The 69,099-nt window shown below is 44.4% G+C and overlaps 5 protein-coding genes across 9 annotated transcripts in view; all 5 read left to right on the top strand.

The window, feature by feature from the left end:
* Nucleotides 1-5,873, top strand: part of LOC117737479 (serine hydrolase-like protein) — a 6,663-nt gene extending 790 nt beyond the window's left edge. The window contains exons 2-12 of the mRNA XM_034543481.1: nt 273-416; nt 870-983; nt 1,524-1,565; nt 1,673-1,692; nt 1,806-1,880; nt 3,002-3,111; nt 3,213-3,292; nt 3,394-3,428; nt 3,598-3,674; nt 3,757-3,841; nt 5,063-5,873. Coding sequence (XP_034399372.1) covers nt 273-416; nt 870-983; nt 1,524-1,565; nt 1,673-1,692; nt 1,806-1,880; nt 3,002-3,111; nt 3,213-3,292; nt 3,394-3,428; nt 3,598-3,674; nt 3,757-3,841; nt 5,063-5,182 — 902 coding nt within the window. The 3' untranslated portion in view covers nt 5,183-5,873. The remainder of the gene's footprint in view (nt 1-272; nt 417-869; nt 984-1,523; nt 1,566-1,672; nt 1,693-1,805; nt 1,881-3,001; nt 3,112-3,212; nt 3,293-3,393; nt 3,429-3,597; nt 3,675-3,756; nt 3,842-5,062) is intronic.
* Nucleotides 5,874-7,310: 1,437 nt separating this feature from the next.
* Nucleotides 7,311-11,270, top strand: LOC117733761 (serine hydrolase-like protein). The gene is made up of 12 exons (XM_034537632.1): nt 7,311-7,792; nt 7,912-8,058; nt 8,743-8,856; nt 9,010-9,051; nt 9,140-9,159; nt 9,314-9,388; nt 9,971-10,077; nt 10,163-10,242; nt 10,391-10,425; nt 10,550-10,626; nt 10,713-10,800; nt 10,909-11,270. The coding sequence occupies exons 1-12, from the start codon at nt 7,729-7,731 to the stop codon at nt 11,038-11,040; spliced, it is 981 nt and encodes a 326-aa protein (XP_034393523.1). The 5' UTR covers nt 7,311-7,728; the 3' UTR covers nt 11,041-11,270.
* A 691-nt stretch (nt 11,271-11,961) lies between these two features.
* Nucleotides 11,962-17,678, top strand: LOC117734754 (serine hydrolase-like protein). The gene is made up of 13 exons (XM_034539020.1): nt 11,962-12,063; nt 14,003-14,062; nt 14,194-14,337; nt 15,302-15,415; nt 15,522-15,563; nt 15,809-15,828; nt 15,931-16,005; nt 16,121-16,227; nt 16,740-16,819; nt 16,941-16,975; nt 17,102-17,178; nt 17,265-17,352; nt 17,461-17,678. Exons 2-13 carry the CDS (start codon nt 14,038-14,040, stop codon nt 17,590-17,592), a joined length of 939 nt encoding a protein of 312 aa, XP_034394911.1. The 5' UTR covers nt 11,962-12,063; nt 14,003-14,037; the 3' UTR covers nt 17,593-17,678.
* Nucleotides 17,679-24,699: 7,021 nt separating this feature from the next.
* Nucleotides 24,700-31,347, top strand: sept3 (septin 3). Its single transcript, XM_034534734.1, has 10 exons — nt 24,700-24,797; nt 26,126-26,479; nt 26,573-26,701; nt 27,381-27,462; nt 27,642-27,779; nt 28,219-28,336; nt 29,665-29,760; nt 29,922-30,018; nt 30,142-30,193; nt 31,218-31,347. Exons 2-10 carry the CDS (start codon nt 26,128-26,130, stop codon nt 31,345-31,347), a joined length of 1,194 nt encoding a protein of 397 aa, XP_034390625.1. The 5' UTR covers nt 24,700-24,797; nt 26,126-26,127.
* A 10,052-nt stretch (nt 31,348-41,399) lies between these two features.
* Nucleotides 41,400-68,125, top strand: atf7ip (activating transcription factor 7 interacting protein). 5 transcript variants are annotated; one of them, XM_034532025.1, is made up of 14 exons: nt 41,400-41,979; nt 59,008-59,060; nt 59,989-60,519; nt 60,629-61,049; nt 62,128-62,306; nt 62,407-62,544; nt 62,707-62,778; nt 62,885-62,973; nt 64,558-64,622; nt 65,385-66,035; nt 66,360-66,461; nt 66,587-66,664; nt 66,858-66,940; nt 67,210-68,125. In XM_034532025.1, the coding sequence occupies exons 3-14, from the start codon at nt 59,995-59,997 to the stop codon at nt 67,666-67,668; spliced, it is 2,862 nt and encodes a 953-aa protein (XP_034387916.1). In that variant the 5' UTR covers nt 41,400-41,979; nt 59,008-59,060; nt 59,989-59,994; the 3' UTR covers nt 67,669-68,125. The 5 variants fall into 5 exon arrangements, with proteins under 5 accessions (XP_034387916.1, XP_034387877.1, XP_034387887.1 ...); XM_034531986.1 differs by having other exon boundaries at nt 62,125-62,306; XM_034531996.1 differs by having other exon boundaries at nt 59,940-60,519; nt 62,125-62,306.
* The last annotated feature ends 974 nt before the right edge of the window (nt 68,126-69,099 follow it).

Raw genomic sequence — 69,099 nt, 5'->3', positions numbered from 1 at the left:
TATGTTATAGATGCTTAAAACGGTGTGTAATAACAAAAGTAAATAAACGTGTTTGAATTATCAGGTTTCTCTTCATAAACCATTTTAAATGAATTGGTATAAAACATTTAATATCACAAGAATGAAATTGTTACGGTAATTTTCAATTTTGCACGTCACTGTGTGGCGCAGGGTGCAAGCGCCGGTGCTTGACACCGCTCTACAAGAGTTATTAAACAAAAAGAGGTTACAGCTGTTCATAAGCATAACTTAACCAGAGTGTTTCTGTCCAGTTTCAGAGCTCTCTATACCGGTCCCATGGGGACACATCAGAGGCAAAGTCTGGGGTCCTGAACACGGTCGACCTGTGCTGTGCCTACATGGCTGGGCTGACAACTGTGGCACATTCGACACCCTCATTCCCCTTCTACCCAAAGGTGATTGTTGTTCATGTAAAACTTACTTGTATCAACAACAACAACAACAACAAAAATATATATATATACATAAATACAGTATATATTTAAACTCACCTCCCGTTATTTCCGTTTTTTGACTGAGAAGCAGAAGTGTGAGAGGTGCGCCAAGCCTTTTCTCATCTTCTCTGTTCCTTCAAAACTTCTGTCTCTCCCTCTCTCTCTCTCTCTCCCTCTCTCTCTCTCTCTGCCATCACTGGTCCTTCCTCTCAGCTATTTACTCAAACAATAAGACGCCCTGCAGTTTGACAAAACACTCTCCACCACACTAATGTTTTCTTTTTTTAATTGTAATGGCCATATTTGGTTCATAAAATGTTGAGTTCAGTTTGTTTCTAGTATAATACAGATGCATGTTTGCCTAAAGAGGGTTGCCACGGTAACTTGGTGACGCTCGGCTCTCCTCCCCGTCAGAGTGCAGGTACGTGGCCTTGGATCTGTCGGGGCACGGCTTGTCGTCACATCGCCACCCCGGAGTCTTCTACTCGTTTCCTGCGTACGTGATGGACGTCCGCCGAGTCGTTGACGGTGAGTGGCGTCGAGGAGTCGTGGAACACGTTCAGCCACAAACTCAAATCAAACATCAGAGTTTGACCAGGCAACAAGCTAGAGCTCTGCGTGAGGGATGGGGTTTAGTGGGCCCTGGGGCTCCGTATTACTGATCGTTAACCTTCAATGGAAACGTAGCTCGATTATATGAACTAAAATGAATTAAAAAAAATATATTTATTGGGTTATTGAATGGACTTTCTTTTACAAATTCGAAGAATTTTGTTTTTTAACAGTAGATGACAAAAAACGATAATAACCAATACAGCGTTCCCCTCTGGAAGCATTACTATCGAGATCTATTCTATTACACCCAGCTGCAGTGAAACCACAGCAGTGACGTTGTCTCTCAATTAGAAACAGTATTCTGGGATGAGCTACTGAACCCGGTTGATGATCTGTGAAATACAGATGAAAAATAGCCTCTTTGCTTAACTATAGCGCATTTACAGAAATGTTTTTTTAATTAATGTGCACTGTCCCTTATCAAATAAAACCAAAGTAAAATGACTCCCACAGCTCTGCAGTTGAAGCACTTCTCTCTCATAGGCCACAGTATGGGTGAGTGCAGCTTAAGCGCACAATTGGAGCATTTTAAAATGTTAATTTGTCATGTTATGTTTACAGTATGAACACTTTTTCCCTTTTTTATTTATTTTTTAACTCAGGCGGTAACATTGCTGGAATGGTAAGTGACCGGGTGAAGACATGCGACTATTTTCCCACTCCACATATATACTGACGTTGTGTAGTATGTTCCTGTGCCGCGTGGTGTTTAGTCCCCGTTGTGTTTTTCCTCAGTTCAGTGCTCTGCATCCTGAGATGGTGGATGCTGTCGTACTGCTGGACTCTTATGGATTCTTACCTACAGATCTGGTATTTACAGTTTTTAGACTTCGGTTTCTACGGGGCTGTAATTCGTTGCTTGGTTAACGGGGATGAGAAAAACATCGTACTTTGAAGTTGCAAAATATCATATTTATTTATTTCCACTAGGTTTCAGAACAGTCCTCCCACATGTTGAGGATCCGTTGTTTCAGTCTTTTACTATAGAAGTATTTTTTTATTTCAAAATCGGACCCTGGAAGCTGGCTTTTTATTTAGCATTTAACACCAAACTATCCGCTGAACTACCGAAGTTCAAGGACCCGAAGCCGAGCACCGACCGATTTAATAGAAGCGGATTATTTTGGGGGGTTATTCAAACGGGGAAAATGCACAAAGAAAATGAACCGTGTATATAATGAGAGATTCAATGTACCAGGTTTTTTCACAAATTGCAATTTTCCGCCAGTAGAATAATAAAATAGTAAGCAAAGAAGTTTGCTGTGCGACTATCCGGAGAAAGTTTGACATTTTTGTTATTGGTTCTGTTGGGAGATTATTCCTTTGTTTTATGGCAATAAAAGAGAAGGGAGGTCTTTCGTTTTGGACCTCGGTAAAAAAAAGGTACGAAACCTTCAGGAGAGCAACAGAGGAGGATGCCTCTCCCTGGATGGACAGAAGCAATATCCGGGTTGCATTCACTTAATTGATTATGTCATCGTTAATTATTGTTATCTACGGCAATAAATTTAAGAGAACAATTCTAGTTCATATCATCCACACTGGCTTTCCATCCTACTTTGCCTCGTGGGATCACAAAACAGGTATTACATATCTTATTAAGAAGCTCATAATATTATCGGAGCTCCCAACGTCTATCGTGAGACTCTTGATTTGCCCTAAAGGACTAAAAGACCTCATCGAGACGTCTAATGAACTCTAGATTGGGAGTCAATGGAGAATAATATACAGGTTATTTGACATTTTGGAAGGCATAGCATTTAAAATAAAATGAATAATAAAAGCTTTTATTCACTATTGTCATTAAATCTGACACTGTTTTGTCCTCTGGCTCATATAATGTTATTGCCTTGCTCCATAATATTCCTCTGTGAAGAGTTGTGCTGTACAATCCCTCATCATTGACGTTTTTTAAAATGATTTTCTTACAGAAAGAAATATGTACGGTGATGAGACAGGGGATGGATCAGATGTGCGAGTTTGAAAAGCAGACGGCGGAGAAGAAGAGAAGAGTTTACACTTATGAGAACGCAGTAGCGAGGTGATGCAGCTTTTCCTCTCCCCGCTGGTTTCAACAGACGACCAAACATCCACTTAAGTGTTTTTTTGTTTTTTTCATAAAGCCTTTTGTTTTTCTTGCAGGATGTTGGTTGCAAACCCGACTCTGTCTGAGCGGTCTGTGCGCATCATTTTAGAGCGAGGTCTAGTCCAAGTGGAAGGAGGTGCGCCTTCACACTCCTCCTCCTCTGGGCTTTTATGTTTGGCAGACATTGAATATGTTTTTGTTCCCATGCTGATAACACAATATATTTACCTCTTGCAGGCATGGCGTTTACCCGAGACTTTCGTATTAATCTGGTGGGTTTTTGCAGAACTGCACGACTGCACTTTAAAATATATATATATATATATATATATATATATATATATATATATCTATATCTCCCACAGGTGTAGTATGCAGCCCTTTAAAAAAAAACATGTGCAGCATCATGCATTGTATGGTTTTGTCCTTTTTTCTTTTCAGAAAAATATTGTGCGCATCACCGGGGAGCAAAGTCTGGAGTTGCAGTCCAGGATAAAAGCCCCTCTTCTAATGGTTCTGTAAGTAATCCCCACCACCCCAGATTCTTCATTACATGTACTAACCTCAGTGTAAATACACGCGCTATCTTCGTCTCTCCAGAGCAAAGGGTGGCTTGCGGGAAATGTACCCAGGACTGGACGAGGAATCCATGTCAGTACTTGTCCAGAACTACAAGGACAGAAAGGTGAGTGTCTTTACAGCGCGTTTGTGTAACAGGAGGTATGCTTGCTTGCATCTCCGAGTTTATTTTTAGCCGTTAAGTCCGTGTGTGTAATTGTGCCTGTAGTCGACTGACGGGGTGCAAAAGTAGCTGCGCAGTCTGCGCTCAATGTTTCAGAGGCAGCAAAAATCTTTATCTGGGAACCTCAACGCTGACCTACTTACTGGGGCTCGATCAACAGAGAAGAGAACTCAACTTCTCTCTCCAAGTGATGGGAAGCTGCTGCCCAACAAAAGAGAAGCTCGCTATATGTCCGAATAATTAGATTTGACTTTATTCATCACCGGGGGGAAATTACATGACGCAGCAGCAAACATGTTTACAAATATACAATACAATAAAATGTCAGGGCATATTGCATTTAAGAATTTAAATAATAAAGGAAATGAAAATGTAAAAATAAGATAAAAATGAAAGTGTATACAGTGTATCTAAAGTATAAAGTGACAGCCGTGCAAGGTTTATTGATGTTCATTTGAGGAGGATCTGGCCAGAGGTGATTTATTATAAAGTCTAATAGCAGTGGGCAGGAATGTTCTCCTGATTTTTTTTTTTTAAAAACTAGCTGTCATCCATCCATCCATTGTTATCCGTGCCAGCAGGCCGACCCAAACTTCCCTTTCAGCTGCAACATTCTCCAGCTCATTCTGGGGGATCCCGAGGCGTTCCAAGGCAAGATGGGAGATCTAATCTCTCCGGCGTGTCCTGGGTCTTCCCCGGGGGTCTCCTACGAACTGTAATCGTTATTTCTATTATAAGAAACATATCTAACGACATTGTGAAAGGGGTCGCTCTTATTCTTTCAGCTCATTGTTTAGCTGTTGGAACCGTTCTGGTTCACTCTCACGGCGTCGCTTTCAGCCGCAGAAGGCAATTTCTTTCAGTGGAAAAGAGCTTTTTAAAAAAGCATTTAGCATCTATAGAGAGATATTTCCCTCGGGAGTTGGTGGAGACCCAAAGAATGCCCCTAAAAGAAAGAATTTGACTAATATGCATCACATGACCAAGAACACGACACAAATGAATGCTCACGTTGCTCTGTAAGTTAAAAGTTGAAAATGTCAATGTTGTGTTTACAACTTGTCTCTCCTGCCCCCAGGTGGCCAGAACAAAACAACGGTTATTGCAGGTTAAAATGTGACAATGTTTACACTTGGCTAATATTCCCACGTCTCTTCCTTTCAGCACACGGTGGTGACGGTACCGGGCGATCATCACGTCCACCTGGAACAGCCGGAAGTCGTTGCTCCGCTTGTGTCCGACTTCCTGCAGACCAGAGTGTTGACACAGACCTCAAAGATGTAGCAAACACAGAAACGTCACGCCACACTGCCGATTCCAACAACTGTTTAGTGTTTGTGTTCATACTGTGCTATTAACAGACACCTTTGTGCTTTAAACCTGGAATCCTAAATTATTGAATGTATTTTAATAAATATGTATGGAGTGCTGACTGTTGAAAACATGCTTTACTGATGGCATGGTACAGTATGAGATATGACCTTCTTAACAGTGCGCCGCCTGTTGAGCACTGTTGGACTCACGGTGGACAGTTTAATTTGAAAAAAAGGATCAAAATTGATGCAGCAGAACCAGAGTTATCGTCTTTTACATTTCGTGCGTTCTTCTTCCTTGTCAAAACTGGGTGCCTACATTACCCATAATGCAACTCAACCACGGATTTGCCAGTCGGACGAATAGTAGAAATGACACTGGAGGGATTTAGTCGGTTGGAGGTGTCGCGTTATAAACTAAACTGTCGGACGGGTACAGTTTAAAGGGGCGGTGTTTAGGATTTGGCCTCATCTAGAGGTGAGGCTGCACGTTTCAACCAACTGAAGCGTAAATGTCTCAATCTAGAGGTAGCTTTGTCCGTTCGGATTACTGACAATAGATGAGGTCCTGGGACAGGGATGTCGCATGTGTACAGATTGTAACGCCCTCTGAGGCAAATTTGTGATATTGGGCTATACAAATTAAACTGAATTGAATTGAATAGATGTTGAGAAAGTGCTTCTTCAGCCATAATCCAGATTTGTACGACAATGTAGGAAGTGGAAATGTGGAACTAATGAGACATGTCCTTTCATGTATGTACAAGCGCTTCTCAATATAACGCAGCCCAATGAAACAGCACTTTTAATTATAGCCTCGGTAATAAATATAGAATTGAATCTGTCAACAAAGATCCGACACTATTGGCTTTGTTTATGGCTGGGTTGTCGTACTGGACCACATTAGACCGTACAGGGAATAAAGTCCTGAGTTCTTCTGACTGCTGGACTCTCTCAGCCCGGCGTCTTCCTGCTGCCCTGCAGAGCAGACTGAGTATCACCTTGTGGCTTCTGCCTTTTGAGGGAGTGTTTGAAATGCACTGTGGGGGCCAGGTGTCTTAGAGGTCGGCTGCCTGCTGTTAATATTTTATCAGTTGCACAGTTTCTCTGAAGTGTGTGCGCTCCCTCGTGCTTGATCTCAAAAGTCGGTGAGCTGTGGGAAGAAAGGGAACCCGTGAGGGCCGCGGTGGGAGCAGAGGATGAATCTGTACTCAGAGTACTTGTTTACAGCTTCAGTGATGCAGCTGTTAAACTGTGTTAGAAGAGGGGTTTTATTTTGGAGGGTTATTTGTTGGTAATTCACAAATCTGCAATCTTTGGCAAGATTTTAAGAGTAACTGCACATTTTAATGGGTTTGTATTCTTCTTAAAGCAAACTATATGATATGACTGTGATGAAACAATCATCAATACTGGTGTATGCATTCAATCGGGACATAGGCCTACTGCTTCCTCATAACGGGGCACCTTGAACTTTGACCCTCTTGCTTATAGATCCGCTGCGTGGGGGATTGTGGGTCAGAATACCATGCTCTTTTCTGCCATACTAAATAGTATGATAGTGTGGGTATTGGATAGTCCATGTTTTGGGACTACATCATGAAATAAAAGAATGTTAATGCCCTCCACTCAGCATGAGGTGGAAGGAGCAGGCCACTGGTGTAACTATTTATATATATTTACCCATACATTATATTGTTGTACAGTTTTCTTTTTTTCATTCAAACATCTAAATGTTTGCATGTGATGCATTTGTGTGACAGCTGCAGCTCAGTGTACCATATAGCTTGAGCAAGACACTGAACCCCCGGGTGCTTCACTAATGACTAAGGATGGGTTAAATGCAGAGATGCAGGGGACCAATAAAAGTGTAAATTAAATATTTAAAGAAATATGTTCAAGTGCTGCGGACAATTTTTTAAAATATATAATTAGAGCACATAAGAACATTTTAGAGGAGGGAAGACTGGTGTTGTGAAGAATTGTGTTATATCTTCAGCTAATTTGTAGCAATGTCTATGTTGCCATAAAAAACAACCGCCTCACATTATATTATGAAGGGGTGCCGTAGTTAAGAAAGGTTTGAGTCTTGATTCACCTGTGGGTTTTAAACAAACCGTTTCTTTCTATTCATCAGTATCGTATCTGACAGTTAAAACTAAATATCACGTGTTTTTCAGAACCTAAAAAAAATATGGGCTCACCTGTGAAGAAAGTAGAGCATTGAAGAGGGAACTTTCCTATTTTGGGAACAGAAATATACAGTCAAACCATTTTGGGTTGAGGCTTTGAGAACTTGTTGGTTGACTAGAGGATGGATGTCACTTAATAAATCAGAAAGTGCATCAAGTCGGTTAGTAGTTCGGAAGATGGATCTCTCAATGGGGGGATACCAATACCTGAAATACCGTGCTGAGGGAAACCAAAACCCTGAGAACTGAAAGAACGCGGAAGTGACTTTGTCCTGGGGGAGGGGCGTGTTCACGCTCTGTTCACGGCTCCGGTTCATGCGCGGAAATGCGAGCGCTGTTGCGAACTTTACGCGAAATTCGACACAACGTACCTACAATGGCCAAAGAAGGTAACGATGCAGAGACGTTACGTTACAGTCACACAGTTCACGTGAATAATAATAATAGCCGTGTTGATGTCAACAGTTTAATTTCTTAACTCTCCGTTATTTTTGTGCAATGCGTCCAGTGGGTTCGGATCTCTCCGTCCCGGTCCCATGGGGACACATCAGAGGGAAAGTCTGGGGTCCTGAACACGGCCGCCCCGTGCTGTGCCTGCACGGCTGGGCTGACAACTGTGGCACATTCAACACCCTCATTCCCCTTCTACCCAAAGGTGAACTATGGCTCGTGGGTGGCACTTTATTTTATAGGGGTCTGCAATTGTCTGATATTCCTCCAGGACTTTCATATTCATTTGTCATAAATACACACGCCCCTTTCAGGAGATACAGAGTACAGGCACGTGATCATCCCTGGTTCTCCTCTGATCTAGCAGACAGTATTTATGAGTGAAACCTGGCAAGCTTTACCCGCTTTTATTGTGAAGGATTCTGTTGCTGTTCAAGACAAAATGAAGATACTGAATTGTTTTAACAAACACGTCATATCTTCTGGCTCTCTGTTTGACTTGTTGTCCAAGTTGCTCTTGACAAGAAGCAACACTGTTTATTGATCTGTCAAAAGCATTTGACACAGTTGACCATGATGTTTTAGGGCTGAGGTTCCTCAACTCAGGAGCAAGCGGTCGCTTGGTTCACGAGCTACCTTGAGAAAAGGTCTCAGTGCATCAGATATGAGGGTCTATCCTCTGATATTGCAACCGTCTGTAAAGGTGTGCCACAAGGCTCTGTATTAGGTCCACTTTTATTTACTGTTAGTTAGTTTTATAAACTCAACTAAGCTTGCTAAACTCTCATAACTTTACCTCTGTATGGAATTTATTAGGAAATAATTTATAGGAAAAAAAATCAATTCATAAATTGAGTTTGTTGTTGTGTGAATATTTCCCACATCTCAGAGTGCAGATACGTGGCGCTGGATCTGTCGGGTCACGGCCTATCATCGCATCTTCCTCCCGGAGAGTCTTACTCCTGTCCTGCATACGTGGCGGACGTATGGCGAGTTGCAGACGGTGTGTGTGTGCGTGTGTGTGTGTGTGCATTAGTATTGTCCCGAAACGTCAGTGTGAGTTTAATGCATCAAAGTGAACCACAGAGGGACTTTTGGCAACTTTGTGATGAGATACCGAAACCCGGTTGATGATCTGTGAAATGAACTCCCGCAGCTCTGCAGCTGAGGACATTCTCCATCGTCGGCCACAGTATGGGTGAGTGCGGCTTTACAGCAGGATTCATCTCAATCTGTGTTGCTGTGCTACAAAAATCATCTCCAGTGCAAAATCTTTTCCTTTGCAGGTGCTGACATCGCTGCAGTGGTGAGCGTCATCGTCTCAGCTCTTTTCCTCTCCCTCACACCGATTACAGAGACTGTTCTGCTGTGTGTGTGTGTGTGTGTGTGTGTGTGTGTGTGTGTGTGTGTGTGTGTTATTTCCCTGTATCATTGTACGGTTCATATTGTGTCTTCTGCAGTTCAGTGCTCTGTACCCTGAGATGGTGGACGCCCTCGTGCTTCTGGACTCCTACGGATTCCTACCTACAGATTCAGTACGTCATCATTTTGACTCCCCTGGGTTCCCCTCACTGTGAAGCTTTTTTTTTGGGGGGGGGGGTTGTGAGGTTGAACGCAATACCACGACAACCCCCCATCACATACCAGCAGTAGTAGTAAAAGAAATATGACTGATTGTAATAGAAGCAGTGGGAGGAGCCAGCCCTCACTATAACCGTGACCAAAGAGGAACATCTGATGCCTGGGAGATGGTTAAACAGGAGAGGAGAGAATGTACTTCTTTATTTATTTTGTTGGCTGTAAGTAGTTAAATTCAGTTTTGGCTCGAAAACTAAAATCCCAGAATCGGGCCATTTAATGCCCACTAGATGTCAAACCTCCCTCCAGGCGGCTGGACGTCCCAACTCCCCGAGACAAAAGCAGAGGATCTGACCTCCGTGTCTTCGATGCATAATCTGTATGAAATGTGTGTATAATATATCTACCGGAGGCTTTCAAGGGAAGAACTGAATGATCTTCATTGCGGCGGTGAACATTTATCTTGCAATACCTTTTGCACTGGGCTTCACTTGTCTTCATTTCCAACCTTTACTATCTTCTTCTACCTTTTCCCGCAGAAAGAACTTTCCAAAGTGATGAGGCAGGGGATGGACGAGATGCTCCAGTTTGAGAAAAAGACCAACGACGAGAAAAGAGTCTACACCCATGAGAAGGCAGTCGAGAGGTATAATTCAGATTTATTTCACATTTCTAAGTACGTTGTCTCTCCCTGTCAGAGGGTGGCTGAAGTGTTGTTTCATTTCTTTCAGGCTGTCGGCTGCAAACCCGACGATGACTGAGCATTCGGTGCGCGTCCTTTTAGAGCGAGGTCTAGTTCAAGTGGAAGGAGGTGCGTCTCCGATCTCTCCTCCTCCTCCTCCTCCTCCTCCTCCTCCTCCTCCTCCTCCTCCTCCTCCTCCTCCTCCTCCTCCTCCTCCTCCTCTCAGAGAGGAAGAATGTCACTGTGCTTCTCACCTGAATGCCTTTCTCTTCTGCAGGATTCACGTTCTCCAGAGACCTGCGAATTAATTTTGTGAGTCACCTCCCAGACCCTCCCCCACGTTCACCCCCCTGCCCCCCCTCCCCCCCTCCCCCCCTCCTCTCCGTTACCGCTCAGCTTTTACAGTGTGTGTGTGTTTTATTTTGTGCGTTCTCAGAAAAACCCATGGCGCATGAGTTTGGAGCAGAGTCTGGAGATGCAGTCGAGGGTTCGGGCCTCTGTTCTGCTTGTTCTGTAAGACATCGCTCACCCCACTGAAATGGATCATTGCATTACGTTTTACAAGTCTCACATTGTATGTTCAAAATATGTTTCTCCAGAACCGATAAAGGCTTCAATAGAACATTGTTCGAACCATTTCAAAGGAAGTTTACCTCAACGCTCCTCCGGGGCTTACAGGACCGAAACGTGAGTTTTCAACTTGGGACAGAATGAAAATGCAATCGAAGATGTACACATGTCAGTGTCATTGATTCTGTATGTCTGAAGCTCCCTCTGTGTCTCTGTTGGCTTCAGCACACGGTGGTGACGGTACCAGGTGATCACCACGTTCATCTGAACGAGCCTGAAGTCGTCGCTCCCATCGTGTCTGACTTCCTGCGGAACAGAGCGCGGTCCCAGTCAAACCACGGACAGCACAAGTTATGAGACACCAACATACTGGCACCGTGCAGTTCTATTGTACCGATGTCTTATTCTTCTTCGGGCCTTCACTGTGAGCCAACGGGCTCGCAGCTTTGTCCTCTTTAATGTGTTTGTCCCACTCGTTGCGGAATCAGAGTTTATGTTTGTGGCAGCGGGGTGTGGCTAGGCTCAGCTGCAGAGTGGGTGGAGCGGGGGTGTGGTTCAGGGAACAGTGTCATGATGTGTAAATGAGCCTCACCTGGGATCAATTATGTTCTGTGTTCCATATAAGAACAGGAGTAGCTGGAGAGGAGGAAGAGCGGGTAGCGGAGGCCCGGATCAATCGCTACCAGAAGCGTGACAAATAAATAAAAACGGTTACTGCCCTCACAATTGTGTGTGTGTTGCCTCTTTGGTGCCTGCCCGAGACTCGAACCTGTTACAATGTTCCCCTTTCAAAGCGTCCTGTAGAAGCAGAGGAGGGATTTGCAACGTCACCTCAATCCAAAATGCACCAAGAAGGGAACAAGTCACTGCAAGTGTTTCTGGAGGGCTTTTCTTTCCCAAAACGTGAAAACATGCTTGTTTCAATAAAAAATAAAAACACGTATGAAGAAAATATCAAGCCTGTGGATCATTAATGAATTCTCCCACAAAGAAAATCAACAAGCAGTGTCGGCCCATTACGTTACATTTACCTGATACACCGTAGACACAACTACGGGAGAAATTTGGGCCCAAGGACACAACTCCATGGGCGAGCGGAGCCAGGGATCGAACCTGAGAACCCCCCCCCCCGAGCTACCAGTTAATGCTCAGTTTACAGAATCCCTCTCCTGGTTCTTTGTGTGAGGCTCTTTTCAATCTGGCTTCAGGTTTTATCACACACACTTTGGACTTTACACCGACCACATCAGTGGGATATCTCGGAGCTCTTTGACACAGTTCATCTCTCTTTACTTCGGACCTGATGATCTCATATTGGATCAGAAACTTCCCTTGAAGGTTTCAAGCCGATCCACGTCAGTAGTTACAGTGAAGTTGAAAGTAAGTAACATTTCACCACTTTTCAAGTGTGGGCGATGTGAAGCGTCTGTGGTCGCCCGTCTCTCACTGACATTCTGGGCACTAAGCCCAGACATGCTGGCTGCATGATATTATACTGTCAAAGATTCAGGATTCCTTATTATCTCCGCCATGACGACCGCTTGTGTGAGTGAGTGTGCATCAGAGTGTGTCTCTCTACGGCTAATCTGACATACATAATGTGTTGGGTGACCGGTTATGGCTGCACGCTTGAGAACCCCGCAGGGTGAAGTGACTCACACTTTCTCAAAAGACCTTTTATTTCCGGTTTGCTGCAGCAGAATGTGAGATCAGCCGTGGACAAACACAGAGATGCACAAACCGCATAATATCTTGGATGGCCAGTTATGGCTGTATGCTCGGAAACCTCTCGTGGTGAACAGTACAGCTGAGTGCATCGGCCAAACCAGCCGCTAATCCGCGTCCAGAGTGAGGTGTTTAACAGTTTGAGGTGTGTTTGGCTAACTTAAACTTAAACTTTTACATTGGTCATATTACATACATGAAATGTGGCCTCTGGTGGGCTGCTGTGAAGCGAGAAACTGGGAGTTTAGTGTCTCAAGGACACTTTGATTCGCAAACTATGGGGAGATCGGGGATCGAACCGGCTACCTTACGGACCACTCTACCCGTGAGCCACAGCTACAGCCACCCCTGAACGGAAGTACCAGTACACACAATGTTGGTTCCTCTCGGCTGCTGCTCTGCGCCTCACTTTTATTGTTTCGGACGGTATGTTTACCGGCGAACAGCCAACGGAAGTACCCGTACAGGACAGACAGCTGGGTGAGTTTAACAGGCACTTACCGATAGTACTTTAGTAGCACTTAAATGGCACTTACGGATAGTACTTTTTAGTTTAACTTTATTGAAGAAATTGTACTTGCTTGATTCTTGTTGTTCTGAGTTTGGACTCATGGTTTAATGCACTTATTGTAAGTCGCTTTGGATAAAAGCGTCAGCTAAATGACATGTAATGTAATGTAATGTAATGTAACAGAGTGTGTGGCAAGATTGCATTACGCAACAGCTTCAAGCCGATCGCCTGCATACGTCACAGCTTGCTTTTAAGTTTGGATGAAGTGTGTTTTTTTTACGACGCGTTCAGTGTCTCCACGGGGAGTTCGCCAGTTGTATTGTGGGGCGTGTTCATTCAGTCACACGGTACAACAGTGATCGTTGCAGACACACCTGGCGGAGATCTGCACTCTACTAAGTGCACCTTTCCAGGTCAAGATGTTTATTTTCACTCTGGTTGTGAAATCATGTGAAATGCTTTCACAGTGGGGCTCCAACAAATTAAAAATAATGAGTAAATATACAAAGACAGAATATAATTACATTTAATATAATAACAAGATATATCCAAAGCAATGAAACATAACCATTAAACCAAAACAATAGAGGCATTGCACTCAGGGGAAGTTGGATCCCACTTTAATGTCTCATTAATCAGGCCACCGAAACCATAACCTAACTTTAATCCTGTGTGTGAAAGTTTATTCTTTATTTTCTGTAAATCATCCAATTGGTTGAGCCTTTTGGAGGCCGCACATAAGAGAGCGGCGCATTTCGAGATCATCCCATCACAGACAGAGGACCGAATGGTGGCGCTGGTCTCCGCAGGTACCAGCTTTCACTCTTTTCATAAATGAATCGTCCTGGTTGTACAGTGTCACCTGGATTAGTTACCACTGCTCTGTATAGCGTATATATTAGGATTAGCCATTACAGCAGTCCGTCATTACGATGGACTGTATTGCCTTCAGGTTCCAAAGGTCAGAGTCGGACTGCATGTTTCATTTCTTGACAGAAGTTTCAGGATTTTTTTCAAATCTTTGTGGTGACGATTGAGTTCATTGATGTCACTTTGCTTTGGTGATTTATTGTTTTTTGTTAGTCGGACACACACACTGAGGATCATCAGAGGCTGAAATGTCATCGGCATTGAAACAAGCAGGTAGTATTTCTCATTGACCCAACGACACAAGTCAAGACTCATGGAAGTCGTTAAATCTTACGATAGTTCATTTCTATTTCACAGTAAATATCTGTCATATCCTGTTTTTTCGTTTTGTGTAATGGGTCCAGTTTCAGATCTCTCCATCCCGGTCTCATGGGGACAGATCAGAGGGAAAGTCTGGGGTCCTGAACACGGTCGTCCTGTGCTGTGCCTGCACGGCTGGGCTGACAACTGTGGCACATTCAACACCCTCATTCCCCTTCTACCCAAAGGTGAACTATGGCAGAGTAGAGGAGAGTTTTTAAACCATGGGACTCACTTTGTACTGCATTAAAAAAATATATTAAAAAAAATCGGTCCTAAATCTACACTTCTCACTTAGTCTAAATCGTGATTTATACTTGATGCATCAGCGATTTATTCATTTATTATTTATTTATTTATATTGATGTATTTATTTCTACGCATTTAATTATCTATTAATTCATCTCTCTATCTATGTATTTATCTATACATTGATTTATTTTATTTCATAGACATATTTATTTATATAATAGTGACTACAATGACCTTCCATACTATTCTCCCACAATAATAATAATAATAATGCATTGAATTTATATAGGGCTTTTCATGATACTCAAAGACACTTCACATAATTATAACATCCTAAAAGCTAAAAATAAATAAATAAGAATAACTAAAATACAGGTAAAACAAATAAAACAAATAGGGACTTTCTGAGTCGCTCAGACTCTAATAAAAAAACCAAAACAAACAGTCACACATTAAAAGCAGTTCTGAACAGGTGGATTTTGATTTGCGATTTGAATAAGGAAAGATCAGTGCAGTCTCGGATGAGTTTGGGTAATGCATAGGAAATGCAGGAGCAGTTTACAGCTGGGGAAAAAAATAAGTCGGTGTTGGTGAAAGAAAAGCTATAAAATCTCATATTAACAAACATGTTGATGTCTCTTTGGTATCTTTCCAAAACGGCACAAGGGGGAAATGGTCAATTCTGATGACATTTGTTTCTATTAACCGGTAAAACCGTATACTGTGAATACTAGTGAGTAGTATCCACTGTGGAGATGAGGGTGATGGGAATGTTATCAGTTTGGCAGGAATTTGTTCACGAGTCATTCTTTGCCCTTTTGACCTGACGATGGTCAGAGGATGGTGTCCCTGAGCTCTCTACACAGCTTTCATCTGCCTCTCTCTCTCCTCTTCTCTCAGAGTACAGGTATGTGGCGGTGGACCTGGCGGGTCACGGTCTGTCCTCCCACCGCCCCCCCGGAGCCTTCTACACAATCATCGAAAACGTGGCGGACGTACGCAGAGTCGTTGCCGGTGCGTGAGGGGTCCGGGTCTCCCTCGGGCCTCCTGGCTCATCTCTGCGACTGAACGCTGTGAGAGAGCCACGTGTAATCTGGTTTCTGTGAAATAACTCCTGCAGGGCTGCGGTGGACCAACTTCTCCATCATAGGACACAGCATGGGTGAGTGGGCAGAATGTAGATGATGCTCCTGATTCACATTCACGGACACTGATGCTGTGCATATTCACATCTCATACACGATACACACTTCTAATGCTTCTGGTCCAGCCCGTTTTAGACTAAATGAATAATTGATTGATTTAAACTTGATTAACTGATGATGAAAGTAGGTCAATTACCCCAAAATAAAATGACTTTGAGGAGTGTCTAAAGCTTTGAGCATGATCGTGTGTTCACTCTTACAGGTGGCAGCATCGCTGCCATGGTAACTAAGATCCCTCCCTTATCACTGTTTGTACACACTATACAGAGAATACAGTATGTCCCTGTATTTCTCTTGCCTGGTGTCATGTTGTGTTTTCCACAGTTCAGTGCACTCTATCCTGAGATGGTGGACACTCTGGTGCTTCTGGACTCTTATGGATTCGTGGCCACAGATTCAGTAGCTAACAGTTTTTTATTTATTATCCGTATTGCATATATGACAAGCCTTTAAAGTGACGATGATCTAATGGTGTTACTCCTCAGTTGTCTTCATGTTCCTCTTCTTGTCTCAGAAAGAGCTTCCCGAAGTGCTGAGGAAGGTGATGGTCGCGATGTTTCAGTTTGAAGAGAAGCCGGAGGAGAAGAAAAGAGTTTACACTTATGAGAAGGCGGTCGAGAGGTAGTCTACGGCCAAATGAAATGAACATTCATTGGTGCAGGGTGCTTTGTGTTGATTGTCAGTGTGTTTTAAAGAGGGGAACTAAATAATTTTTTACACATCAGCGTTGATAACATTTTTTTTTAAATCTCAACTCTGTGTGTGTAGCTGGAAAGAAGTGGGCTGACATCTGTCGCAATGCTCCTCCTCTCGGGTGGAACTTCTTCAGCTGCCACCAGTATAACATACCCCAAATCTCAGCCGTAACTGTCAATGTTGCATTGTGGGTAATGCAGGCGCCAGGTTTCGAAAAGGAAGAGGAATGCGTGTAATTTTTTTTCAATGCCACATTTCTGGTTTCCCGCATCACTAATTTTGATAGTTTCCCAATGAGCTTGAGGACTCTTTTAACTTGAACTAATAAATCACAAAGAAAGATCAAACAGAGGGAAACAAAATAAGGCTATTAGATTTCCATCAGGCTCTAGTTCTACAACCAGAGGGTGGCTGAAGTGTTGTTTCATTTCTTTCAGGCTGTCGGCTGCAAACCCGACGATGACTGAGCATTCGGTGCGCGTCCTTTTAGAGCGAGGTCTAGTTCAAGTGGAAGGAGGTGCGTCTCCGATCTCTCCTCCTCCTCCTCCTCCTCCTCCTCCTCCTCCTCCTCCTCCTCCTCCTCTCAGAGAGGAAGAATGTCACTGTGCTTCTCACCTGAATGCCTTTCTCTTCTGCAGGATTCACGTTCTCCAGAGACCTGCGAATTAATTTTGTGAGTCACCTCCCAGACCCTCCCCCACGTTCACCCCCCTGCCCCCCCTCCCCCCCTCCCCCCCCCTCCTCTCCGTTACCGCTCAGCTTTTACAGTGTGTGTGTGTTTTATTTTGTGCGTTCTCAGAAAAACCCATGGCGCATGTGTTTGGAGCAGAGTCTGGAGATGCAGTCGAGGGTTCGGGCCTCTGTTCTCCTTGTTCTGTAAGACATCGCTCACCCCACTGAAATGGATCATTGCATTACGTTTTACAAGTCTCACATTGTATGTTCAAAATATGTTTCTCCAGAACCGATAAAGGCTTCAATAGAACATTGTTCGAACCATCTCAAAGGAAGTTTACCTCAACGCTCCTCCGGGGCTTACAGGACCGAAACGTGAGTTTTCAACTTGGGACAGAATGAAAATGCAATCGAAGATGTACACATGTCAGTGTCATTGATTCTGTATGTCTGAAGCTCCCTCTGTGTCTCTGTTGGCTTCAGCACACGGTGGTGACGGTACCAGGTGATCACCACGTTCATCTGAACGAGCCTGAAGTCGTCGCTCCCATCGTGTCTGACTTCCTGCGGAACAGAGCGCGGTCCCAGTCAAACCACGGACAGCACAAGTTATGAGACACCAACATACTGGCACCGTGCAGTTCTATTGTACAGATGTCTTCTTCTTCTTCGGGCCTTGTCCTCTTTAATGTGTTTGTCAGAATCAGAGGTTTGTGAGAGTTGACATTTTTTTGGTTTTCAAGTAACATGCTCCTTTCAATAAAAAGACAACAACAACATATGAAGGCTGTGTGTCATTTATGAATTCTCCCAGGAAGAAAGTCAACACGCAGTTCTGCCCTTCTTTTCAAGTTCTTAATGATCACACGTTGTTTTTTTTACGGTGGATTAACTGACGGAGACAGGAAGCTGTTTCCATTTCCATCCATCCATCCATTTTCAATACCGCTTATCCTCATTAGGGTCGCTGGAGCCTATCCCAGCTGACATAGGGCGAAGGCAGGGGACACCCTGGACAGGCCGCCAGTCCATCGAGGGCACATGTAGGGACATACAACCATTCACTCTCACATTCACACCTATGGGCCATTTAGAGATCAATTAACCTGCAGCATGTCTTTGGACTGTGGGAGGAAGCCGGAGAGCCCGGAGAGAACCCACGCTGCCACGGGGAGAACATGCAAACTCCACACAGAAGGACCGCTCCGACCGGGAATTGAACCCGCGGCCCTCTTGCTGTGAGGCGACAGTGCTAGCCACTACACCACCGTGCAGCCCCGCTGTTTCCATTTCCACTCTTTATTTATTACATATATGTTTCAGGTGTTTGGGGGTTTCACTGACATTATAACACTGTGCGATATGTGATCCTTCTCAGGAGTTCACAAATCTGGAGAGTGGGATCAAAGCAATATTACGTCTGATGTTTCGAGGAACATCAGACTTTGGAATAGACTTGTAAAATGACATTTCATTTTGGACATTTTGCATGGCCATCCCTGGGGCTGAGGGTTTGATATCTCTGTTTAATATGAACGATTTGATATTAATTTTCCAGAGCAGGTTACTTTGTGATATCCAGACCGGACGCTTGTGCGGAACGAGCTAAAAAATAGCATTTAGAAAAGAGATGACCTCCTCTGACAACTTTTCATCATGTCGGCCCATCCTCTCCGTGTGCTGCTTAAAAATAAAACTGCATAAAACACTGCAGCTGCTGTCAGTCAGAGCAGATATATAGAGGTGTGCCCCCCACCCCCCCTCTCTTTCTCTCAATGTCACATAAACTCTGATGGCCTTGCTGTTAAACGGAGTGCAATTGATTTTACGCAGCGAGGCAGCGAGCATCCAGACATCTGAAGGGGCCCCTCTCCTCCTCCTCCTCCTCCTCCATCGCCTCTCCCCCCAAACAAATTATTATAGTTATATAACTTTCCCTCCCACTCCCCTCTATCCTCTCTGCAAGCAGCAGGGGGTGTTGTCATGGCAACCCCCACCCTGCCTTTTTTCCCCCCGTCAGAGCCAGGAGCTTGGAAGGATGAAGCCGCATGCAGCCTCTGTGCCGCTCAGAGCAGCACATGCAACAGTCGGAGCTGCGGCGCCGCAACGCCAAGCTGGTGATTTGAGTCGGACTCGCGGCCGCTGCTGCCCACCACAGACCGTCTGAGACCAGGACGCCCTTCGGATTCAGCAGCGTCCGCAGGTATGCACGCTGGCTTTAAACTATATAGATATAGATATAGATATTGTTATTACTGCTTGGCAACACCTGTGTGTGTTTTCTCAAAATGTAAAATCGTTTCTGGGAGCTGATTGTGTAATGTCGTGGTTCCCGAATGCCTAATGAAGAAGACTTTTTAAGAAATGGCTGAAAATAATGGGATGCTGCAGTCTGTCACGTGGGATATCTCACCCTGAAGGATCACTTCTATTTTTGTGTAACTCTCCTCTACTCCTTTCCTTTCCTTTCTTCGTCATGTCCCCTCCTCCTCCTCCTCCTCCTCCTCCACCACCCTTCTCCATCCCATTCCCCTCTCTTCCGACAGCAGCCATGTCGTGGCTCTTCCTGGACTGGTTCGTCCCCCTCTACCTGCTGGTGTCCGTGTTGGTGCTGGCGGGCTTCGGAGCGTGCCTGTACTTCCTCGAGCCCGGGCTGCAGGACACCCACAAGTGGAGCAACAAAACGGTCCGGCATCACCCGCTGGTGGCCAGTGTGAACTGCAGAGACGACGATAGCAATGCCCTGATATGATGGAGAGGGTGAGGCGGAGCGGGGCGGGGGGTTGGTGGGGGTGGGGGGACATCTGGACAGGGGTGCTGATGGGAGCCAACACCTTAAAAAATGGAGAAGGGAAATGGAAGAGGAGGGCGAGGAGGAGAGATTGCCCCGTCCCATCGTTCCAGCTTTTCTCTCATCTCTAACATTTATGTAACGATGAGGGTAAAGTTAAGCTTGGGAGGGAGACGGTGGCGAGGGGGTGGGGGGCAGACTTCACGCAGGTGGAGGGAGGACATTGTTGCCCCTTTTCAAATGTGATGATGTAAATGTCACCCCCATCTTATACCCGTGCCAACTTTTACATACGTTTTTCGTATTCCGACAATCGCTTTGCGTACATACTCATATCGTGCATTTCATTGGTGAAGTGAACGGCGTGAGTGCGACAAGTTTGTCCACAGTTTTGGGGAGGAGTCTCTCTCTCGGCGATGGACGGCATGGTGGATTGTTAGTAGTGACTTTATTCAAGGTGCCAAGATCATCCGAGATGGACCAAGATTACAGAAAGACAAGTATTTGGTATTGCTGAAAAGTGTACATTGTTGTCTGTTTCCATTGTTTGTACTCGACAGCATGGTGAGGAAACTGTGGCCGTGTGCTTCCTTCATTTACACAAAATAAAACTGCTCAATCCTCAACTCTTTGGAATTACTCTCCACGTGTTGATCAAATCTGAGTAGAATGTGAGATTAAGTATATCTACTCAAGTACTGTGCTGAAGGTTCTTGTGAATGGGATTACTTATGATACTTTATAGTTCCACTCCACTACATTCATCTGAAAGATGTCACTCATTAGTTTTTAAATTAAGGATTTACAACAAAAATAAATTGTATTTTTAAAATAACAATAATTTGAGGTCCAGAAGAGGTCAAATTATCCAATATTTTAAAAAGTAGCAGAAATAAATAATACATAATAAATAAATACAGATTTGTGTTGCAGAACTTTTGTTTGTATTCTTTGCTTCCCCATCAATTCTCTCACCCCTGCTCAGATGACTTGTGACCCTTTGGGTGGGGGGGGCCCCGACCCCTATAAGTTGAGATAAACCACATATCATCAGACAGAATACTACAAACAAGTCCACACTGAGACGCCACAGACGTCGTCCCATGAACCAAAGCAAAACAGAGACCAGAGTGGGAGTGAAACAGAGCGGCCTCAGTGTGCAGGAATGGAGAGAATGGCCCTTCGGAGCCCACGACTTCCAGCTGCAGAGTTCCCTCCGGGGCTTTGGTCCTCACTCCGTGTGTCCGCAGCCGAGACGTTGCTTCAGACAGCAGGTTAGCGTCTGTTTTCCTCTATCGTGATGTTTTTGTGCATTTTTAATTGTAAACATGTGTTATGTCATGTGGTTTCAGACTGCAGTGTTTGAAAGTACTTTTATTTGAGTGCTGTACGTAAGAACAGTTTTGAGGTGAGTATTTCCATTACTAATACGACTATTCAAATAGGCAAATACTGCACTTTTTACTTCCGTTTACAGCTGTGCTGCTTGTTACTTTGCACTGATAGACTATGATGCACTACCCAACAGTGTATAAAGCAGGTAAAGTTGTCTCTACCTCAACCAGCTGCAGCAGTAAAATGCCAGCTGCACATGAATGCATTAGTGTTAATAATCTATCTGTAATATTAATTACAGCGAGTTAACCCTCACATGGACTGTTTCGCTGTGTAATGCAGATATTTCTTTGCTTTAACTCAAGTAAGATTTTGAAAGCAGCTCTTACTTGTAGTGGAGTACTTCTACATTGTGTTATTCTTCTTTTTTTTTTACATAAATAAAGGATCTGAATGCCAACTTTCCTCCATTTCACCTCTCCCATCTATTGAACCAGTCTTCCTTTTCATCTCTTCCTGCACAACTCACAACAGAATGAGTGTTTCTGACCGCCCGGCGCCTTCGATCCCTCAAGTATCAGCATCCTCCAGACGTCCACCAGTCTGCTTGTCTCCTCCTCTGTCCCTGTCGTCTCCTGTCATCAAAAAGAAAGCCATCAAAATCCCATCATTTGATGAGAAGGGACTCATCTCTGAACAACACAACACAAAACCAAACGTTGACAGGGAAATGTAGCTTGTATTCTATTCTCAGGTTTATGTAATATAGTAAATATTATAAGTAATGTGCTGAATTAATTTAGTTTACACTTTTTTTCGTTGCTGCAGATCTTTTGTCCCAATTTGTCCCTCCAAGACATCCAGTCAGTCCACTTGGAGTAAGCCAAGTGAATGGGGAAACCATGGAGAGAGAGCCTCAACGCTCCCACGAACCAAACCCAGAACCCACGGCTCTCCTGCTCTCTCCACAAAGCCCAGCGTCTCCGCTCCAAAGACAGATTCCTCTCCCACTCTCAAACCGAAGCCAAGGGACTTTCTCCGTCTCCCCGCCTCACAGTTCAGCGATCCTCCTCCGTCCCTGCATCCGCCGAAGCCAAGCGTGTCTCCAACTCTGACCGTCCCGACACCCAGACTGAGTCCCTCTCCGACTTCCCCCGGGATGAGTCTGGATGGCCGAGGAGGCCAGCAGCCTTCACCTGTCGCGAAAGAGAGACAAGCTAGATCGATTGCCATATCGAATGCTAGAGTTGAGCCCGGGTCCGTCAAACAGAGCTCTTCAAACGAGGCAAAGCGGGACATTCTGGACCAAGAAGCTTTCGTGGACTTTGCTCACCCGGCGTCGAGGAGAGCCAGTCCCATGTCTCGACACCAGACCGACTCTGAGTTCCACAGACGAGCAGCCACGTCTCAGGACTCCTGCTTATCGCAGGTTGGTTTAAGTAAAAAAGAACATATTCCAAAAGATGAATCGAAAGCTGCGCCGGTGGAAATAAACACACCTTCAATCGCTGAACCCGAGTCAAACGTCAAACAGCAGCAGGAATTTCTGCCAAGTGGAGCGACAGGTACACACACATCCCCCTCAGAGCATGGGGGGGTTAAGTTAGCTCATGTTGTTCGGAGGGAGTCTCAGTCGCTGTTTGATGTACCGGCTACTCGCTCGAGCCTGAGGCTTCCCAGGAAACGTATCGACTTCCCACAGAGGAGGACTCTCACCGCCAGTGATCACCCGTATGAACTAATGTCTTCTGAGGGAAGTGCAGCTTCACCAACGACTCCCAGAACAAACCAGTCGCCCGATGTCGAGAGCAGGAGAAGACGTTTTGATCTCAACGAGGACGCAAAAGCGGACGCGGCATTTCTGTCTAATCTCAGGAGACCCAACGAGGAAAGCAACACACGGACGACTACCGTAAACCCACCTAAACTCCCCCAACAAACCAGTGTGTGTCCGGACGCAAAGTCTCCTCCGACACACAGATTCTGGTCGAAGGCTCCGGTCCCCGTGAGTCAGCCCGACTGTGTTTCAAAGTATTACAGCTGCAAGTCAAGAGACATCGATCGTGAAGCGGAGTCTCTTCAGTGTGAGGACAGATTCAATCGATTTAAGACACGCCTGTTGGCCCCTCGGACACAGGAGGCCTCCCGATCCGCTTCTGTTGAGTACGCCGCGTCAAAAACGTCCCTTTCAAGATCCGATGTCACCTCCCACAAGCATCCGTTTGATCCCAAACCAAACAAAAGCCACAGAGAGGTGACTTTCCGTGACACGGCACTGAATCAAACAGATCATTCTGCCCCATCTGACCATCACGGGGCGCCCGTAAAGCTACCAGAATATCCCCCAGAGGAATACTGCCCATTCAACACAAACAGTGTTGGCGTCAGTTCAAAGGGAGTCGTTGGCCTGCAATCGCAGCCACGGCACAGAGTGAGCCAGAGACCGGGAGAGACAACAACAGGAGCCTCCCCTCCACTACGCCGACCAAACTACCCTCCAGCAGATAGAGCACTCATCATGGAGGATCCAGTGGACCCTTACTACGTCACCATGTATTACCCTGGATCGGTGTACGTGGGTGAGTATCCAAACTACTTGGAAGACTTTAACTGAACACGGTCAACAAATCCCTCAAAGCACACATGACAGACAGGGACTCTCTCAGCGCTTGTGGTTTAATCTTTGTAGAGTTCGATAACTTTCTGTCCAAGGGGGATAAGTGTGAGTGTGAGTGGCGAGGCACAGCTTGTCTTGCTCTGAAGAATGATTTTACTCAACAATATCACAAATAAATAAACACTTAATGCCGTGTAAGGTAAGTTATAGCCCTGGATAGAGGTTTTAAAAAACATCAGTTCACCAAATGGCTTAATTTGGAGGCCCCTATGAGGTAAAACTGTCCCGCATTTTATTTCACAGAAGAAACCCATGCAGCTCTGGATCCGCTCACAAGCTCCTTTTCCCTTGAACCGTCGTATCACCTCGCATCATCGGTGGATAGAGTTTCAGTAGTTGTCATGGAGGATCTTTTGATATGCAAACTTAAAAAGCTGCACTATGAAAAAAAGAGAAGATTCGGGAAAAAGGTCAGGAGAAATAAACTCCACTTTGTGTCACAGAGGGAACCATTGATCTGATTGGTTTCACCGCTGGTCATATCTAGGCACAGTATAATTTACTTGGGTATTTCAATTTGATTCTACTTTCTTTTTAATTTTACTTTTAAACTTAATAACATATATATATATATATATATATATATATATATATATATATATATATATATATATATATATATTGTTGGGGGGGGGCTGAACTGTCACTTTAAGTACATTATCTGAATACTTCTTTCTCCAGCGTATTTCACCACGTAAATGTGTCTAATATAATATAATGCATTCCAAAATGATCCCCTAAAAATAGTCTGCACCAATGTCCCGTTGAGGTGAAATCCTACTGCGCGTGCGCGCTGCATCTCCCCACTCCCTCTCCTCTTGTCGCCACGGTAACGGAATAAGAGAGGGGTGGGTGGGGGCTCGCGGCGGTTGGGAAGGCGAGGAGAGGTACCCAGACTGATCACATGACCGCCGCTCATCTCGTCGCCGCTCTGTTTCGGATGCACGTCTCTTTGGACCGAGAGCGACATTTTGATCAGCCGAAAGCAGACTAGCGGCGTCAACTGACCGGGAATCGGTGAGTGCGACGCGCCCGTTAACATCCGACAATCGGCGCCGCCGAGCCGACCGTTTAGCTAGCAGCTAACGCGGAGCTGCCGCTAGCCGTTAACGTCGTTACCCAGCAGGGACAATGGGGGTCGACGGACGGGGGATGGAGCTAGCCTCGCGGGTCGTATGAGAAAGAGGCGCACGCAGCGTTAAATACGAAGCCACGGTGTGTGTGGGTGCGCGTGCGTGCGTGTTAGCGCCGCTACCCAGAGCAGAAATACATAACGTTTTTTTCCGTGAGGTGTCGTATAAGTGCGATCCGCCCGCTGTGTGATGCTGACATACATCTGTAGATCTGCTTCATGTCCGCTATGGGATGGATCAAAGCATGTGACGGATGCCTCAGTGACCCGTGTCGTTGCGGATGCACTGACCTAAAGCATGGCAGCAGGCTGATCCATGTGGACACCCTTGGGTGGGTGGGTGGGTGGGTGATGGACCTCGTGCCTGTTAACGTTACCATCTGCCTGCACTGTGTGCTTCACTTTAAAGGATCGGCTCATAAGCAACATGGCGGTGTCAAGCGATACAGCAAATGCTTTGATGTGTGATGCTGCCGCTGTGTGATGGAGGGGATACAGTTACCAGGGTTTCATTATCAGTTGACTTAATTACTATGTTCTTGGTTAGTCAGAGTCCATTGTAACGTATTGTTTTGGTTTGACCAAACTATCACAGTAGACTTAAGAAAACCGGGGGAAAACTGATCATTTCTATCAAAGCAGCTGTTGATACATTTTCTGTCCATCGACTAGTTGATACATCCTCTAATTGTTGCAGCTATAGAGCTCACAGTATTAAGAAGATACATAAACTCAGGGATCTTTGAGGCAGATACTGATATTTGATATGCGATTGTTAAAAAAAACTTTAAAAATGAAATATAAATGCCGATTTTCATTTTGTTACTAAAACACTCCACATTTTCGATATAGGGATAAACCAAGACATGTCCATCTTAGAAGGTTTTGTATCTTAAAAATAACCTTTGAGTTAGTCTCTGGTTAGTAACACTGTCGTTGACTTTGTTTCTTTAACAACTTCAAACGCATCTCTTGCATTTCTGTACTGAAATGTTAGCCAACATACACACTGGACGTGAATCACACATGTACATTGTTCGTTTGGATGAACTCAACCTTGAAGACGTCCGTAACCCATTTCTTTATAAGTAGAACGAGTCAAAGGGAGGCGAGGCCTCGGCCCGCTCCACTGGCCTACTTCCTCACGTGCCAGTGTTTCCTGTCGGTGAAAACTCCTATTGTATGGCCCCCCCCTCTCCTTTCTCTTCTGCAGACATGTCAGACCAAGTTCCCCCAGAGGTGAGACCCAAACCGGCCGTCCCCGCCAAGCCCCCAAATGTGGGTGCTCCTTCCCCTTCCAGCGCCTTCCCGCCCCAGGGCTTCGGAGGAGGAGGAGCTTCATCTCTGCCTCCGAGTGCCATTCCGGTCCCCATCGGGAGTCACGTTGCCAGCCACGGCGCGGGCCACGTCGGTGGTCTCGCCGCAGCACACAACGGAGGTCATGCAGGCTCCCACAGGTCCGCCGGTGGATCCATTTTGCTGGGCTATATTGGTATCGACACCATCATCGAGCAGATGAGGAAGAAGACCATGAAGACGGGCTTTGACTTCAACATCATGGTAGTCGGTAAGTCCCAGACTATCGGTGGGGAGCTGGGAAAAGAACAGTTTTACAGGAGTGTTCATTACTCTCTCTCTCTCTCCCCCCCTCTCGTCTCAGGTAACAGCGGCCTCGGAAAGTCAACTCTGGTAAACACCCTGTTCAAGTCCCAGGTGAGCCGGAGGAGTGCAGGGTGGGCCCGCGATGACAAGATCCCCAAAACTGTCGAGATCAAAGCCGTGTCCCACGGTGAGTGACGCAGCCGCTCAGCGGCAGCAGAAGTTAACGTTCTCGGTTCCTGAAGGTTCCTAAAGGTTCCCACGCGACCTGCTTCAGTCTTTCGGTGCGCTCCGATAGCTGGCAAGTCAGCTCGCCATTTATTTGGGTTGAGCTGTAAATGCCCGGAAATCTGTAATAATTTTATTATAAATCAAGTGTTTTGCATCATATCGGAAAGTCAATGAATGGAGATTGGCTTGAAATCTGGATGGACAGATGACAGATTGTTCAAGGTTCAGCCAACTAGATTTTTGTGATAATCTGGGTCTGGGATTTCTGCTATTACGCAATTTTTCTGACTCCGTTAAGTCAACCGAGTTCAACGCGGCTCAAATTGTGGTTTGCCAACAGTGTCGTGGAGCGAGGGGAATCGGGACGTGTGTTCCCTTCATTACTGAGTTCCTCCCCCTAAAACATCCGCGTTGGGATGTTCCTCCCACGGAGAAGGCGGGGCTAAGCAGCAGGGATTCGCCGCCACCGCTGCCGATTTTTGGGGGGGGGTTTGACAGGAATCCTAAATAGCCAGAACACACAGCAGATGACTCCTATGTAAAGCCGCCATGTGTGATCGTGTTTCCACGTACAGAAGCAACAGCTGTGGTTCATGTTGCTCGTTTCTTTGTGTGTGTGTGTGTTTTTTTTTTTACAGTCCTCGAGGAGGGCGGTGTGAAGATGAAGCTGACAGTCGTGGACACCCCGGGCTTTGGAGACCTAATCAACAACGACAACTGGTGGGTTTTTCTCCACCTCCTGCATCATCAAAGACTCCTAAATGTCATCGTTACTGCCCCCTCCTCACCGAGCACCATTGTTCACCCCCCAAAACAACATAAAAGCACAGGCCCCTCCCCCCTCTCGTAAAAGTCTTCTCCTCTCTCCTCCTCTCTCACCTCCTCGGCCGTATCCGCAGCTGGGATCCCATTTCCAAGTACATCAACGAGCAGTACGAGAAGTTCCTGAAGGAGGAGGTCAACATCACCAGGAAGAAGCGCATCCCCGACACCAGGGTGCACTGCTGCATATATTTCATCTCCCCGACTGGACACTCGTGAGTTCACCTTTTTGTGCCGACATTTCACTTCCGGGGAGCAAATCCTGAACCCGTGATGCAGACGACACTCACCCCGATTCACCCCTTTTTGTGTATTACGGTCATCCTTCTTAGCTGTTATTGACACCGACAGGATGTTTTTGTGTGCAGGCATGAACAAATTAAAAAAAAGAACAGGGACACAAACCTTTGTCCAATGATAAGCCCACTTTTTCAAATAGCATCCACACTGTAGGTCTTTTGTGATTGCTGCAAGGCTAGGTAGGGTGAGGAATGAAAGAAGTATGACACATGACATATTAAATCTCTGTCTGCCGTTTGTTATCCTGAGCCTCTTTTCACTGCAGAGTCTTCTGGGACAATCACAGCCCTTAAATCTACTCCCCCTCCCCCCTCCCTCTCTCTGCTCTGCCCCCTGTCCGTCCGTCTGTCCCAGACTTCGGTCGCTCGACATCGAGTTCATGAAGCGCTTGAGTCACTCGGTCAACATTATTCCCATCATCGCGAAGTCGGACACGATGACCATCGAGGAGAGGCTGGAGTTCAAACAAAGGGTGAGTCAGCCGCACCTACATAACGGCCATAATCAGCCACATTTACGATTATAACACTATTCATTTATATGTCAACATACGTTTGAGTTATTTTACATTTCATTGTTTGGCCTCTATGGAGACATATGTATTTTCCAACTCCAAGATGTCCTGCGCAATATATGTTTTGGTATTTAAAGCTGCTCTAGTCATTACTTTAATAATAACAATATGAACGGTGAGGCTCATAGTGACAAACTAAAGACTGTATATATAGATAGACGATATGACATCTACCCTCAAGTGAAGCTAATAGTTTAGTATATTTTGGCTTTATTATTGTACATTGAGAGAAAGTGGAGACCAGGCAGCCACCTGCGGCTCCGAGTAGTGAAGCCAATAAGGAAGCGCGTTCTCTCTACTGGCCACCAGGGGGCGACTCCTCTGGTTGCAAAAAGAACTCTGGTTGTATAGAAGTCTGTGAGAAAATGACTCTACTTCTCTCTTGATTTATTCCCTCAGTAAACTTTGTAAACATGAGTTTATGAACTCAATCTCTAGTTCCAAGTCTTCTTCAATAAAGCATGATGTTCATCATCGGCAGCAAGCAGGAGCATCTGGAACAGGTGGTGGAGAGGAGGACACTGAAGAAACTATTGTCCATATTGGACAACCCGGACCACCCTCTCCATCACCTAGTGCACAGTCAGCGGAGCACTTTCTCCAAAAGATTCATCCAGCTCCGCCGACACAAGGACCGATACAGGGAAACATTCCTGCCCACGGCAATTAGACTGTACAACAAAGCACCTCTGGCCAGATCCTCTGTGGACTAATTTTCATTTTCCCTGTACACATTTACATTTACATGTATGTTGATTTACACTTACACTTCATATACACTAAAACAGACCATAAAGTAGTGTATGCTTTAGGGCGGGGCTACAAGGTGTTCATGTTTTCGGTCCTAAAGCTTTTGACTTTTCCACAGTTTTCAGTTCAGGAAAGTTAATTGTAACACGTTGGTCGCCTACAAATGTCTTGTTGAGCGTTCAGTTCTACTTAGCTCCACCCTCTCGTTTAAAAAAAAGAAGATGGCGAAGAAAAGATTTTCTTCGTAGCATTTTAGCATCTTTTAACTCCTGGTTTTAGTATTACCTCCTGCAGTTTTATATATATATATATATATATATATATATACAGGTTGATAGTTTGTCAATGTTGTTTGTATTGCTTGCTTTTGCTGCCCCCCAGTGGCCCAAAAATATAAGCGGTCCAAATATGGATTGGACTATTTATAAATACTCTTTCCAGTTCGTCGTCTACACTGTCTTTGGCTTGTGTTGTAGGTAAGGAAGGAGCTGGAGATGGCTGGGATTGAGTTCTACCCACAGAAGGAGTTCGATGAGGACATGGAGGACAAGAGCGACAATGACAAGATCAGAGTAAGTGCTTGTGTTGGTTCTTTCACACACGTTTTGTGCGTCGCGTCTCTACCCCCTCCTCCACACAGTATGTCAGGGCACTGGGGCGTGTTGTGTATTTGTTGTTTCCTCTCATAAACTCTCCGCCGCACTGAGCCGTGTTGAAATGTCTCCGTCCATAGGAGGCGATACCCTTCGCTGTGGTGGGCAGCGACAAAGAATATCAAGTGAACGGCAAACGGGTTCTGGGGAGGAAAACGGCGTGGGGCATCGTAGAAGGTGAGTCGTATGGCCTTCCTGAATGAGTGTGCAGTTTTGTAATCGTACTAAATGCAGCTAGTATTGATGGTGTCAGGTGAAGGGCGAGGTATGCCATTTGATTTTTTTTCCCTCCCCTTTCAGTTGAAAACCCAAACCATTGTGAGTTTGCTCTGCTGAGAGACTTCCTGATCAGGTAAAATGGCCTTTTAACATGGACTCATTTAAGTAAAGGTGAAATGTGTAACCAGCTCCTGTCTTGCGTGCAGCACACGTACCTTTAGAGGCGATAGTGAGTCACTGTAGCGTCCAGTCTGCTCTCCTGTCTAACACAAGCTGCCTTCAGGGCAGTCAAATCCGCAAAAAAACTAAAAAACAAATTGTTCCGTTTGGTCCTCGCCGCTACCAGTAGTTTGCAACTTGGCACTGAGGGTTGCGCTGGATAAATTAGTGTTGCTACAGCTAACGGCTAACCGAAGGTTGAATTCTGCATTTCCATGCTGTTAGTTAGTAGTTGGCTTTTTTTTTAATTAGATTGTATGGACCCAGTAGAGGTGAAATGCTAGCCCCCTATTTGCTGGCCAGGTATTACACATAGCATCTTTAAGGAGCTATAACAGACGATGGGATACGCCATATTAGGTCACTTTTTTCTGCGTCGTAGTATTTTAACAACACGAATTGTGAGTAACAATAACAGGGCTAATGATATTGTCATTATAAAATAATCTGCTGATTATCTTCTTGATGTATTCAATAATCCAATAATCATTCGGTATGTAAAATATCAGGAAATAGTGAAAAATCTGAAAAGGGAATGTCTTTAAATTGAATATTATTATAATTTATTGACATTCAGTCTACTACCACAGAAAGCTGAGAAAACCAGGAAACATTCACATTTGAGAGGCTGAACCAATTACCAAAATAGTTGCTGATTACTTTTCTGATGATCGACTACTCTATTAATCAACTAATAATTTCTGGCGGGACACAACATAATGTTGCGAGAATAAGCATAATAAGCGCATGCTCAGCATTTTGAATGGCGTATATATTATGTATAATTTTTGATTGGACCTTGTGGCAAATCCCGTTAGTTCGGATTGCCTCCTGGTTCCTGCAGTGGGCGGCGTTTCACTAAAACGTAAAAATGCTGACGCTTCCTTGTCAAATAGATTATATGAATATATCTGTGCTCCTGTGCCTCTCCCTCTCAGGTCTCACCTCCAGGATTTGAAGGAGGTCACTCACAACATTCACTATGAAACCTATCGTGCCAAGAGACTGAACGAGAACGGCGGTCTCCACCCCATATCCTCCAACGGCACCCAAGAAAGCAACCTGTAGTCAGCTCAGTCAGTGTGAGAATAAAAACGCTGAGAGAGGAATCTATAAAATATTGTAGTCATTGTCACCGCGGCATTGATGCATGCTCAACAACAACAAAAAAACGTTTCAATCTGTAAAAATCGGTGTCATTCAAACATGTGATTTATTTTTTCTCTCCTTCTGGTCCCTAACTCCACCCGCCGTCCTCTACACTTTCGTCCCCACACACACATCAAACCCCTCTGGTTCAATTTCAAAGTCTTTCCGATGGGTATTTGGAAAGAGCGATCCCAAACAGATGACTTAGTGCCATTACAGAATTAACACTTCATCAGCTGCCAATGCCTTGTCATGATTTGCTGAACAAGTTGCAATCATAAATCCTGCACAGCTCCAGACAGCCACAAATTGCTGCTTTAAAATTCTCTCAACCGCTGATTCAAGGGAAGAATCCCAGAGGAATCTGTTAACAAACAGAGCAAGCGGCGCCGTCTGTTTCGATATTAACGCCTCACAAAGAAAGCCAATGAAAAGTCCCCCGAACCTGTTTATGTTTGTTTTTTACCGTTTAAAAATAGTTTGCGTAGTTTTACCTGCCTGCATGCGGAAATGAGACAAAGCTGCAACATCATTCACATATAAAATGCAACTATGTGGGCATCAGTGTGTGTGTGTGTGTGTGCGTGTGTGGTGTAATTAAGGAATCCACAATTTGCATACTGCGGATTGTGCGACACACAAACTGTTACCTCGGGGCGATGCAGCTCAGCCTGCCTCGTTACACCACAGTAGGTACAGAGGAAAAGAAATGTGCACTAATGCTTATGCTCACATGCATTAGCCGCGTTTGCTCCCTGGAGGATAATTAGTGGTTTTAATAAATATGACGTGTTTTTTTCTCTCTGATTGACAACATGCTACTGCCGCCCACCCCCACATGTTAATGGTAATCTAAAGGCCTGCAGCATGTCAGTAAAAAAATTAAACACTACCCCCCCCCCCCTTCTTTTTTTCTTGGTAGATTTTATGCATTTTTTTTTCGTCACCATCCCCACCGGCCACTCAGGAAAATAATATTTTCTTACCCAAAATAACTCCCGCCAAGGACATGGTGCAGGGGGTTAGAAACACGTTCAACTTGTTTGATGTCTTGTCCAAATGATATCATTTTTGTGTGTGAACGATACAGAACTCTTAACGCGGTGGCCAGTATTTGTGTTGATGGCATTTTAAAATGAAGTTCCTAACGTTCACCACTCGGGGGCAGCACTCTGACACGTATGAGCAGGGACTCGGTAGGCGCTCCGACGAGCTCGATGACCTCAGACATTCCCACCGCTCAGATTATTTTAGGTACGTTTATACACAGTTCAGTGTTATTTCCTGACGACGTTTACAGAGTTTGGGTCCTCCGCTGCTGTCAGCGATAACTTATACATCTCTCCAGACCAGGTTTACAAGAATCTTTAATTATATTACCCCAGTGGGATGCACTCAAAGTAATTTCATTAACTAAGTTGTCATGGTGTTTACCGAGTTTACGCTGCTCTGTGTGTCTGCAGCAGAGCACGAATATGCCAGAACTACGAGTAGTTCAATCTATCCATCTATCAATCTTTCTTTGTTTTGGGTTGAGTCGTCATGTTTATGCAAATTTGATAGATGAAATGTGATTTGTTGCCAATAGTCGTCTGTGATTTTAGTGCAGTCAAAAGGTTTCAAGCAGAAATGTGTCAGTGCTGTTCGTGTGTGCATGCTTGTGTCCACACTGCCTGATCGCTCACAGCCGATCGGTGATGCGTACATTGAATTGCTCTCCTGAGGTGAAATCGCTGCTGTCTTAACTCCCTGTAACTAAACTGACAGTCCGCTATCACTCATCCCTTTGAATCGGTAGAACTTCACAATGTACATTTAGTTGATAACCACTTTTCTCAAAGTTGTCGTGACACATTGAGATATAGTTGTCAGTGTTATATTGAGTTATTTGTACATTAATGTCTTATTATTGTAATTTATTCTTTATTTAATAAAATCACATTCCCATGTTTTTGTGTGGAAAAAGCAGTTTTTATTAATGTCTCAATGCACGATGATCTATATCATGAATATGTATTTACTGCCCTTAAAGTGCTCAAATGAATAGTTGGGGTATTTTTTATTGTCCGCCAGGAGAATCTTGCAGTCGCTTGAATGTGTCCGTGCGGGAGTCCGCGGTGTCAGTCCACGGCTAACCTTGCATACTGTGGTGTTTGGGGCGTGGTTAGGCTCAGCTGCAGGGGGGGAGTGGCTCAGGGAACAGGTGCTGGGAAGAGGCTTAATTAGCCTCAGCTGCAGTGGATCGGGGGGTAATGGGTCTTGCCCCTATATCAGGTGTGTTGGAGATGGAGCATGAGACCATCAGAGCAGAGACCTGAATAAAGGATATTGCCAAACGTTACACACAGTGTGCTCATTCTTTGGTGCAGGGGGGGCAACCCGGGGATGGTAACATGAGTTGTTTTTACGCTAGAGCCCAACGTGGGGCCCCTTGAAGCAAAGCACATGGAAGGAGAGGAGCAACACACAAATTCGCCGGCCCAGCCGATCATGTGAGCTGGGTGTGATCGCAGCGATGCAGCTGAGCCTAACAACGCCCCAGCCTTCACACATACATTGTCGCTACTCTTAACCGGCCAGTAGGGGCCGCTAGCCATAACACAGCTGAGTGCATCTCTGACCCCCAGCCCCTCCTCTGCACCCAGAGACACGGCGAGTAGCTCACATAAAGTGTGACTGTGTGTTTGGCGAACAGCTAACGGAACTACCAGTACAGACGCTGCCGAGTACATCGCCAGCTCTCAAACGCTCATCTGCGCCCAGAGACACGATTGGCTTACTTTTACCGCTGACAGCTAACGTTACTACCAGCACACAGGCTGCTGAGTACATCACTGCCACTCAGCTGCTGCTGCTACGCTGGCAGACAGCACGGTGATTTTGTCTCTTATAGGACGACAACGAGCAGATTGACGCTTGTTTTTGAATTTCAAAAAATCCTCCAGTTGCTGTTAAAGGAAACCTCGAATTTATATATGTATGTATATATTTAAAAGGATTCCCCGTTAGCGGATGCCAATGGTACCAGTTAATCTTCCTGGGGTCCGAATTCAGTCCATCATATTCATCGTATACATACTGTATACAACAACACATTTGTGTTACATTGTGTATAGCTACTTTATAACATTGAGAAAGTGATCATTAAAATTGTCACAAACATTCATTCCAATGTACTTTCAAGTACATTGTCTTTATTGATTAGTCATTATATTTTGGGCGAGTTAACGTGATCTGGCCATCACCCGCTGTTACGATTGATCTGAATGATTCTGAATAATTGTGATTATTAAAAAGATCCTAACCTATGACATCAAATGCCTCGCTAAAATCCCGTAACACTGCACGTGTTATTTTTAGCATAATCAATCCCCTTTAACCAGTATTTTGTGTTTGGGATGAACAAATGGAGTCGTTGTGTCCATAAGCTTGTTGAAATCTAGAATTCAAACCATTGCAGTCGAGGTATTGTTGTATTTGTGAATGGACTTTTCTCTCCATCAGTCTGCTGTTCTGCCCAATAAATGTTTATCTGACACTTTAGGTAAGGATATTTCCCTTTTCTTTTTGCCAGATTTTGGGATAAACCTTCTGTTAGACCTTCATATAGGACACTAAATGTCCTATATGTCGCAATATTGAGACAAAGTAACAAAATGTCAGTGCCAACTGAGCCATGTTCAGGAAGCGCCATCAACAATTCATGCTCGTCCCCCAGAGCCCCGCTCTCCTGAGCCTGGTCTCCTATAGCCCCGCTCTCCTGAGCCCGGTCCCCCAGAGCCCCGCTCTCCTGAGCCTGGTCTCCTATAGCCCCGCTCTCCTGAGCCCGGTCCCCCAGAGCCCCGCTCTCCTGAGCCTGGTCTCCTATAGCCCCGCTCTCCTGAGCCCGGTCCCCCAGAGCCCCGCTCTCCTGAGCCTGGTCTCCTATAGCCCCGCTCTCCTGAGCCCGGTCCCCCAGAGCCCCGCTCTCCTGAGCCTGGTCTCCTATAGCCCCGCTCTCATGAGCCCGGTCCCCCAGAGCCCCGTTCCAGTCCTCCTTCAACCCCCTTGAGCACCTCCGTCCACCTGGTGGCCGTCCTCCGGCTCGCCCCCCGGACTGCCTCTGCCGTGGCCTAGGTCCCTCCTCCGGCTCCCCTCCACCCACCCTAGGGGACCTTGTTCTGATTGGACGTCTGGAATCTGTCCCTTGAGGAGGGGGTACTGTAACACCCCGTGTGCTTCCTCTGGGTGTCTTCCCAGTGTGTCCTGATTGCGCCCCAATCGGCGTGACACGTACATCTTTTATTTTGCGACCATCGATTCCAAGTTGTTCTGCAATCACCCTCCCACAATATTTCTTACAATTCCACATCTCTGTGTCCTTGACTTGGTCTGCCGTGAAGTGCTTTGTGCTGGGAGTCAAATGGACGAAGTGAATCTTCTCACCAGGTGTCTTTTTAGATGATGACGTTGCCAATGCGGTGGCTCCGAGTGGTTAAACAATCTTTTCAGGTCAAAGCACTTGCACTCAAACTTTATTACAATTGTACAGTTTACATATATGAAAGTTGACCTCTGCATTCATCTGGCTGGCGTGTCACATGCTTGTTTTCGGGAAGTGAGTGAAAGACAGTCGCACCGGCCCGCTGTGACCCCGGGCACAACAACGAAACCCTTACCCCGCACTGGCAATATATTTGATAAACAAAATAAACATGTTACGTACCAGTCTCGGAGAAAGAGGGTTCATTCGGGATTGATTTTGAATCCTTTCAAATCCCAGAATTATCTCCATCTGCTGAATGATCGACCAAGGTTGACTTACTGATTTCCTTCCAGACTAGTACTCTTCTATCATGTCATATCTAACCATATCCTGACCCACCAAGGTTGACTTACTGATTTCCTTCCAGACTAGTACTCTTCTATCATGTCATATCTAACCATATCCTGACCCAGTATAAGCCATAATCACAAAATATGGCAAATGTAAAATTCTCAGTTTTCTTGCTTCCTCTTGATGTTCTGGTGCTACATTAAATGTAATGTGTCTCTGGGGATGCTGGCAGTGCTTTTCTTCAGTTTGGGCCTTCAGTGCACCCATTAATTTTTTTATTTGGACCTCTGTATTGGTTTTTATAAAGAAAAAAACATTCTTCCATTAGGAAAGGGATTTATATAAACATACAGGTGTCAAATAAATGGAAATCTCAAAAGTGTCAGGTCGCTTACCATCCTTCGTTCTGCCTGCCTGATCCATGCTTTGATAAGATAAAATAAGATAATACTTTATTGGCCCCGCAGCAGCAGAAGGTAAAGAGCAAACATAATAAACAAGTATTATAAATAAGCAATAAAAAACAGTAAAGAATCCACAATAACTAAAATATTATGACTCTCTGCCCGCCCACAGGTTTTTGCCGTCCCGACTGCCCACCTGGTTTTGCCTCTTGCCTGTTCCTTGCTTCAAGCAAGCGGGAGCCCATACAGTACCTCAATCTCACATGCAAACTGCCATGAAAGTAGCCGCGAGCATGTTCATGATCCAAGGGGGGACACGCCCCTAATTATTATTTGAATCACCAAATTGTCTTTTCTGTTGAACCCCACCCCTACAAGACAAACATACATTTATTTTAACCTGAGACGGGCAGTTTGCTGTATGCTAATTTAATCATTCTTTCACAGATACTGCAGACACAAAGAACAAGAGGAAAATAAACTTGGAGAGTGGGTGTTTTTACTTCTGAACAAGTACAAACTAATATTACTTCTTGTACAAGTACAAACTCATTCTAAAATCGTAGAAGCAGCTGGGCAGCATCTCTATGCTAACAATGCCTTGAATCAGCTCGCAACGGTTTGTGATCTCCCCGGTTCACTGTGCTGCCACAGAAAGTCACACACTCATAAATGCCCCCCGCTGCCTCTAGGTGTCACTAGACCAGGGACATCTGGGCCTTTATTTATTGTTCGTTAATTCCCATTCCAGCTGAATTCTCTATGGATAAATTCTCTTCATACACAGAGCATCAAAGTGTTGAAAAATAAAATTGACGAGCGGCCGCTGTACGCCATGACTGACCATTCGATATTTACTGTGACGATATGTTGGTGGTGTGGAGAGGCCTGCGGGGACACCACCCCCTCACCGTGGAGAATCAACAACTGGCCAGACTGCAGGTTAGATGAATCCACATTCACACCCCTCCCCCGCTCCGACATCAAACAACTACCTCCACCCTTAGTCACCTCCTCCCCTGAGAAGAGGTGTGTGTGTGTGTCTGTGTGTGTGTGTGTGTGTGCGTGTGTGTGTGTGTCAGCTCTTTCACACACCAGGACAGCACCTGAATCTGCTGGCGCGTCGCCCTCCTCCTGCATTATAATCTGTGCTGCCCCTCCTCTTAAAGCCCCCCCCCCAACTGCTTCAAACACTCCACAATCACCCCTGGTCCCAAAGAAAAACCCTCCATCAAGGATTAAATGGCTCCAGGCCCGTCGCCCTGACGTCTGTGGTCGTGGAATCCTTTGAGAGTCTGGTGTGTGGTCCCACCTGAAGGACGTCACAGGGCCCGGCTGAATAAACCAATTATATTTAAATCACAATTTTGGCCTCCAACGATTATGAAAACAAGAAAATCGTGTTAAAGCGGTTATTCCGTTTTTTTGGTAATGATTCACCCATTTCATCTCGTGTTATGAATCCATGCCCTGCTTGGCGGCCGATCGGCGTGGGGAGGATCTCCTCATGTAACTTCCCACAGGAAGGATCTATTTGTGGGCTTCAGCCCGCCGTTCAACACCATCATCACAGACATCCTCGGATCCAAACTAACCCAGCTCACTGAGCCGCGCCCCGCCTGTTGGCATGGCTCGAGTGAGAATATAAAACAAAAATCACATCCGGTGCTGGTGTCCCCCAGGGATGTGTGCTCTCCCCACTGCTCTTCTCCCTCTACACCCCCAACTGCACCTCAGGAGACCCGTCTGTTAATTAAACTTCGGACATTTACAGAAGACAGCCGAAAGGTTAATCGGCCTCGACTGGGACGGTGACGAGTCGGCAAACAGACGGGAGATTGACCAGCTCTGGTGTGGAAAGAACAACCTTCAGGTGAACGCTCTTAAAGCGTCCAGTCTTTCTGGACCAGCTCAGGAAGTTCATCCTGGGCAGGACATATTACATTTAAGAATTTAAATAAAGGAAATGAAAATGTAAAAATGAAAGTGTATACAGTGTATCTAAAGTATAAAGTGAAGCAAGGTTTATTGATGTTCAATTTGAGGAGGATCTGGCCAGAGGTGATTTATTATAAAGTCTAATAGCAGTGGTCAGTAATGTTCTCCTGTATCATGAATGTTCTCCTGTATCTGTCCTTGTGAAGTGGAGCTGAAGGGGTCTGTTGGAGAACGTACTCCGCTGTCCCTGCACTAGGTGATGGAGAGGGTGGTGCGGATTCTCCAATATGGACAATCATTTCTTCAGTGTCCTCCTCTCCACCACCTGTTCCTGATTGTCCTGTTTTGCAGCCAATGGTGGAGCCGGCCTTCCTCACCAGTTTAGTGAGTCTGTTGGTGTCTCCGGCTCCAATGCTGCTCCCCCAGCAGACGAATGAAGAGTACAAAGCACTGGCCTAATCATTAGCGCCAGCCCGCCGTCCGTCTTAAGGACTCAAACACCTCCAGTCAGGCAACATCAGCGCAGGCTCTCTCACCCAGAACACAACCTGTTTCAGCTTCTCACCTTTAGTAGTTGCCACAGAGCAAAAACAAGCAGACACAGGAGCTGCCGCCACCATCACGGCCTCTTCAATGTTCAAATTATTCTCCAATTGTTACGTTTTTTTACTCTTGCGCCCTCCGCTGCCCCGATGGGGAACTGCGAGTCTAAAGGCACCGAAGGCCTTGCTCATTGCACAGTTTCTACATCCTCGATTCCTTTTCCTCACCGCCTCTCCTAGTCCCGGGGGTCCATGGGAGATGTGACTGGAGGAGGTGAGGAAGAGAAGCGGGGGAGAAAGGGGAGTTTGAGGCAACGCTTGAGAGACACTGTTGGAGCCGTCTTCAGAGCAGCGTCAGTTGAACATGTCGCGTGGCTCAGTTGCGCTAGTTTTATTAAACCGCTGCATTTTATCTGATGAGCAGTGCAACAGTGTTTACGACAACTTATATATGTATATTCACCTTTAATTACATTTGTATTTAACACACACACACACACACACACACACACACACACACACACATATATATATATATATATATATATATATATATATATTATAACTTTTTTCAATTTTATTGTGTAAAGCACAACACATGTTGGGATGAAAAGTACTGTACAAATAAAGCCTGTCATGTATGTGTATATATATATATATATATATATGAGTGCCCAACATCCTGTATAAACAAACCCAGTCCAGTCTCTCATGATGACATGAAATACAACACATTAGTGCCGAACGCAAGAGAATGTTGCTGATGACATAATAAATGTGCCGTTGGCAGCAGTTTGGACTCGTCAGGTCGATTAAAAGTTGCTTTGGTTGGAGCCTCCATTCAAGGTAAAAACAAGTGCGGCAGAAGGTTTGATCATTTTAATTAAATAACTGTGGAGTCCTGCCACGGTTTGATAATATTCCAGCTGTGTGCCACGGCTGTTTTTTGTTGTTGTTTTTTTTTTTACGTCACTGGTGCCAAAAAAAAAAAAAAAACACTTCCGCAAAGGATACACCGGTGTTTCCTCCGGCAAACCTCCTCGATCCTTGCGATGCATTTTCGGAATTGGGACGTCCTTCCAAGATTGATCGCCGAGGCCGATGTCCGGGTCACCAAGCCGGAGGATTGGGGGTCGAGGAGCCCCAAAAATCGAGAGCTGAGAAAAAGGCCTTCTGTGGCGGACTGTCACCGGTGGCGGACTGTCACCTGCCTCCTGGCACTAGTCTGCACTAGTCCCCCTCCTTTTTTTTCCGCGGAAAAGCATGTGCGAATTCTCCTTCGACCAATGCGGCGGCCTGTGTTCACATGTTCCTCGTCGTTTACTGCCTTGCTTTGTGGGCTGCGTACAGTGTGTCCAAAACACGAGAGCTCTCATTGATGAATGTCAATTAATTCTCTACGTCAGCGTCAATGCAGAGGCAATGTGTTACAGTGTAGCCCAACTAGCTTTAAACACATGTGTAGAGGACAAGAACCTCAAGGACTCTCTCTTCTATAAGAGCACTCGGCCGGTGTGCGAGAGTGTGTGAGAGCACAGAGGTGAGGAAGCGCACAACCACCACGTCACATGGTTTGGGGGGGGGGGGGGGGGGGGGGGGGGGAGGTAGCAATAAAATGGACGATGTAGGAGCAAGGCTATATCCGTGAGGACAGGAACATCTGCAACGCTTATGCTTAAAACATCACTGTGATTCGCCCTCTGCTGGCCTCCAGGAGAACTACAAGTTCCAGAAGTGAGTCAACAACAAAATGGCTGACTGTTCTGTGAAATGTCAGAAGGGAGTTAACATTTTACAGACCATGTGTTAATGTAAGGGATTCGTTTTTTTGTGGGTTTTTTTTAAAGCTAAGAATAAAAAGGCTGATCCTTGTCTTCTTGAATTGTTGTGATGAATCCATAAAATATTTTTGTACAAATTATATATTATTTATGTAAATACATTTGCAGTCAGTAGTTGGATTAGTATTCGTCCTATCACTTTGGTGTGGACTTTTCTTCGTCTCTTGTGCCATTTAAAAATAATACTTGTTAAACAAAGCGCAAACCAGTCCAGGCCACTTGAATGCTGGGTAACTTACTTGAACACAGGCAGAAAGCCTCCAAACAAAACACACCCACATTACCATGAAGTGTAAACTACAACACCGCCTGTAGTTAAGTTTACACCATTGTTCAGATTGTTGCTCAGCTGGCTCCTCCTCCTGCGCTTTAGCCCCGCCTCCTCACCCCCGCAGAGTCCCCCCCGTCGTCGCCGTCGTCGTGCACACATCTCAAACCCCTCCCCCTCTCCCCATGCTAATGTTCCCCGTTTGTCCCCCTGGTCCAACCGTCGGCTCTGTGAGCTCCCTAGGACCCCACTGCAGTTCCTCCAAGCAGACTCACTTGTGTCCGTCCTCCCAGCCCATCCATACAACCCGACCGGTCACGTCCCGGAGCTGTTCATGCTCGGCTTGCCGGCTCCAGCCACCGCCACAAGTATCGTTGGAGCGACTAAAAAAAAAAAAACGACGGGAAGTCAGACACCAACGGTTCGCCAACGCGAGCAAAGGCTCCGTCGACCAACCATTCCGTGAGGATTCTTCTGCCGTGGACGAAAAGAGGAGGAGTCTATTCGCAAGCGAAAGGGGGAGAGCAGTCGGTCGAGTCCGCGAAGGCACAACTACTCAGTCGCTGTGGCACAACTCACTAGTTTCCCGGTGAATGCTGAAACCGGTGGACTTTTACCACAACCGGAGCACAACGCGTTGCAGCGGGCGGAAGCTTTCTGGCAGCGGGAGGAGACGGTCCGCGACGGCTCGGTACACGGCTCCGGACTGAAAATCGCGGGAACATTGCGACGCGAAAATACGGTGAGTCGAGGTATTGCAACTAGCATGCTAGTTAAGCAGCACTCACTTACCTGTTGTATTTAAGGGGAATAGATGATATGCTTATTGCAACTCTGGCTTATTTTGTTTTCAATTACAATATGTTTCTGTTTTTGGTTTATTTCTTTCAATGAGGTTGGGGTTGTAGCGCGTTAGTCTTATTTGTGTTAGCAAGCGGTTGCTTAGATACTAGCTTCATGGCTAAAAGGTAACACGAATGACATTTTAACTACAGCAGTGTTATTTTCTTTTACTTTTAAAGGTTACATGTTTATTTGTTGTTTTTATTTCAGGGAGTTTCTATTTTGTGAAAGCAGTCTCGCGTATTTCGCAATCGCGTTAGTTGCTTTCATCACTTTTTAAAAAAAAATTCTGATTATTATTATTATCATAATACATATGACATAACAGGGTTTCTTCCTAATTACACAGGCAATTTCATTTTTAAAATTTCAAAATTAACTCTTTTCCACATAGCTACCATTACAGCGTTACGCCAATTGTGCCGCTAAGTTAAGCAGTGGTAACTTGGTTGAAGAACACTTATACACACTTAAGTATATGAACAAGAAGTAATGTGTGACCCAGATTACTGTTGAAGTATACACCCCTCACACCATTTATGTTGCCCATAGTCAAACACAAGCAATCAAACATTCAATTCAGTTTATTTTGTATAGCCCAATATCACAAATTACAAATTTGCCTCAGAGGGCTTTACAATCTGTACACATATGACATCCCTGTCCCAGGACCTCACATCGGATCAGGAAAAACTCCCCAACATTACTGATGTAATTAAGTAACTTCCCCGTTTAGAAACTGAAGATGTTCTTCTGTGTCTTGGATGTATTTGAGCCTCACTAAAGTCCGCTGAAGGAACAATGCTGTATTGGTGCTAAAACAGGCAGCAAGCACATCCAGCATACTGCAGAGGGGACAGTTTAAAGGATGAGCACCAAGGAAGACATTTTGAAGAGAAGTTGTCTACCCCAAGATAATAAGTGTGTAATAGAAAAAGAATAGTATTTTAGCGCTTTCACCCTAATTATTGACCTTTTTAGAGCTTTGATGGAGAGTTTGTGGCCTCTTCTCAAAAAATCCTATAATTTTATATAGATATTAGAGAGTATTGCTGAATTAAAAGTTAACACTAAATTGAGGTCTCAAGAGCATAGAATATACAAAATGGAGGAAACTGCTGCATTATCTAAAGGGTGCAGTTAAACCCCCCTCTTGGTCTGAAGTGGTACAGTCCAGTAATTTTCCATGCACCACACTGTCCTAGGATGTGGGTGTGGCTTAATGTCAATGGTAATGCAAGAGTTTAGCAGTTTTCCCTCGCTGTCTTTTCCTGTGGGTTTCTAAAAGAGACCAAAATCTGCAACTTTTTTCATTTTGGTGAAGTGATGTACAGATAAGTGACCAACTGAGTGTTTGCTCTATGAACCTAAAAACGAAGTCAGCCTCAGTTTGGGGATCTGCAGACTGTTCATATTCAGCATGTTTTTTTTAATACATATTACCCAGTTTTGTCCATAAAGTAAGCCTTTTCAGGTTTGCTTTTACCTTTTGGGAACATGGTACATACCTTCCTCTAGTTTCACCTCCCCCACCTCACCCAGTGGCAGTGCTCACATGGTGCACTTGTAATTCATTGTCTGGTTTTTTTTTCTGCTGAAGAGGAAGCAGTCTTTAAAAGCTCCTCCTACATTTTGTTTAGAAGCCTTCTAGTAGATGTTAGAAGACTCAATATGATTACCATTCATCTAATACAACCAATGATAATTACCTATTAATCACAGAACTGCTACAACAATGTGCAGGGCTAGCTACATTCAAATTGATACTACATTAGATTGTAGAAACATTTGAGGCTTTAGTTTAAAAATGAGAACTCCAAATGTCCTTCATGGTGAGAAAAAAAGAGGACTTTATGTGCCTTGCAGTGGCTCCCTTCTCAGTCCTGGTTTATACAGGTCTGGGGCCAAATGAAAGTGAGTGATATGCAGCTGCTTGCTCATAAGCATCATAGGTCCACGGAAACCCCACATATTTTTGTCTGTTATCGGGAATACATGTCAGTGAATTCAACCACACAAATGAGATGGATGTGAATGTTACATTTGCTCACATTAGGCAGTATTAAAAAAGGGAGTATAAGACCATTCATTTCAGCTGAGGTCTGTCACTGTTGTATTAGATCATTGGTAGACGTTAGAGAGCAAATGGTTATCATGCCAGATGTTTTGTAACTTACTATTCAAAAGTCACGGTTGAGAAATCAGCCAATTCATATTACTAGAAGAGAGCTAGCATATGTGAACATGCCACTGCAGGTATTGAGGCTGTGTAATACTGTAATATTAATTATTTCCACATTTCAAAGTGTGTATAAAATGCAACATAAACAATTATTTAGCGATATTCCTTTTAAGATTTAAGATTCATGAAGTGAACGCAAGTAGGCATTCAACGTAACAAATGTATTAAACAAAGTCTTCCATCAGCATGTCATTAAAATGTCAACCAAATAAAAAAACGTTATATAGGCAAATATATTTTAGCCAAATTTACATCCAGAATTAATGCAGTCAGATTTGTTTGACTGTACTGTAAAACGTGAATGATATGAGGTTCCAATCCTGCATTTTAAATGTTGTTGATGAAAAGAGGCGTACCTAAAATTTCTCTTATTTATTTTTGCGTTTTTCGAAATGTGCCAAGTCAACTAGAACCAGTTTCAACCAGTTACAGCTGGTTTCTTTGCTTCAGGCTGTAAAGGAGTGTGATAAGAAATATGATCTTGGTTCAGTCTCAAAACACTTCTGGTGTTTGTTATTTATTTATATGTTGCCATGCTGATAATTAGAATGAATGGCCTATTTTAAATTACTATTTTGCTTTTCAATCATAGCCCATAATATATGTCAGTCCTAAATACGAGGGAGCCCTATTTAAACAATGTATCCATGTTTGATTTTCATGGAGTACACTAGTACATACTATATACATGCAACACACTGACAATGTAATCGTGTCATCATAACATTTAAAAGTATTTGCTTCAATAAAAGCCCACCAAAAATGTTACACTCATTTGCCACTATGAAAGACGTTGATTATTATTTTTTTGGCGCGTAAGAGCTTCGTACAGCAGTAGACGTCTCACATAAATGTTCAGGCTTGCACATACATACTTTGTCTCCTCCCACTCCCATTGCATTGTGTATTATGTGTCAGTGTCTGCTTTCGTCGTGGGAGCCCACTGCCTGAATTTATTAGCGCTAAATCAATCCCTTCTGCGCAATATGGCCCTATTTTAGTGCTGTGGCCCTGTGTAAAGACCACAGCAGTGCAAGGTAAAACATGCAGAGAAAGAAACGCACATCTTCTTTTTTGTCTTACTAAGAGCACTCTATAAACTACTACTCAGTTACTGTCTTCTTTTTTGCATAAAGGAAATAAACCACTGCGAATGAACCTATTTTAAGTCTTTAAAGGAGGAAAAAGAAGGAAAAAAACATCCACATACAAACACAGCATCAGGTGACTCCCTCCTCGTAATTACAGTTTCTGCTAATGCAAACAGGTTTAATATATATTGAGTATATATTTTTCGTTACAGCATTTGAGCAAATACGAATTCAACAAGTTAGCATCTTGTCATTCTATGCATGTGTGCTGTCGGTCTTTATACAATAGATGCAAATAATGAGAAAATGTGTAAAAGATTCACTGTGAGAAGAGAAGGTGTGTGCCTCATGCTCTCAATGGTGATTATGACTTTCAACAACAAAGTAAGATTTAAAATATATAATTGACGCAGCCTGAGGTGTAATCCACACTATTACATTTTTGTTTTAAAAAGAAAATGATCTCGCTATGCACAAACCATCCAGCATCATTTTAGAAATGATTTCAGTCCATATATTAATTGTTGTTAATGTTGTCTATTGTTGCACCACCCGCCATGACAAATTCCTTGAATGAAAACATACTTGGCAATAAAAGGTTCTGATACTAACATGACTAAAAACGCATATCGCAAGACCATTAACAAACACTAGGCGTGGCCACTGGTTTAAGCATGAAGCAGATTTGTCTACTGAACGGTTGATTGCCTAGTTAATGCCCCTGGACTCACTGCTCGCAAATCGCTCAAACCGGTTGAGAAATCAGTTGAGAAACTTGCAGTAGTAGCTTTAAAAATGCAAAATGTAACTGCACAACAGCTGCTCGCATTGACAACGAGGTCCGCAACGCCTGTAGTTTGTTATACATGTTGAATTAACCCTTGGTAGTTGCACAGCTGGTGTTTGTTTCCTTCCGGAATCGGTGAAGGACTTGTCGTTAAAGATGAGGCCTAATCGAGAAGCAAACGTGGGTTTCTGCCCAGTTGTTTTCAAAGGTCTACGCTTCTCCACGTACTGACGAAAATGCAATCCCAATCACTAAAGCGACGTTAGCTGCTTTTGTGAACATCTCTGATATGGTTTTCTAAAATGCCAGAGTGGTATTGATGCAAGGCGTAAACATAGCAAAAGTTATGCATTTTCAATCATTTGTGTGGATAAAGGGAGTTGGGAACCTTCATGTAGATGCCATTTTTAGGTGACGCCGAGTATCACTTTCACCAATTAAAATGATTGGTCTGTTTTTGGTCAAAGATCATTTGTGAGAGAAAAAATAAGTGTAGAGAACCGATACTTCGTAACCAAGTCCATGCTAAAATCCTGGAAACGCACCAGCAATAAGTTTTCTACAGCACCGTAGGTACCGTTGAAGCTCAAGACTCGTGATGTCCCATCGTCACTGGGATGAAATAAAGTGTGTTTGGGACGCAGTGATCTCAATATTGATTTCCAGGCCAAGTATTGTTTTTCTACTGGTAATGCTACACTGTGAACAACACAAATCTGCGTTGAAATCAGCAGTTACCAGACCAGTAAACATTACCTGTTAGCAGCTGGTTGGCAGCACAGTCCTTCATGGTGCTAATGTTAAGAGGAGGTGCCAATGGGCATTATTGGGCGATGCCAAATTATGTGTTCAATTGTAATCTTATAAAACGTAGTTTTCCTTCGAGAAACTTGAATAAATACAGTTGTTTAAAGGAGACAGCAATATAAGGTAGATAATATAGTGAATCATGAGCCGTTTAACTTCCTAACAAAATTGTATGCAAACAGTAAACACATAATGTATTTTGAAGTACATGGGATTGCTTTACTTTAGTTTTTTACTGTGGCATCAAATTGATATCGAGAATCGTGGAGTTTCACTAGCATTGGTATCGACAACTACATTTCTAGTATGCTAACAACTCTACTCGAAAAACTACAACCACATGTGATTTGTAGTCCCAACAGTGGGCTATCTTCTCTAAAAAGTCGCATCTTCCCAGATAATCATTCATTCATATTGTTTATGAATTTAAAGTCTTCAGTATTTAAATCCAGAAGAGTCTAATCCAACAGAACCTTGTCTTTAATGTATGTCTTGCATTGTTTGGTTGTTTTACTGTACTGTTTGTATAGTCTGCGTTTATTTGTCCCAAACACTAGATGTACACAGTTCAGATATTAGCTGTAAGCTAGCTACACACAGCCCTGTGTGTGTGCTTTGCCATTGTTGTCTCTAAAATTAGCTCTCCATCTTTAGTGTGCAGATTCCTGTGATTTTGGGTTTGTGATGAAGGTTTTGAGGCTTATGGATGCTTGAAACAAAACTGCGTTTAAGGGAAAGGTGTTTAGAGCAAAACAGCTGCCGGTATGGGCTCTTCCAGGCTGCGTCACACTGCCTCCCGGATCAGGGTTACAACTCGGCTCGTAGACCAGTAGAAAGATGCACCCTTTTTACAAAGAAGAATAAACTGCTAATGGGGACATGATCACTCTGCTGTCCTCACTCACAATTTGCATGCCGGAGTGGATGGTTTGAACACGGTTTGGAAGTAGGAAAGAGCAGTTCCCTTCACTTCCCTTTAGGCTAGCACCAGATAATTACACTGGATATGAGCTGCAACAGGGAGCCATTGTTGCAAACAGTGGAGTGGCGTGGTCAAATTTTGTCCGGTTGAACTCCAGATGGGCGGCAGCAATCTGGACTTGCCGCAGGTGGTAGCTTGGACCAGAAGAGGCAGCATAAGGAAGGAGTTGCAACTGGATTCTTTCAAAAGTAGCCAAGTCCACAAGGTAGTTTGAAATAAATAAAAAGCAAACACATTGTCAGACAATAATCAGTGGGTTGCGAGATTGCATTTTGGCAAATGTAATCAACCAAGGTCTGCCCGAACGTGATCCAGAACGCTTCCAATACCAACATCTTGTCCTGTTGCCTACAGATTCTGCATACATGCTTTCAAAAGCTTTTTACAAGAGCGTGCTTCTGCTGCGATTGGCCATTTGTGGTAGGGTCACATCCAGTTTCCAAGTTGGTGTCACCCGACATTGATAATGGTGATGGAAAGGTCTCGGCAGACTGCAGAACCTATGAAAATACGAGGCGGTGGTAGGCGGGGTACGGGAAAACGCAGCAGTCGGGATTTTAGATCAGACCACAGAACCTGCAGTTGTGGCGTTCCTTCGCAGCAACAGCATATGTCAATATGTAGTTGGTATGGTCAAAAAGCTGCCGTGGAGTGGATGTAGCTCAGGCTCAGGCCTTGCTGTCCTTGCTGGGCCCACAGCGGGACTACGGTGGTGTGTGTCTGCTGCACTTTGCCCAGTCCATCTCGGGCTGACAAGCTTCGAGTGACACATTAGTTACACACAGGGTTAATTCCAGAACCAACACAATCTTGTGAGCCATTGTTTTACTGCTTAACCAAACAGCGAATGCTAACGAATGAATATCCGAAGAGTGGACTACTCGTGTCCACCCCTACTGTACGCACTTGCATTTTAATTAATTAATGCACCCGCTTACGTGCAAATATGTATTATCAATACATTTCAAAATCGCCAGCTCGCAACGTTGACTTCATTATGTTTGTTTTAGATGTTTGCGGGTATATCGTTTTCTTTACTGTATTGTTGCTGTCTTGGCAAGGACTTCTTTGGAGAAGAGATTTTGCAATCTCAATGGGATTTACGTGGCTAAATGTCTAATAATAAAATAAAGTTGGTTGTGTATGTGTGCACGTTACTTTTTAATGATCGTAATTACAAACCGCCCATATCAACCTTTGTCAGTTCTTACCACATCTATCGGCTTCAAAACAGGAAGTCAGTGGTAAAGTAGTAAAGCTCACCTCTTGCTCGATTTGATTGGCTGACTAGGCCAAATGTGACATTGACGAGTGCCGTGACTCCGCACATGTTGCTGAAAAGTTGTGAATATTTGAATTTGTAGGAGTCTGAAAAAAAACGACGAGAGGGGTATGAGCGGCTCCATAGGAATACAATGGTTTTGCGGGCGTTGCGTTTCTAGTGACACTGTGTGATTGGGGCCTAAATATACATTTGAAACTGAGAAATACAATTCAAATTCCAATATTTGGGATTATTTTTGTGGGTGGTGTCTAAAATGATTGCAGACTGATGTTCTGTTGAAGCCTAGCTAACGACTGAATATCTTGAATGTAACTGAAAGGTCACATTGAAGTTTTTTTTAAAGAACTAAAGATTATTGTTTGTTACTATGTTTAACACAGTAATTACATAATACACACGATAAGTAAGATAAATTGATAGAAATTAACATTGCATACAAGATACATGCAAGAATACAGTTCGTTACTCCAAAACCTCGAGAGACCAAAACAGCAGGGAGACCAGCAGCAGTATGTAGAAATATATATAAAGAGAGTTAAATAGAGTAACGGGGTACAGACAAAGTCAGCCGTGCTCATGAAAAAGTGGATTATTTCTGCTGTGGCTGCGTACACAGCAGCAGCAGCCATTTTGTGTTGTAGCATTCACTGCAAGCTATCTATCAAAGGGAAAGGAGATGGGGAAAGTGTCGAGTGGCTAGCTTGTTGACTGATCCAAATCCCTTAGCTGAGGGAATGTTTGGAGGACTAGACTTCACCAGGCGTGTTTTCCTGTTCAACATAGTCTAAGTTAGTCCATGACGTCTTCCCACGATATTCAAATCGTTTTGGGAGCTTTGAATTTTCTTTCACCTCTCTAGCTCCCTCCCCCGTTGGTGAGAACACCCTTCTGCTGCAATGGTTTAGTCCGTGCTTGGCTGTAAAACTCCAGACTGGAGCCGACTGCTGGTGTGGGGGATGGGTGTTGGCGCTCTGTGTAAGGATGTGGACTTCAGCTCTGACTCCGTGGTGCTAGCTATAGCTCATGGGATCTGATTTTACTTGTAGTTACGCCAAAGATTGTCTTTAGCTTGTCAGAGTTTGGCCAGAGAAAGGAAGGGGCAACTGCATGCAGATATTGCAGTTCTGCAATTCACCAAAAGTATTTTTATTTTTCTAAGTCTTCAGTGTACCTGAGTTACTTTTTGTTTTGTACCTGGTGTTTGTTAGTTTATTCTGTGATATGACAATCAACGTGTATTAGCTTTTTGTGTCGCCATGACAGGAGCCTCCCTCAAGCAGCACATGACATGGCTAAAGAATAATCACCATGTGCTTGCTCGATTCACATGGCAACTCCTGGTTTGGCCCACCCCACCCCCATCCTATTTTTCTTCCCTCTTTTCCTTCTTCCCCAGCTCTTGCTAGTCTCCACTTTATTCAAAAGAAATCACGCGTACAATGTTTGGGCAATGGCAGTCTTGAGAGCAGTGCTTTTTAATTTTTGCTGAACAGGTCAACATTGTTTTTTTGTTTTTTTACAGAAACCACTTTCTTTTGACAGTATGTTTACATTCTGTCCATTTATCTTTTATCTCCTTAAAACACTATGTAATGTCACAATAGCCTGAAGTAAATTCAACCGATTTATTTAGCTTCCAGGATTAATTGCTGTGTCTTTCATTGGAATCTGAATTCTGACTAATATGTCGAAGAAAATATTTGTTAACCTGGTTTTACATTTGAAGGAAGAATGCCCTCTTTGAAATGATAGAAAACGAGAAATAATTAAGCATACGTGGAGGAATGTCACAGGAAAGACCTCCGGCCTCCTGCTTGTTGTATAGCAGCAAACGTAACTGTTCATATGGGAAAGCAGTAGGTGGTAGATGGCGTGGACATGTCTTCAGTTTTTCTGCAGGCCACGATTGAGATTAATGTGAAGTGCATTGTGAGCTAATGAAATGGGAGCGATTCCCCTTCACCAGGATATGCAAACGTATGATTCATAAGTACTTTGCTGGGCACTTCACTTTGTTTGTGAGTGCGTACGACGATTGTTGATTATTATGCTACAGATCCAGCCAGCCTGCTGCCTTGTTGACGCTCAGTCTAGGATATCTCAAATGTGTAATCGAGTAAAATCCTGTTACGGTTGATGTTTCTCTCAGAAACTATAAGTATATGTACGGCCCTGAAAATTACGATATCATCAAGATGCAATTACACTGTATCTATTTATTTATTTATTTTATTTAGGCTTACTGTTTTACATGAATCTGTCATACTGCTGGTGGGATTTCACATCCAAGTACATCCATCCATCAACACACTATACTGCTCACCCTGGAGACTGGAGCCTCTCCTCGGCATGCATTGGCTGGGAGGCAGTTTCCACCTGACTTGCGTGCGTCTCAACTGTGATCGTAAACTACATTTCCCAGAGACAGAAAAAAGACACCATTTCTTGATTACACAATCACTGCTTGTAACCAGGTGGTGTTGGGGTGAAATCAGCCAGCGAGGGAATATCAACGGGGACTGGTCTGACTGTTTTTGAGAAACAGCCTTAACAGTTGATAAGCAATAAGTCAGTATGACAGAAATAAAATAATACTAATAGGGATTTGACCAAATAGGAAGTATAGAATAGAGCGAAGCCCAGATCGGTGTAACAGCCTCATAAACTGGCTACCTTATGTAGAAAGGTGCAAAATCAGCTTTTGTTTCATTCACCTAAATATTCTAGGAGGTCCATTCAACTGAAATGTCTCCCACGGAGAGTTCTGCACACAGGAGTGACTTTGGATGACGGGATGCTGTCACAACAGGACAAGATGTTGTGCTAGATACAGCAGGCTCGAAAGGCTCTGTGTGGCTGCGCGCAGCAGACCAGGTGGCCATTTTGAGTTTCAGTGGATCCAGATGCAGGCAGCGAGCGGTGGGGGGAGGGGAAGACTGCGCACAGTGCGCAGTAATGTTGGAATGCAGACTCTGCTCTCACTGGCTGACATCTTTTTTTACACTCAGTGTTTAGCCTCCATAGAAAATGTCTAAAATGTTATTATTATTTTTTTTTTTACTCTGGGTCTGTCAGGTTTACTGGCATATCGGTTGAAGTACCAACTGCAGTCCGGAGGAGAGAAAAGCATTATTACCCAGTTATCTAGACCTAGTTTCATAAAACTGTTAGCAGTATAACTCAGATCAATGAGAGGTGAACACATCGGTTTAGTTAGCTCTTCAGTCATAGCTGAGGGTGTTGCTTAACAGCTCTTAGCAACAACAGTGAAACTCTAAACCAGTATTTCTGACGTATTAAATCATTAAATCCCATTTGCTGTTTTAGAAGTATGTTTTTGTTGAGTTTTCCCTAAAGACCCATGTGTGAGTATGGAGATTTCTGCAGATACTGTGCTTTTTTTTTTTCTCCTCTTCTTTTTAGGAGGCGGGGTTTGTAATAGGATCTGCTCAAGCCTGTGCTCGGCATGCTGCTTGCAGCGCAGTGCTGGTGGCCATTTTGTTTTTCTGCAGTAGCAGAATGGGGGTCTGGTCAAAGAAGGCACAGCAAGGTTTTACTTGCTGTCACAACAGGGCTTTTGATGTGGGCTGTAAAAAGTTTCAAATGACAATTCACTGTAATTAATTAATCCCACATTACTACTTCTGCTGCTTCAACAGTACATTTACTCGGTTTTGAGTCTCAAAGACAAAACTGGAAATTACTTCAATAAACTATTTTGTGAAAACAAAACCAAATTGTGAGAACTTGAATTTGAGAGGTAAAAAGGCACCAAAGTCAATTTCTCAGTTTTCAGGTGGGTGTCCTTTGTTTCCTCATGAGTAAAGAACCACCCCCGTGTTGGAATGGTTCAGTCTATTTAACAGCAGCCCTCCCTGCTGTGGGAGAGGCCGGGCCGTTGGAGGCTGCTTAGTGTGTCATGCTGTGCTCTATTTTTTTTTGCTGTGCGCCGCTAGCATTGGGTTGTGTGGCTATAAAGCGATATGCTTGTAAATGAAGAATGATTAACCAAAAAATAAATAAATACTACAGCACAGAGGTATTATTGAGATAATATTTCACTCCGATGTGAAAAAAACAGCGAAAGTATTGAGACTTTTGCGTCAAAACTGAGTGCAAATGTAACTCCTTGCCCCTTATTTAGCAAATCTTCAACTCTACTTTATTTGATTACTTAAATACTTGATCCTTTTTCGTCTTTTGTTTTTCAATGCCCCTCCCCCACCCGTACCCCCCCACGTCAGAATGGTTCAGTCCATGTTGGGCTTGAAGAGGCTGAGTGCCAGAAAAGGAGAGGGAGCGAGAGAGAGAGAGAGAGTGAGTGTGTGTGTGTGTGTGTGTGTGTGTGTGTGTGTGTGTGTGTGTGTGAGTGTGTTTGCACGTGGGTGATAGAGAGAGAGGCGGGGGAGGGTGGGTGCAGCTGCCTCTAAGTTGAGTGCAGTGGGTGTGCAATTTACCGCTGGCTCTGCGCGGCTAGCTAGGCCCTGACTTAAGTGCACGTTGTGCTGCATTGTCATGCAAAAAGGTGTCTTCACTTGTTTTGTATGTGCTTTATCGGTTATTGTTTGATGCCATTTTTTGGTATATCATTGTTACCACACACACACACATACGTGTGTATGTGTATAAATTCTCCGAAGCCTGTTTTTTTATTTTTTTGAAAGTGTCAACACAGTGGCGAAAGGGCAAGAGACATTCATGGAAGGACCCAGGGATGTTTCTGGAAGACAAAGGAGGACACGGTTTTGAATTGTTTTAACAAGTAGAACATAAAGGCAAACTGTCAATGCCATTGATTTTCCTCAGTTCCTGATGGAAACTGCTGAGAGACCGTGGCTTACCTCACCAGTGCAAAAGCCAGAACGGGGTCCTTAGCATTTCTAGGGTTTAAAAACAACTGGGGTTAAACTAGTCATGTGTCCAATGTATCCCATTAGGAGCTTCTGTCAAACGCAGCATTTACCAAAATAATGTCGACTGCTAGTTTTCTTTTATATCTCTGCCGTTTTTAACAGCAGACTCTCGTTATCCTGTCGTATGATCTATAAGAGAGTCGATCTGTGAGAGATCACATTACATCCTGTGTAAGCTCTGGGCCACAGCGGTCGGGTCATCGGAGGGATAGTAGTTGGCTGAGGCTAACATGCTCAGCGGCAGCCAGTGCTCTGGTGTTTTTTTTGCACATTCTACCTCGAGTGACCACGTCATATAAAAGCACTCCAGACAACAATCTATCAAAAATGCAAAGGCCACACGCAATATACATTTACTGAGATGGGAAAATTGTCATGGTTTCTAATGTTTTCTTTTGTTTGACTGTTGAAATTGCTATTGTAGCACCAGAAGCCATCTTAAAACAATGACAAGGGAATGATGGATTAAACTGTTTTATTATTTAACCTGCTACACAGAATGACAATAACGGTCAAGTACTAAACTCCTGCAGTTTTTCTGTGGAACAGTCTTGTCCGTGGTCTTTTTAAAGATCAATAACCTGTCTTTGCTTATGGTGTTATTTAGGAAGGAGAGTCCCCCCATGACCTGTGTCAGAATGGTTTAGTCCGGGCTGGCTGCAGATTCCTTACTGTGGACTAGTTTGTGCTAGAGTTGGGGGATGGGTGTTGCTAAGCAACAGTCTGTGCCGTGTACTTCCCCTCTGTCTGCTGTGCGCTGCTAGCTAGGAATGGTAATGCCAATCACCACGCTGCACCTTAAAATGTTATAGACACAATATTTAATTAGTATTTGTGGTACCTGCAAATATACCATGCACTTGATTTAGTCAACAGAAAAGGGAAACAAATGTCTTTATTTTTTGTGATTGATATCATGCATTAATGCAGACTGCTGTGTCAGCAGCTTTGACCTACTCCCCCCCCTCCCCCCTTCCCCCCCCCTTTTCTAGTACACACCCTTGCAAGTAACAAGATGGTCTAGTCCTAAGTGAGCCCCTCCTTTCTTTTATGTTCTCCTGCTGGCCTCAGCCTGCTCCCACAGTCAACAAATACGTGGAAGGCCTCAATCCCACACATGCTGCTAAAGGTTGCTATATCTTTATTTTTAAAGCATGTTTAACATTTCAAATCTAATTCGCTGTTTTGACATTGCAGCTTCAGGCTCTGCTCAAGGTTAGGTCTTCATTTGGCAGGGAGTGCTATGCTAGTTGAAGAACGTCACGTTTTATATTGTTTTGTGTCTTGTTTGTTTGATGGTTTTCAACAGGAAACATGAATTCAGTCTTCGTATGTAGGGAGTTTGCTGTAAAGTGTCACTCATAAAGCTGACATCGGGAGAGCCATTTTCTTACCTGCAACACCGTGCGCGACCCCCGGTCAAGACATACATCGTTTGTTCCTGGTTGCACGCACATCTTTGGCCTCGGTAGCGGAAGCTGAGTCGTGCATGTGCTGTGACCATTCACACGAGTGACTGTACATGTATGTTCTCCTAGCACTGTCGACCCATTTGTAGTTGTGTGATCCAGCGTTAACAATCGTTAAGGTGGCCACTCATTTTAGATTTTTACACAGCACAAGATTGCAATCGATCAGATAGAAGTATATCTTTCCTGAAATGGGGTCCCACGGTGGGTCTTGTAGGGTTGCAGGAAGCTTTGAACAGGATTTGGGCATCCTCTCATCGCTAACGCAAGCTCATTTTGGAAGTATTTACACTGTTTCTATTGTGCATCTGAAAAAATGGTGCTTGAATTATAATGTGTTTTTAGTCTGAAGTAGCCATACTCGTGGCTCCTGCTTCCGGCGCTTTAACGTGGTTCACTCACGTACAATTTTGTGTGTTGAGGAATAGGCCCAGGTGTTTTTAATGGAGCACAGCAATGCATTTTTGAAAGCTGGAGTAGCCCGAGTTCAGCGGGATACAATAGACAAAGGTTTGTAAATAGATTGGTAGCTGCATGTCAGATACCAATCAATGGATGCTGTTCTGTGGAGTCCAACATGTTCGTGCATGTTGCACATGCATGTTCACGTTCGGTATCCCGGACTGAAATTACCTGAGCTGTGGATTTGTGAGCAACTTTTCCCATCTTCTTCTAAACTTCTTTGAATCACATTTAGCCTAACTGTTGAAGTATGGTTGCATCTTCTACATTTGAACCAATAATGTGTTTTTTTATTTATTTATTTGTCCTGAAAGAGATGTTTGATGTTCCTCTCAACTGTTTGGAAGGAATGCCCAGTTTGTTTGCTTGGCGTCTCAGAGGCTTAAGCTTTGAGCGGTGCTTACTTGGAGTTCGAGAGACTTGTATGCCGAGTCTGATCGAGTTACCACTTTGTGGCGCTTGTCACCTGGTGTTGAAACAATGAGTTGCAGTGGCAAAGTTCTGAAATGACAAGTCCCGATAATGCAAGTTGAGAAAGCAGTTGTCAAAACCCAGAGAGAGAGAGACGGTGGACATCTCTCCTCGTCTGCTATTGCCTCTAGCGACACATTAAGACATATGTGACAAATCCCTTCTTCTGTTTGGTAGCCTAGTTATCAGACAAAGCAACAAACATATTGTAGTCCTCGAACAATATCAAGATTTTAAAATAAATAATGAAACGGCGGTTTGTGCAAAGCCCTCTCTTCTGTGCATTGAAATCGGAGCACGTTGAATTGATTTTTTAGTAAGGAATGAAAAACGCAGGTCTCTTTAATGTTTTGTGTCAGTGGACGTTATCACAGGAAACAAGCATGACTTGCCTGAAATGGCATCACGTAGCGTAACTTCCCTTTTCACGAGACATCAGTTGGTCCCGGCTGGGATTTAAAACCTCCTGTGAGGTCATCCAGCTTTTTAAGTCTGAATCTACGTGTATCTGCAACGTTTAACTGAACGAGGTGTTTCTCATGTAGCTTTTGATGACCGTGCTTAGCAGCAATGCCACACTCGACATGTGAATACTCGTCGCACGCGTGTAACGTCTGTTTTCTGTATTTCTCCGAGTCAGGTTCAACAGTGCACTCACTAATGGAGAAGCCCTATTTCTAAATATGGGCTTAACAAAGGAGTTCTTAGACTTACTACAGTGCTTCTATGGTTAATGTACAAACCCCAACAGGCTAAATATTGACATGGTCACCCAAAGCAAAAAACAGGGGCTGAGGATTAGCTATAGCATGCATTATAGGAGTCGGACAAAAGAGAGAAATACACATTTTAATAATGTTTCACAGTGGCTCATATAGGGACTTCTTATATTCCTAATGTTCTTTGCTGCTGCACAGAACAGTGACCTCAGCAGGCTTTGAGAGAGAATCCAGTTCAGCTAGCTACCGAGAGCTCAGCCTGGCAGCAAAGAGCAGAGCTGACGGCCATTTTGAGTTTCTCCACTGAATCCAGGCGCAGTGAGCGAGACCGTGGGATGGGGGAGGGGGATTATTGTGCTCTGCGCAGTGTGCAATAACATTGGAATGTGAGGTACCAGAGATCGTGCTCGCAACTTCACCGCTCTTTTCTCTTTTTATTTATTATCACTTGTTTGTTTCTAATGCTGCTCTCCTCGGGTTACATTGAAAGCAATTATGCTGCAATATCTTCTTCAGGGGTTTGTTATCATTACAGAATGCCGAGTAGGAGTTGTGTGCGCTTGCACCTGAATCTGAGTGCTCAGCTTTACAGTTTACGGTATAGGCCCACACTAAGTTGGGATCAGTACCCTCAGTGAGGTTGCAACTTCTCTTCCCCCCCCCCCCCCCCCCCCGCACATGTGACAACCCACCAAGTTGCAAAATGCACATGGATAAGTTCAGAAAAGGACCCATTCATGGGGCGCAGTCAGCTGCAGTCCAGCAATGTAGCAATGGTGGAGCTCACCAACTGGGAGTGGAGACTGTGGAGAACTGAAGCAGCTTTTTCCTCCCTGCAGATTGTAAAGGTTACCTGAATGATAGCTGGCTTTGCGTTCGGGTCCCGACAGACGGATTTGACTACATACAGTATCTACCATTTCAGGCTGACTGCTCTTTGTTTTGACATTGGGTGTGTCGACAGACTGATTGATCACACCAATGAGTCCTTTGTGTTTGCACATTTCTTGATCTCATCTTCACTGAAACGCGGGTCGGGAACATTTTGAAAGCCTCTTTCTTGTAGTTCCTCTCTCTGTCCCCATTTTTCATTTTTTTCGTGTGATTGATTAGAATGCCACGTCTCTAATTGTTAGCCTGCAAACAGCTTATTAGTCAGCTTTAGTTTTAGGAAATATCCTTTTAAGATTTGTTGGGAAAGAAAAGCACGACTGGAGTAATGTTCAGATGTCACAACAATCTCAGTCACTGTCTGTGTCTGTGTCTGTGTCTATCTGTCTATCTATCTATCTATCTATCTATCTATCTATCTATCTATCTATCTATCTATCTATCTATCTATCTATCTATCTATCTATATATATATATATATATATATATATATATATAATTTTATTTATTTTTTGTCCACAAGGGTAATCAATGAATTCGTAATAATTGTGGATGTACTTAATTGCCATCAACATAATTGTACCTTCAGTTTGATGAAATTTGTTCACAAATGCATATCTACTTTTGGTGCCACGGGCTCAGTTTCAGCTCAAGGGATGGGGATAGGCCTCTTAATTCAGAAGAGCTACATTTAAGGGGCCACTTCCATTCGCATGCTCTGTGGATTTAATACATAGTTGATGTCGACTTCCTAGTTTGAAGCAGTAATATAGAATTTGCTAAATATCTAATCTCTTTTTCCTCTCAGGTTGTCGAAGGATTCTGTGATAAATCAATGACCAAGAATCTCTCGGGTTGAAGGTGAGTTATCCATAGATAATCTACTAAGTGTATGCGCCGCATGTTATTTAATATTTATAGCACATTCATGTTTGCTACTGAATGTAGAATGAGAATCTTACTGCAGCTAAGGACAAGTCTTCTGCAGCACAAAGCTTTCATTTTGGGACTACCATTAAAAGAAGTTAAAATTATAACGCACACGTATGCATGTCAAAATAAATACACATGAAGTGAATGCATATGACATTTCACAACTAGCCTAAACACTACAATGTGTGCAACAGTCAGACCTACGTACGTAAAAAATTCATCCAGGTTTTGCATAACCTCTTCACTGCTGCCAACACAGCCTTGACTTGCCCGTTCTGATTCGCTGAGGCCTGAACCAATAGGATTGCGGGGGGAGAGGGGTGGGAGGAAGGTTTGGCTGCTGCCATTAACTTGAATGCCATTTCTGTTCTCGGGATTGGGGCTTTGGCAAACATGAAGTCCAGAGGTTGATTAGGAAATTAAGGAAAGAGGTGGAATTTGTCAGAGCAGTTTTTTCTGAGTGACGTGAAAAAAGCCTCTGTGGCTTACTGCGCTGCAGCTTGGCTGTTGTCACTGTTGGACGGATACATCGCTGTGTGATCGGGCAGTGAGGATCTGTCTGATTTTGCTTGTCAAATTTTAATAAAGACTCAGGCAGTCGGTTAAATGAAGAACCCTCCAGAAAAGAACAAACAGGAACGCCACGGGGCTCCACAGTGACCTCTAGTGTTTGGTCTGAAACCCTGCAGCCATTTCTGGACCATGCAGTGCGTAAAGTCCAGGGCAGGCTCATAAGCGGGAGAGACTGTACTTTTCCTGCCAACAACTCAGGGGTTTTATGTTTTTTTTGTTTTTTTTTCCCGCCAGATTCATCAAGCCTTCTGATAGCATCTGATCTCTCCATGTCCCTCCACAGGCAGCAATGGAAGTTGTTGTAACCGAGGAAAAGAAGAAGATTTTCCGTGCCAGGAAAACCATGAAGATCAGCGACCGGCAGCAACTGGATAGTCTTCATGGCACTTTGTTGACAGCCGGTCCGAGTATGTCAGACACATCGCCGCCGCCGCCTCTAGTGAACGGCACGCACAAAGAGGACGGCCCAAAAGCGGGGGACAGGGAGCAAAACAACACCTCGGACTCAAACTCCCCCCGAGCCACGTCCCCCGTCTCCCCTACTCCTTTCCTGTCCCTCAATCTGTCTCCGTCCCCGGCCTCGTCGCAAAGTCCAAAAGAGAAGGACGAAACTCCGACTTCTCCCACGTCACCATTCCACTCACTGAACTTTGAACTGAAAAAGATGGACGACGAGGAGGAGGAGGTGGAGCCGAAGGAAAAGAAAGTCTCACCAGTGTCCTCATCAAAGGAGTCCGTTACACCAGCATCAACAGAATTTAAGGAAAACCAGGAAAAAGACTCTGAGGTGACCCCAAAGATGGAAAAGAAAGAGGTGAATGCACAGAATTTCTTGGGAACTTGTTTGTCACACACTGCTTTATACTTTGTTAATAGTAGTGTGGATTGATAATTAATCAATGGTTAATTATGTTCTTCCCCAGGAGGACCAGACTTCAACAGAGGACCCAGTTGTAGATTTGTCAAAGAATTCTGTCAAAGGTTTGTCTCCATGTTCGCCCGTACCCGCGTCTGACTGCACAGAACCAATGGATACTGGTAGTGACACTGCAAAGGCCAAGGACCCCGCGGCCAAAATAAAAGAGGAAAAGCCTTCTTGCCCCAAATCTACCACTTCCGTTTCCTCTCTTCCTTGTCCTTCCTCGTCTCGTCCAGCGTCCTCTTCTAAGGATCTGAAACAGGACAAGGAAGTCAAAGTGGGGGACAATAAAGAAGAGAAGGGTGCGAAGAAAGGATCAATCAGTGAGGAAAAGATGGAGGTAGACTCGACCAAAAAGGAAAAGGCTGAAGTTGGACAAACAAAAAAGACATCTCGGCCCTCTTCCACTCCACCATCTAATACAGGTATGAGAAAGTGGACATTGTTCAATATAAAAGCCAAAGGAAATAGCAGTAATATTAGATATGTCATTCAATATTTGTATTCCAGCAGAGCTTTAAGTTTCTGTTCTCTCGTTGAACCAACAGAGACCTGAAATGGGAGGCTATGGAAATGTTATGCTTCAAAATTATGAGACTCTGCTAGCAATAGAGGCTCTATTACATGTTAATAAGATGTCATTTAAATTTTCTGTCAGATTTGTAGTCTGATTGTCAGTGCGGAGAATCACGAGTGATGTCACACAGAGCGGCGACCTACTTCCTGTGACTTGTCAAATCGAGCCTCACTTTTAAGATTCTTTAAGATGCACATCATGTTATATTTAAGAGCAAGTATTCTGCGTTGTCAGAACCTACGGAAGGCACTGAAGCCAGAATCGGGTACCTTGGTAAACAGAGCTAAGACCACACCCAGGGCACGAGAACCTCTAAGGCTGAATCAGCGGTTCAATTGGTTTTTTTAACGTATAATTGCATGTTATTATTTATAAATTATAATATTCTGAGTGCAGGTTGTTGTTGACGTTCTTCATTTGAGAAACTACTTGGCAACATTACTCCCTAGGAAGCATTTGAAATAAAATATGTACATATTTAACATTACTTGTTCGATACAATTACAAATTACCACTCTTGGTCTGATGTGGCAAACTCTTCGGTGTAAAGTGAAGAATCACCCAAAACAGATCTATTTTATAGTCATGGTTATGTCTCAGGACCATAGTTTCTGATAGAGGCTCAGTTTTTCTTTGCTTTCTCATCCGATGGTTCAGTTTAAACGTGATTGGACTGGGAGCTCTAAAGACTGTATGCAGTTCGACTACCTAGCTTTCCATGACAACGGTTAAAACTAGTGTATATAGAGTGACCATGCAATTAACCTCTCATGTATTAGTGTTTATGAAATCTGTTTCGCATGTTCTGTTCTTATCCTGCTTCAACAGAGGGTGACGGAGACCGACCCTCAACAGAACAGTGCCAGCAAGCATGTTATGCATTCAAGGTACTAGTCTGCGTTTGTGTTCTTTGTTTCCCCAAGTAGTGCAGGAGGAGAAGGGCACCACGTCGGGACTGAAGCGCACTTTGTCGGAGGGCTTTGAAAAAGATGGACAAACTGTAAAAAGAGAGGGGAAGAGGCCCAAGGTGGAGCGCCAGGAGCTGGAGGCAAAACTGGAATTTAAATTCACCGCAAAAGCCGGCGGCCACCACAAACTTGAAAAGGTTTGTACGAGCATCTACGCCGGGGTCTGAGCTAACGGGGGATCTTTCACTGCTCAACCGTTGCCTCTTTTCTAATCCTTCTCCTGACATTCCTTCTCAGATTGTGCAACAGCTGGTCGATGAACGGCTGAAGGTCCTGGAGCTGACCATTTTTGACAAACATTTCCAAGAGCTGAAGGAACGCGTGGACAAGATCGACTCTGCCCCTAAACACCAAACCGCCATCACCATGCTCCAAGTAAGTAGACGGTCCATCGCATGCGGCACTTAGCCGGTGCCCTTTTTGTTCCTGATTAGTACTGTGCAGGTTAGGAGCTGCTGAAAATCACTTCCCGAATCTAAAGGCTCTCTCTCTCTCTCTCTCTCTCTCTCTCTCTCTCTCTCTGCGGCGTTTGTTTAGGCCAAGATAAACCGCCTGACAAAGAAGTTTGGAGAGGCCAATCAGGCGTCGGAGAACAAAAGGAAACAGGAAGTAAGAAATGGTTTTAATTTTTGCTACGCGCTGACATCTTTGCACCTGGTATGGAAGAGATAGTCTCTGAAGATGTTCTGACCGCATGCCGTCCGGTTTTCTGCAGGCCCTCGCTGCTGTCACAGCCGCGGCTGCAGCCGCCACCGCCGCCGCCGCCAAGACCGTAACCGTTACGAACAGCCCTCAATTTCAACGGTAAGTGTGTTTGTGCACAGAGCAATATCTCCTCTTAAGTCCCTGTCAGCCATACTACATATGTGCTACCTTATGAATTTAGAAAGGAGGTTCTCCTTTTTGGAAGTGATTTTAATATTTTTCCTAAATCACCTCAGTGCAAGCTCATGATTAAAATTGAAACATGTTATCTTTGAATCATGCAGCAGTCTGTGCACGTTGGTATTTTGTGTGAACATAATTTGGCCTTTGTATGAACGTGACAATACCGGACTGAAGCCAGTACAACGCACGGAGCCGTTCACAGCGAGAATAGTTGACATTGTCCCGGGTTGCTATCTGTAGTCACCAGAGACTGAATTCAAAAACTAACGGACACAATAAAGAATCCCTACATCCTCCAAACCCATCCCGTTTTAGGAACCCAAGATTCCAAGTCCCCCTGTTCGGGTTGTCGGGATCTACTTTTTTTTTCCAAACTCTTTTAACTTTCATATAGTTCTTAAGACAGGTTTGGAATAAACAAACAAACCAAATAAACACACTCAGTCCGTGTTTCGCACCTGCAAAGTACCCCCCTCCTCCCCCGCGTGGTCCAGGTCCTGAGTCTTGTGACGTTCTACAATGTGAAGCCGTTTCCTCAGGCAGTGCAGAGTGTGGTTAAAACTGCACCTCTCCTCCCAACAGCGTGCTCCGTCGGCAGACAGTAGAGCCGCAGCCGGAGACGCACAGAGAGGGAGTGGCGCCCTCTGTCGGTAAGACTCCCGCACTGCCTGTCAAGAAGGAGGAAGAGTTGGGAATAGAGGAGGAAGAGGACAAAGATATGTCGCGTCACATTGCCATGGCGAAAAAGCTGGCCGAGTACAACGAAGGAAAATGCCGAGGGGACATTAAACTGCGCCCAATCACGTCCACCTTGGAGAAAGGGCTGTACCACAACTGCAAGAGGAGCTCAGGGAATCCCAGAGCCGACCGCTACGCGTCCTATTTATTCCGCTACCTAGTCCCATACAACGTCTACTGCGACTGGGTGTCGAAGGTCAATTATGTCGGATTGATGGGCAAGGAGGCTCTGCCCGCCAACCTGAGGAGGACAATGAGGATGTACATTGAGCGCCGGTTCCCTGTGCTGTCTTGTGACGGCTGGAGAGAGATCCGCGACGTCATCAACGAAATACTGCGTGTGGAGCGAAGACCGGAATTTTTTCGGGAGTACGGAGACCGAACTGCAGCGCCACTTTGACCGTCTGCACAGAAGCACACTGGGACAATTGTCATTATGCATCGCTGAAATGATCCAAAAAGTTTCCTCCAGATATCATGGCATTTAGGTTTTCCGTCAGCGTTTATACAAATTTCTTTCAGATATGAAAAAGGATATCCGGCATCACACTTGAAAACTATGCTTGCAGTCCATACTGATGAATGCTTTAATGAAAAGTCGGACATGTCACGTCAATTATGAGTTGGCATCTCCCCAGAAGTTGTTCAAATATGACATCTATGATGTATGCAACTGAATAAAATGAAACCACCGTACCACATTCATCCGTCTCCCTTAAATGGATAAAAGCAGCTCTAAGCATAAGCAATCTTTCTAAACAGGCCAGTCCGCACTTCCATGGAGCTAAAGCAGATTGCGACAAGCGCTTCTTCGTCCAGCACAGTCGGTAAGTAGCAGGATTTCCTATTAAGCTGAATGTTGTGTTTGTCTTTTCCTTTATGATAAGAATAACCGGAAGCACAATGGTTGGCGACGTCACCTCCCAAAAAATTTTTTACTAATTTGAATCCTGCCTCCCACGGTTTTCCCACGTGGAGTTTGCATGTTCTCCGTGTGGTTCTGTATCTGGATGTGGGAGAGACCGATTCAAAAGACCAAAACAAACAATGAATTAATCCTTCCAACAAGTGTTTCCTGGGTGTCCAAACAGGGAGGGGCCTAAGTTAAGTGAAGAGTCAGTGCAACACGTGCCTTCCTGCTGCTGTAAATACGCACTAGCAGACAGAATCGGGGCTGAAAATGGTCTCATTACTGTTTACTCTTGTTTGAGTACAAACAAACAACAGCGCCCAGCTGTCAAGAGGATTTGTTGTTTTTTTACAACAAATGAAGTTTACCGCCTGAGGGTCCAGAACGTAATTAAAAATAGACTTAACGCATTGTTGGTTTTGGTCTGGGATTTATTTACACTATTATTTACAAGATGCCCGCCTCATCCTTTAAGTGTCCGTGGGGTGTGTGCGAGTGTGTGATTGAGCATATCGGCATGTTCATGCTACAATAGCTGGTTGCATGTGAGCAATAAAATAATGCATGGACATAATGGCGAACAATCTGCTCCTGGTTTCTGCACACTTTCGTTGACTTCAAGGAGTGAAGGAGCACAAAATGTCACATTCTGAAACATGTCTCTTACTTTCTCCCTCAGTAAATCCATCCATGTCGGTTCCGATCTCAAGTCTGGCCCATACGCCCACTTCCTCCGCCATGGTTTCACAGGCCCCCATCCTCCAGCTGATCACCACCACGTCTAACGCCGGCTCCAACTTGGCCACGGGCATCACCACTCAGAGCCCCACAGGCACGCTGCTGCTGAAGACCGCCAGCGGGAGCAGCTTGATGGCGGGGGGCCAACCGCTCCTCATCCAGCTGCCGTTATCGATGACCAATGGCCAGGGAGGAACTCTGGTCAACTTCCCCGTCTCCTCGCTTTCGGCGGGCGGCTCGCTCGGCAAGGCCAAAACCACTACTACCACCACCACTTTTATCCTTAAGCCTGCCCCGGCCATTACCACCTCGCCAGCGTCTGCTGTCGCGACCGTCCCGGCGCTCCAGGCCTCCGCCGGCCACATGTCCCCCACCCAGATCTCCCTTACCCGTGCAGTGTTCCAGGGCGGAGCTGGGGGGATAACTACACCCAACGCGGGGGTATCCGTGACCACGGCCAGGATGCCGGCTCAGTCCGTGTCTGTGGCGGGAGCGCTGTCGTCAGCCTCTTCACCGGCAACCTCTGGACCTGCAGCAACAGGTTCCGCCGCTCCAGGACCACCACAGGGGACGTCTCTGACATCAAAGACAGGTGGGGTGGCACTTTGGTCAACAAGGCTGTTGTCTTTTGGGGTATTTAAATAGCCCCAAAAAAATGCTTGTTGTTTATTTGGCGAGTCCCAGAAATGTCTGAATGGGAGGCAAAGACTCCGGGGGACACTTATGTAGCATTTTGGTTTAAACAGCCGTTTGCCTCTCTGTGGGTGTCATCTCACAGGTAACTTGTGTTTCCTGATCCATCACTTGTCTTTGTTTTGGCCAAAGAATAGTGAGAAGTTGCTGTTTTATTATATTTTTTCTTTTCTTTAAATGATCTCAACATTTAGCCCTTTTTATTCCTTTTTCGTTTTCTCAGACAACCAAGCTACAGGATCCACTCCATCCAAAGCAGCTGCTTCAGCGGGACGACCCAAAGGCTCTGTCATCGATCTCACTGAAGACGATGATGATGTACAAGGTAAGGGTGAAGGACACCTCTTCTCCCCCCCTCATATAATAAAAAAAAAAAAAGTATTTCATGATTTGTTGTCACACACTGTTATGCAAAGCAGTCTAATTATGTTGTACTTCCATGTTCTCCAGTGACGGGAGTGAAGAGTGCCACTGTCGCAGCTCACTCGCCGACCCAGCGACCGAGTCCAGTCATCAGCATTCCCAGCAGTAAGACAGCATTATACTGAGGGCATGATTTGGACATATGTGTGATATTGTGACATAAACCAGTGCTCTACAATTCTTTCTGCCTATTGGGCACTATTGTGATAAAATTGTTCAGTAGGTTTGAATAAAAATAACCAATTAAATTGATAAATGTAAAACACAGAATATGAACGTCTGTAATGTTTGCCCTCAGGTGCGGCACTAAGGTCGTCTCCGCAAAGCATTCAGAGCGTTTCCAGCAATCCTCAGTTGACGGTCCACCACCGCCCCCTACAGGTGAGGATTCAGAACAGCATTTTACACGTTCTTCTATAACTTATCTGCTATGTTGTGGGTGATTGTGTTATTTGCATATGATTGATCTTTTTTTTGTGCCGTAAAAGCTTCAATTCACAGCCGTTTGGATTTGGAGAATTTTGTTTCTCAGCAATTTCATTCTGAGTGATCACTGGGCTTTTTATGCAATTGAAGAATTAGTGCTTTTTGCTCGAAACAGCTCATGACGACAGTTTTTGTCTGCCTTTTTTTCTCCTCCTTTTTTGTAGGATTCTTCTCTGAAACCCCGCCCCGTAGCCACGGCTACCCCGACCCGGAGCTCCAGCGTGGTGCTGCCTCCCCTCCCCGCTGTTCCCACGCTGTCGCGCATCCCCCCTGAGGCCGAGCGGTCCTCGCCTCCACAGCAGCCTCAGCTGAAGCTTGTGCCGAGTCAGACGGGCATAGTGCTGTCCTGGTGCGTCACGGAGACCGACCGCACCTGCGCGGCCGTGGACAGCTATCACCTCTATGCCTTCCATCAAGACAACTCGAACACCAGCGCAGCACAGCAGCACTGGAAGAAGATCGGGGAGGTGAACGCCCTCCCTCTGCCCATGGCCTGTACACTGACCCAGTTCCAGTCCGGCTCCACGTATCATTTTGCTGTCCGAGCCAAAGACATCTACGGGCGCTTTGGTTCCTTCTGCGAACCTCAGTGCACCAATGTCATCAATTCCAGCTCCAGTTGAGCAGTTGAGGAGTGAAAGACAATTTTTTTGCTTTTGAAAATTCGTGACTTCCTTTACTTTTTTTGTGTTAGAAACTCGAGTATTGTGCATTGAACTCATACAGTATCTGTAAATATCTCTCTGCATAACAACTGGACTTCTGACTGAGTTGGAGAATGGAAGAGTGACAAATGGTTGGTTTTGACTGGTTAATGTACCTATTGTATTTTTTGTGACTCAAGCTGTTGTGTATATAGTTGGATTACTTTGCCCCTCAACCAAGTCAGATATTTATGTTGTCTCCTGTTACTCTGAACCGGATGTCTTTGGCTTTACTTCAGGACAGCTGACGGGAGTATCCATATGAACTCAGAGTGGCACAGAAATGTATAAACGTGTGGTAGAAACTGAATGATTTTCTAAGTTCTGTCTGGCAACCAGACTTTGAAAAACCCAATAAAAAGGTTTTATTAAAGTCTTGGCGTATTAATTTTTTGACAAATTGCATATTTCACTGCAAGTACAGACACTAGCAATCTACTAACTTGGATACAACAGTGGCCACATTGGCACTCTTAGGAAGCTTTGGTCTACTCAGGAATCGGGTGCCTGTGGCATTTGAGACCTCTACTGCTGCCATAAACGCATTTACAGCTGGTTCAACTACGCAAGTGTGTGCATGCAGGTTGGCAACGGGAGTAGGGCAGAATGCATCTTGTCAAGCTATATAAGGGTATTAACCAATAAAGAACGCAAATGCAACCTAGATTTTGAATTTATTGGCTGAGATAACTAGCGTGTCACGTTACACCAACAAGAAATTACGAGCATAGAAGTCACTATATAGTTGCTAATAACTATGTTATCTGTGGTCATTTACAGAACATTAAATACCTTGATAAATAGACAGTTTCTATTTATTTGTTATTGCCGCCGGTGGTGGTCAACGTGTACAATATTTTGCCGTCCTAGAACTACGTCGTCAGTTGCTCATAGTGGCAGCTGTTGAAAACGCCATCTTGTAGGTTTCCTTGTAAAAAGCCTCTTTTTTTTGTTAAAAGCTTGCTAACTCGTATAAACTGTTGCCAACAAATGTTTGTATATTTTTGATGGTAGCTGTAAAAGGGTCTATGGAGCTGTTATTCTATCAGTGGGTCCCCCATTTTTTGTTTATGCAATGCTACATTTACAATACTTTTAAAAAACAGCTTTGCAAAAGTTTTCTGCTCCCGGTTTTAATTACAGTCTTTAAATTTGGCTCACAAAGGACGACTGGCTCAGTGGTTAGCAGGTCTGTCTTTCAATCGGGGGGGTTGGCTCTCGATGTGTCCTTCAGCAAGACACTTAACCCTGAATTGTTCCCTGTAGCTGTGTCTACAGTGTATGAATGTAACATGATCGTAAGTCGCTTTGGATAAAAAGCGTCAGCTAAATGAAATGAAATGTAATGTA

The sequence above is a fragment of the Cyclopterus lumpus genome, chromosome 1 (assembly GCF_009769545.1).
Source record: "Cyclopterus lumpus isolate fCycLum1 chromosome 1, fCycLum1.pri, whole genome shotgun sequence".
In the NCBI taxonomy this organism is placed as follows: Eukaryota; Metazoa; Chordata; class Actinopteri; order Perciformes; family Cyclopteridae; genus Cyclopterus; species Cyclopterus lumpus.
This window is presented reverse-complemented; position numbering and strand designations above follow the sequence as displayed.

What these genes read in the sequence shown, in the direction of transcription:
- LOC117733761 (XM_034537632.1), top strand. Translation starts at nt 7,729, where the DNA reads ATGCGAGCGCTGTTGCGAACTTTACGCGAAATTCGACACAACGTACCT. An exon ending in CATGAGAAGGCAGTCGAGAG is followed by an intron (nt 10,078 to 10,162) that starts GTATAATTCAGA and finishes CATTTCTTTCAG; the next exon opens with GCTGTCGGCTGCAAACCCGA. An exon ending in GAGACCTGCGAATTAATTTT is followed by an intron (nt 10,426 to 10,549) that starts GTGAGTCACCTC and finishes GTGCGTTCTCAG; the next exon opens with AAAAACCCATGGCGCATGAG.
- LOC117734754 (XM_034539020.1), top strand. Translation starts at nt 14,038, where the DNA reads ATGTCATCGGCATTGAAACAAGCAG. An exon ending in CATCATAGGACACAGCATGG is followed by an intron (nt 15,564 to 15,808) that starts GTGAGTGGGCAG and finishes TCACTCTTACAG; the next exon opens with GTGGCAGCATCGCTGCCATG. An exon ending in GATTCGTGGCCACAGATTCA is followed by an intron (nt 16,006 to 16,120) that starts GTAGCTAACAGT and finishes TTCTTGTCTCAG; the next exon opens with AAAGAGCTTCCCGAAGTGCT.
- sept3 (XM_034534734.1), top strand. Translation starts at nt 26,128, where the DNA reads ATGTCAGACCAAGTTCCCCCAGAGGTGAGACCCAAACCGGCCGTCCCC. An exon ending in GCGACAATGACAAGATCAGA is followed by an intron (nt 29,761 to 29,921) that starts GTAAGTGCTTGT and finishes CTCCGTCCATAG; the next exon opens with GAGGCGATACCCTTCGCTGT. An exon ending in GGCGTGGGGCATCGTAGAAG is followed by an intron (nt 30,019 to 30,141) that starts GTGAGTCGTATG and finishes CTCCCCTTTCAG; the next exon opens with TTGAAAACCCAAACCATTGT.
- atf7ip (XM_034531986.1), top strand. Translation starts at nt 59,995, where the DNA reads ATGGAAGTTGTTGTAACCGAGGAAAAGAAGAAGATTTTCCGTGCCAGG. An exon ending in AACAGCCCTCAATTTCAACG is followed by an intron (nt 62,974 to 64,557) that starts GTAAGTGTGTTT and finishes CTTTCTAAACAG; the next exon opens with GCCAGTCCGCACTTCCATGG. An exon ending in GTCTCTGACATCAAAGACAG is followed by an intron (nt 66,036 to 66,359) that starts GTGGGGTGGCAC and finishes TCGTTTTCTCAG; the next exon opens with ACAACCAAGCTACAGGATCC.